At 40.6% G+C, this 72,089-nt stretch overlaps 1 long non-coding RNA gene and 3 other non-coding genes across 4 annotated transcripts; all 4 read left to right on the top strand.

Moving 5' to 3' along the window:
* The first annotated feature begins 24,230 nt into the window (after nucleotides 1-24,230).
* On the top strand, nucleotides 24,231-50,472 carry LOC122810899. The gene is made up of 5 exons (XR_006366144.1): nucleotides 24,231-24,476; nucleotides 32,921-33,021; nucleotides 33,197-33,260; nucleotides 50,172-50,234; nucleotides 50,431-50,472. It is a non-coding gene; the product is annotated as an uncharacterized LOC122810899 (long non-coding RNA).
* Nucleotides 37,296-37,465, top strand: LOC122812569. Its single transcript, XR_006366535.1, has one exon. It is a non-coding gene; the product is annotated as a small nucleolar RNA SNORA81 (small nucleolar RNA).
* Nucleotides 40,791-40,960, top strand: LOC122812570. Its single transcript, XR_006366536.1, has one exon. It is a non-coding gene; the product is annotated as a small nucleolar RNA SNORA81 (small nucleolar RNA).
* Nucleotides 50,473-55,179: 4,707 nt separating the features above from the next.
* Nucleotides 55,180-55,358, top strand: LOC122812567. The gene has a single exon (XR_006366533.1). It is a non-coding gene; the product is annotated as a small nucleolar RNA SNORA81 (small nucleolar RNA).
* Nucleotides 55,359-72,089: the final 16,731 nt, after the last annotated feature.

Raw genomic sequence — 72,089 nt, 5'->3', positions numbered from 1 at the left:
CTTCAAATCTCCTGAAGTTTCAAGAGAATGTGTTTTCACCGTTCTGCAAAGATGCCAAAAAAACAAATGTAGACAGTCAGGGAGGTTTTCCCATATTGTCAGCTGATGCACTACTGGCATATGTAGGTAGATGTATCCTGTTAAGTGTCCTTACTGTGGCAGACTTTTTTATCTGCTCTGATAGGTAGCAGCATTAGCTGCATCATGCCAAAGTCCCATTTGATGGGTCATCTGTAGATAGCTTCTAATCAATGTCAAAATGTCCTTTAATATTCACATTTGTAATGCTGAATATAGGTTCATAGATTCATACATGGTTACTGGGCTACTGACACAAAGGTCTTTCTAAGCCTAGCAGTGTGTACCCAATATAATACTAGAGAAACCAAATATAAAGGATCTTGCCTGAATTCAATATCTTGGTTAGCAACAGTTGCTCATATCTAGGAAGATCATGGGTGAATTCCCCAGCAGGAATTACGGTTTTACATCCAGTCTACATTTAAACAGGTTCATAAAGGGACTTTGATGTGAATTGGTAGTCTAGTCCAGAGGAGTAGCAACCTTTGGAGAGAGATCAGTCTCTAGCAGGTCCTATTTATGTTGCAGGCCAGGTTAAGGCCCTTGGAGCAGGTAACCTTCCCATTTGACTTGCGGATGTGCAGCATTTTCATTGGGTTTGGATCTGCGTTTACTTTGTATGCCAGAAAAAGGATTGATGCATTTTCTAACACTTGCATTTGAGTCCCTGGCTTTGGTACCAATCATTGGTTTGTGGAAGTCCCTCTTGAATATATTGACATTGTTTGGGGAATCAATGATTACACCTAATTTTCCATAGTCAGCATACTTAGTCCACCATAGCCCCTTTGTTTTGGCCTGAATGTCTGATAAGTATATTCCAAACAATAGGGGGGCCAGCACTGACCCTTGTGGCACCCCACTGGTGAAAGGTATGCTGTTTGATGTACAGTCCCCAATTTTTATTAAGTGCAATCTGTTGGTGAGACAGCAACCTACCTGATGACAATATTCAACTGGGAGAGTTTATCGATGATGCCCAAATGTGGGATGTTGTCAAAGGCCTTGGCTAAGTCAAGGTAGCCTGCATGCACAGATTTGCCTACATCTATTGCTCTGGTGACATTTTTGAAGAAATCCACCAGGTTTAACAGACATGACCTGCCTTTGACAAAGCCAAATTGCATCAGATGAAGGGTTTGGAGATAATCTATACACTATCCACGAGGATTCATTTCATGACCTTACAGATAAGGCTGGTTAAGCTTATGGGTTTGTAGTTCTGAGGGTCTGTTGCTGTACACTCTCTATGATGGTGGATGACTGTTGCTGTTTTCCATTCAGCCAGGACAAAACTACCCTCTTTCTTCTGTAAACATCCCATAACTTCTACCTTCCCCTCTCCATCTGCAATATTAACTAACTCAGTGTTGTCTCCTCTACAGTAATCCATCCCGGGTGCTAAGGCCCTGCTTTAAATGCAAAAGGAATACCTCCAGCCATCACCTGAAGACACCCTGAATTGGCCAGCTTGCCTGGTACTTAGAAAAATACTACTGAGAAGACCCCCCCCAAACAAGATTGTGTAAATGTATGTTGCTTAACACTAAATGTAGACTTGATGTACTATTTAATCTGCCTTCATTTTCTGGCTGGAAATATTTAGCTCATACCTTCCAACTACATCCTTTAAACTGCTCTTTGCTGATACTTTATCTGCCATACTCACTTCTAGTGTTCTTTTCTGCCATACACTCCTCTAGTGTTCTTTTCTGCCAGACTCACCTCTAGTGTTCTTTCCCGCTCCGTTCACCCTACGGGCTCACTCCACTCCCCTACCCTGCCCCATTTCCCACCCACACCCAGTACTCCTAGCTTTATTCCTATCTTACCCCTCCCTCTCAGCCTAATTACCCAATACCAGCTCCCCCCTCATTATTCCTCCCACCTATAGCTACCCTTCTTAAACTCTGTAATCTGTACTCCACCCAATAATTATAGTCCCCTCCTCTTTCCTTAAATCTTTAGAATACCTCCATCACTTTTTAAACCCTTTCTTCTTCGTAGCCTTCTCTATTTTCCTAACCACTCATACCACTCTCTCTCTGCTCCAACACGCTCTCCTTAAGTTATCACACCCTCCAGTCCCCCAGCCTCCTCTTTCTGTTCCTACTTTCCTTATACTATGCTACCTCATATCCCACCTATGCTTGTCCAATACCACCTATGCTTGTCCAATACCACCTACAAAGACAACTACCATACAAACCCACCTTCCCCCTCACTCTTACTCCCATTTCCAATCTATCTCCTCTTCTCTCATTCAGCCCAACCCTCTGCATCTATTCCACCCTAAACTCTTCTCCTCTAAAGTCAAGATACTGTCACCTGCTACAATCTACCAAAATCCATGCCTGGCAGAACAATATGGCTAAAGGATATCTCCAACAACCTAGACCAAGCTGTTGATATCCATCCTAACCCTGGTCCTGCATCCTTTATTAACAACACTCATCCCTTACCCTCTTCCTCCTATCTCAACACCTTAAAGATTTTTACAATTAATGCACAAAGTCTAAACAACAAAGTACACCAACTTCAAGCTTGGTTAAGCCATAACCAACCAGATATCTTAGCCATCTCTGAAACCTGGCTCAAGCCCTTTATCTCCGACTCTGAGATTCTGCCCCCTGGATTTCATTGTCTCAGAAATGACCAACTAAATAAAAAAGGTGGATGCACTACCCTAGTCTACTCCAACCTTCTTACCTTAATTCCCCTCCAAATTCCAGTTCCTCAATTCCAGAACACTGAACTAACTGCTGGAATTCCAAAACTAAATAAACTTTAAAATATCTGCATCATTGCCCTATATATCTCACCTGGTAACAATATCTCTAAACTCAAAAATATTCTCCTATGGGCCTCTACTGAAATTAACTATGAAACTTATATCCTTGGTGATGTGAATTGTTTTGTCTTTTTGGCTTTTCCCAGTTAGGGGTCACCACAGTGGAACTCCGGTCCGCTAATGATTGGCAGTTGATTTTTTTACGGTGCTGAGTTGCCAGCCTGATGCCCAACCTTCAGCGAAGGCACGCCCATTCACGCATGTCTTTCAGAGACCACTTGACCTCGGGGAGGACATGCAGACTCCACACAGAAGGCACTCCAGCCGAGAATCAAACAGGAGAACCTTTTGCTGTGAGGCAACAACGCTACCACTTTACCACCACGGAATATTGACTGGAATAAAATCAATTGCTCCTCTCCCTCCCTATCCATTAACCTCTATAACTTCACTCAAATAATCCTCTCCATCACTCAACCTAACAAAATAAACCCTCCCAGATCCACTAGATTGGATCCTAGTCTCAGATCCAAATAAAATAACCAATTCTGGCACAATTCCTGATACCTTTAGCGGCCACCTCCCAGCCTTCATGCATCGCTCAACTAGTTCCTCCCCACACCAGCACCAGTACATTCAAACTTGTAACCTCAGTAGCTTCAACCCAACTACTTTCTCAAATACTTTCAAAACAAATGAACTGGCAAATTCTAAACATCCTTCCTCTTGACAAGGCTATAGAATACTTCAACTCTGTTTTCATTGATACTTTAAACTCACTAGCCCAGGCATGGGCAAACTACGGCCCGGGGGCCACATGCGGCCCGTTAAACGTTTTGATTCGGCCCGCCAAACTTGGCACCCCTTCATTTCTGATTTTTCTTTTCTTTTTTTTAAATTTTCACGCTGTCGGGGCTGACGTCATCACGTGCGCGATGACGTCAGCACCGTCAGGCTACCAGCCAGTCGGAATTGAGCTCAAGGAGCTCGCATCATCATTCCGGCTGGCTGGCGGTTAAGTTAACAGTCAGCGGGAATGCAACATGTGGAACAGAAGAGGCTGACTCAGCGAGCCCTGAAACGGATTCATGGCAGCAGCAAAGGGGCCAGGGATATAGCGAGCTCACGGAGCTGGGATTAATGGCGTTAGCAGGCTGGGGGATACAGCGATCCCTGAAACGGAACCGGGCCCAGGATTAATGGCAGCAGCAGCAACATGAGGATGGATTGAACAGAAGACGCCGAGCACTACTCAGGGTAAGAGAGAGAGTGTGTGTGTGTGTGTGTGTGTGTGTGTGTGTGTGTGTGTGTGTGTTTGTATGCGATAGGAAAGAGAAAGTGAGTGAATCACTGAATGCAGGTTTGAAAGGTGAAGTGTGTGTGTGTGTGTGTGAATGATCGGAGAGAGAAAGTGAGTGAATGCAGGTTTGAAAGGTGAAGTGTGTGTGTGAGCGATCGGAGAGAGAAAGTGAGTGAATGCAGGTTTGAATTGTGAAGAGTGTGTCTGTGTGAACGATCGGAGAGAGAAAGTGAGTGAATACAGGTTTGAATTGTGAAGAGTGTGTGTGTGTGAGCGATTGGAGAGAGAAAGTGAGTGAATGCAGGTTTGAAAGGTGAAGTGTGTGTGTGTGTGTGTGTGTGTGTGTGAGCGATCAGAGAGAGAAAGTGATTGAATGCAGGTTTGAAAGGTGAAGAGTGTGTGTGTGTGAGCGATTGGAGAGAGAAAGTGAATTATGAAAGCTGACAAGATTCTGTGTGTGTGTGTGTGTGTGTGTGTGTGTGTGTGTGTGTGTGTGTGTGTGTGTGTGTGTGTGTGTGTGTGTGTGTGTGTGTGTGTGTGTGTGTGTGTGTGTGTGTGTGTGTGTGTGTGTATATAGATTGCAGCATCACTGTTCAAAACCTGCTGAGGTTAAATAGATGTCCAGTTTCACTGACAGAAAATGTATCTGCGTGTAAAATGATTTACTAGCTTATTAATTTAAGTTCTCCTAAAAGTACACTATTAAGTAGGTAAGAAGAAGCAGTTATTACTGTGTTCTGTTTGGTTCACAAGGGATTAATACGTAAGCAGGCACTTGAATATATAAGTCCCCTCCTTGTCTGTGCAGCATTTTCCATAAGTCCTAATATTACTTTTGATTTAAAATGCCCCAAAGAATGTGATCTAGTTTGATATGGTCCAGAGGACCTGGACATAGTGTCACTGGAGTGCACCTCAGAAGCCATTGTTAAAATTCCTATACTGTATTCATATAAAAATAGAATGAAAACATTTTTTAGGGAGCCATTGTGTATGCTCATGCAATGTTACCTGAGGTAAAATGGTCTTGGAATCCTTCTCTTCCAGATGAATCTTCTCACAATATTTACTAGGTAACTGGTGTTAATGTTTTTGTTTTACAGAGGTATTAAGCTATTTTTATATGCTGTACCTAATACAGTTTTGTGCATTTATGTCTGATTTGTATTTTTATGCTTTTAATTATTTTTGTTATGTTTTATTCACTGGGTTTCAGTAGTTGTATTGCAATTAAGGCTTGACCGAAAGTGAGTCCTAGTGGTCCAGCTCACCTGCCTGAAAGTTAAATCTGTTAAATAGTTTCATGGTTATTGGGAGTCCAGTTTTGTTCATTGGGAATTCATTGTAGTGATTTGTTGTATTGATTTGTCAGTGATGTAAAAATGACTGTGCAATATTTATGTATGCAAATTTTATGTTAAACAGCATACAGATTTATACCTATTTTTCATGGGCCTTGTCCAGATTTTTGATGTTTCCAGGTTGAGAGGTATGATGAGCGGACCCAAGAAAAGGAAAGTGGACAGAGAATGTCGAGTGTTCAGTAAGGAGTGGACAACTAAATATTTTTTCACTGAACACCGATCATCTGCGGTTTGCCTGATATCCCAAGAAACTGTGGCGGTTTTTAAAGAGTATAATATTAGCCATCACTTTGCCACAAAGCACGCTAATTATGCTAGCAAGCTCTCAACAAAAGAACTGGAAGCTGCTGCTGAGAAGTTGGCAGCTAATTTGAAGGCTCAGCAAAGTTTTTTTCACCGTCAAACTGCCATTCAAGAGTCAAGTACCAAGGCCAGTTTTATGCTTTCATTCAAAATAGCAAAGGCCAGCAAACCACTGTCTGAGGGCGAGTTTTTAAAAGAATGTATGGTAGAGACAGCAGGTATTTTGTGCCCGGAGACCAAAGACAAATTTGAGAAAATCAGTTTATCACGGCGGACAGTGACTCGCCGTGTGGAACTAATAGATGAAGATATCACCAGCAGATTAAACAAAAAGGCGAAGTCATTCACTTTTTATTCTTTAGCACTGGATGAAAGCAACGATGTCAAAGACACTGCTCAGCTCCTCATTTTTATCCGAGGAATCAACAAAACTTTTGAAATAACGGAGGAGTTTTTGACAATGGAGTCTCTGCAAGGACAAACACGGGGAGAGGACTTGTTTGAACGGGTGTCTGCTGCCATCGAAAAAATGAAGCTTCCCTGGAGTAAACTTGTTAACGTCACCACAGATGGATCTCCGAATTTAACGGGAAAAAACGTTGGCCTGCTGAGGAGAATCCAGAATAAAGTGAAAGATGAAAACCCTGACCAGGATGACATTTTCCTCCACTGCATCATCCACCAGGAATCTCTATGTAAATCGGTGTTACAGCTGAATCATGTTGTGAATCCTGTGGTGAAACTCGTCAACTTCATATGCGCACGGGGACTTCAGCACCATCAGTTCATTGCATTCCTGGAGGAAACTGATGCGGATCACCAGGACCTGCTTTATCACTCCCGTGTCCGCTGGGTTGAGTTTGGGCAAAGTGTTTCAACGAGTGTGGGAGCTCAAAGAGGAGATTGGTGTGTTTTTGGAGCAGCAGGGGAAGACTGATGAATTTCCTGAGCTGAGCAACAAGAGCTGGATGTGTGACTTTGCGTTTGCTACGGACATATTTTCACACTTGAATGAGCTCAACGTGAAACTGCAGGGGAAGGAGCAGTTTGTGCATGACATGTACACAAACATGAAAGCCTTCAAATCCAAGCTGGCTTTATTCTCCAGGTAGATTTTGAACAAGTCATTCACTCATTTTCCTAGACTAGCCACGCTGAAAGAGGCCGGAGCAAAAGTAAAGAAATACAGTGAGTCACTGGATGCACTGCACAGAGAATTCTGCCGTCGGTTTTTGGATTTCGACAAAATTGACAAGTCACTTCAATTGGTGGCCTTTCCTCTGTCACAAGACCCCGAAATAGCTCCAGAGGAGCTTCAGCTCGAACTGATCGACCTTCAGTCCGACCCTGCCTTAAAAGAGAAGTTCAGCTCTCTGAAACTAAATGACTTCTATGCTTCACTCAATGATGCCGCGTTTCCAAATCTAAGGCAAAAAGCGCAGATGATGTTGGCTTTGTTCGGCTCTACCTTCGTGTGTGAACAGACCTTCAGCGTCATGAACATCAACAAAACCAGCCACAGATCCAAGTTAACAGACCTACACCTCAGATCCATCCTGAGAATCGCCACAACAAAACTAACTCCAGACTTTGATGCGCTGGCCAAAAAAGGAGACCAACAACACTGCTCCCATTAAAATGTGTGTGTCTCCGTGATAATACGCGTTGTTAAAATAAACAGTGCACGCAGGTCAAATATAACGCTTCACAGACTGACTTGCTGCAACTGTTTCATCCTTGCACTGGTTGTTGTTGACTTTTGGCACCGGGGAAACAAATTGAATAAAAGGAACAGGACAAGTACATCTGCATCTCCTACCGTTTTTGAAAAAAAAGACAGTCAGGAGGAGAGTGATGGTGATATCCTGAAGGATAACAGAACTTTCAGTGCTTTAAAATAAAATGGTCATTTATTTGATTTTCAGTGTTTAAAGACTCATTTCGAAGTCAGAGATTTTATTGTAATGCTTTTCTTCATTTTCATTGGAAATTAAAGCACATGTTTTCTCCATATCCCAAGATGTGTATTTTTCCCCCAATGAGGTGATGTTTTCAAAGCGTGCCATCTATCTGCTCCTGTTCCGGCCCCTTTGTCAAATGTTAGAACTCAATGTGGCCCACGAATCAAAAAGTTTGCCCACCCCTGCACTAGCCCCACTAAGAAACAAAAGGATAAAAACTAAAACTGCTCCTTGGCTATCCAAAGAGACAAAACAGATTATGCACCATAGAGACAAACTATGGAAGCTTTACCAAAACAATAAACTGGACAATACCTTGCTCCAATATAAACAGCTCCGCAACCGCGCAAAACGACTAATCACCAAAGACAAAAAATCTTATCAAACTTCAGTCCAATAACAATAAAAACCCCCAAAAATTCTGGAACTCAGTAAACTCACTCCTCAATCTAGCCTCTAAGAATAATCCCTGTCCTGACCCAAGTAAATCTGATCTCGAACTAGGCTCTGAATTTAACTCATTTTTCATAGACACTATTACTACCCTCACCAAGACATTTCTCAATAATAACCCAACTGCTCTACATTCTCCCCCTTCTAACTCACCATCTATTTGAACTCAAACCAATCTCCACTAACTTTATAAAAAAACTTTTATCCAAACTTAAACCTTGCTCTAAAGCTCCTGACAATATTCCCTCTTCCTTCCTAAAATATGCTGCTGATGGCATTGCACTCCCAATCAGCATCATTATCAACCGATCCATAAAAGAATCATATGTCCCCAAACTCTGGTGCTTAGCTTATATTCTTTCTCTTCATAAAGGAGGCAAAAATACCAGCATCTCAAACTTTCTCCCCATTGCTTTGCTCTCACCAATCTCTAAAATCCTAGAAAAATGCATCCACCTCCAACTTATGCCTTTCCTGACCCAAAACAATCTTCTCACTCCTACCCAGCATGGCTTCCATCCAGGCCATAGTACAATAACCGCTCTACTCTTTCCTAGAAACTGTCAATCAAGCCCAAGATTCAGGCCACTTAGTTTCTACTGTTTTACTCAATCTGTCTAAAGCCTTTGATACCATTTCCCACAAGCACCTTCTCTGTCATCTCTCAAACCTTAATCTCTCACATAATGCTTTATCCTGGTTCTCTAGCTGTCTGTCAGACAGATTACAGGCAGTCAAATGGAAGAACTCCATCTCTTCCTTCCTGCCTACCCCAACTGGCATACCACAGGGATCCATCCTTGGGCCAATGCTTTTTAACATCTTTATCAATAACTTTCACACTGCTATTCCTGATGCTAAAATCATTCAATATGCAGACTATTCAACCTTAGTCTGCTCTGCCTCAAACCTCTCTGAATTGCTGACTAAAACCCAAACTGCCTTCTCAACAACTGAAAACTGGATGCGCCAAAACCACCTCTCTCTCAATGCAAATAAATCAAAGATTCTACTATTCCCTCCCACAAAGACCCTCTCCTACTATAAAAACAAATTCAAAGTCTATAGTCAAACCATCTCTTCTATAGAAGTGGTCCCCTCTGCCAAACTACTTGGCATTACTGTAGATGAACACCTCAAGTTTGATATTCATATTCAACAAAATATTAAGGAAAACCCACCAAAAGCTAGGTATGCTGTATAGGAATAAACGCTTTCTCTCCATCTCTAACAGGCAAACTCTGGCCTTGACTTATCTTCCTTCCTTATTATACGGAACCCCTCTCCTAACCAACCTGTCCTCTATCACCTCTAAACTAGAAAACTGCTACAGCAAAATCTCTAAATTTGCCTCTAAATCTAAAAATACCACCCATCACTGCCTAACCCTACAATCCCAGAACTGGCTTGAACTCCCAAACTACCTAGACTATCTCCAACTCACTACTTCACATAGACTCATATTTCACCCAACAAAATGTCCCACTCTAACTTCTTTCCCCCTTATACACCCAACAGAGCTCTCAGATCTGAAAATCCGAACTTAATTACTATCCATAAACCTAAACGTCCTGCTGGCCAACTTCTCCTATCTTTCTCACTAAGCAAAAAATGGAATTCCCTTCCCTCCACACTAAGAACCATACCAAACTCAGAAAACTTCAAAACCCAACTATTCAAACACCTGTCCACTAAATGGAAATGTACCTGCCTTCACCCAACCTAATCCAAGGGGGTTCTCGCTCTGGTTCCCAAGCTCTACAACTCTTAGTTATCTTCCTATGAGCCTATCTAAGCTCTCAACAATTTATATAGCTTCTCTCTAAGCTCTCACCTCCTACAGCTACCCTCACACAGCCCAACCTTGTAAATAGCATTCTACTGTTGATGCGTGTGTATGTAAAGCCTATTTACATTTTCTTAAAATGTTTGTATGTAAACTGTTTCCACACCTAACCCATATCTGTTTTCCTCAAATGAAACTGTGTGATCCCTACCTTCAAGCTTAATGAATTTAACTATGCATGATATTGAATGCATTTATGAGTAACTATTCTACATAAGATCTTTAACTATCATTTGTATCTAAATTGTATAATGCATCTTGGAGCTTTTCTTCCTGGGCCTCCACTGAAAATGGGTCAGTTCGGCCCAGTGGACTTCCCCGGTAATCAAATTGCAAATAAATAAATAAATGTCCACATCATCAATTTTGGAGGGATGTCCACTTCTTTGCAACGTCACTGTTTCATATTTTCTCCACTTTTTGATGCCTATATTCCATGGTATATCCAGTGCTGTGGAAATTTTTTGTACGATCCTGACTGATGCCTTTCAACAATGAGATCCCTTTGATGCTTTGTAAGCTCTCTGCGAACCATGGCTTTTGCTGTAGCAGGCAACTGAGTTGTGTCATGAAAATCCTACTAGGACAGCTGAACTTTGATTAGTGGTTAATCAGTCTCTGTAATTGATAGCAGGTGTGTACCCAAGAAGACGGAATGCTGTAATTAAATCAAAAGGTACTTTAGTAAAGTATTGGTTTAAGGGAGTGCACACTTAAGCAACCAGCTTATTGTACGTTTTATATTTTTTCCCCTAACATATTTGTTTGTTTTTCAATTGACTTGTGCAGGTTATAGGTCACATTAAAGGTGGGAAAAAAAATTAAATTATTTATTGTGGTCTCATTTTTTATCACAAAAACCTGTCATTGTAACAGGGGTGTATACACTTTTTATATCCACTGTAGCTGGGTGAGTTTGTCAATGATGCCTGAGTGGGGAATAGTGTCAAATGCTGTGGCCAAGTCTAGGTAGGCTGTATGCACAGATTTCTCCTCATCCAGGGTCTTGGTGACTATCTCGAAGAAATCCACCAGGTTTAACAGGCATGATCTCCCTTTGAGTTATCCAAACTGAGTAGGGTTAAGTGTTTCAAGATTACCTATGCCTTTGCTGACAAGGTCTGTGATAATTTGCTCCATGGCCTTGCAGATGTCTAGTCGGGGTCTATATTGGAACATCGAATGTTTAACAGTTCGAATCACTAAAGGTCGACCCTTAGTGATCGAACTGTTAAAACATTGAATGTTCCAAAAAAAAAAAAAACTAAATGGTGTTGGCTTTCGAGAATTCAATATAGACCCATCTAGTCAGGCTAATAAGTCTATACTTCCTGGAGTCAGTGGAAGCACTACCCTCATGCAATGGAATAACTGGTCGCTTTCCATTCAGCTGGGACAAAGCTGGTGCTTAGCCTATGATTGAAGAGTACCCAGTGATGTTGCCAATTCTTGTTGGAGCCCATGTAGGATGTAGCCAGGGATGTTATCTGGTTGCATAGATGCTGTGTTCTGGCCTTGGAGAGAGCATTAATGACCTGCTCTTTAGGGGACAGATGGCAGGGATGTCATAGAGTATTTGTGGCAGGGACAGGGCAATGAAGTTTTCACAGAACCTGTCTGCCAACAGGTTAGCTATGTCCACAAGCTCAGTATGAGGTATCATTGACTACCAGTTCTGCACAAATCTGGGCCTTTCCTTTTAGGTTACAGATGTAACTAAAAACGCCTTATGGCTCTCTTTAGTTGAGGAAGCTGATTTGGATTCCTAGTTTGCTTTGGGAGATGTCACAAGGAAGTCTTCATTTGTTTAAACTGAGAAGTTTCACGTTTAGGGCTCAGTCCTGCTTACTCTTAGATGACAAATTCTTCCTTTTATTGTAAAGTCTGTTGATGGCAGTTATCTACCAGGTAGGTTTCATCTTCTTCATGAGCTTGTTATGGTCCTATTAGGTACAGCCAAGTCAGTGAAGTTGTACAGAACTTTGTATAAAGCATTGGTGTAGAACTTTGCATACTTGCCAGTTCCATCTGAGGAGGGAGGTGCAGAGAAGCTATTTATACTATCCTGTAAAAGGTTATAATATGCTTTGGAGAAGTTTTTTTGTTTAGTTGCTGCTACCACTCTTCATGGATTACTGCTACAAAAAGGCAAAATCCTGGCATTTGACTTTAACTATTGTTTCTACTAATACAGCTGATCAGCTTGTAACTCCCTCACCAGACTGTCTACTCATTAAAGGAAAAGTACTGACCAACCATAATTCCAAGAGCTTTACAAATATCCACAGATTCGCCTCATTCCCTTTAACTGAAATTACTAACTTTACTTTGTCCAAAATAAATGTAGTTAAATTACCATCATGTTTGTCATAACTAAATTGTGTAACTAAATTCAGTGTAGTTTAGACCTTGGTAAACGTCATAACTAAATTGTGTAACTATTGTCAGTGCAGTTTAGACCTTGGTAAACGTCATGGTCTTCGGATCTAGCTACTATCTTTCCTGTTATCAATTCATCAGTATAAAGACAAAATAATTTCCTGCAGAATATCTATATCTAACATGCACAATGTATGCAAACATTTTAACACTGGACTGATTCCATCATGATTCCTATTGTGCCTTATATTTTAAACTACATTCTGCCAGATGACCCTTGTTAGGTTTACAGGTTGTGAAAGTAGACCTAGTTTTCTTGCTAAAAGTCAAAGGGACTGCTAAAGTATTTTAATAGAACATCTGCTTGTAATATTTACTCTGTCAGATGAAGTCTGGCAATCTCTATGCTGAGTTTTGAGGTCACAGATGTTCTGAAAAGTACAGCCAGGTGTGAGAGACCAGATAAAGCAGAAGTTATTGCAAGGCATAAATTATGGTTTGGGAGGTTACAAAGTGCGCCAGCTAATTGCAGAAAAACAGTCAATGACTTCTCAGCTGCAGAATGATGATGTTGGGCAGGTGATGGCCAATATATGTCAGCATATATTTCCTGTAGCCATGGAAAGGAGCACTAATAGGTTCATAGGTTCATAGGTTCATACTAGGCTATCTGCCCAAGGGCATTTATAAGCCTAGCCCATAGTTATGTGGCTTTCGCCACCCCTTTAGTTTGAATAAAAACTATGCCTATCATTTTGCTGTGCCTCTGTCAAGCAGTGACACTGAAGTAATCCCTGGGGTATATCTGCGATCTCCCATCCATTGGTCAAGATTCCTCTTGAACAAGGCCAGCGAGGTGCTCTGCCTCACATGTACCGGGATTTTGTTCCACAGCATAGGGAGTCTCTGGGTGATGAATCTGTCCCTCCAGCACGTTCTATTTATAACCGTGTCAAGGTTTAAGTCTCCTGCCCTTGTGGTTCTGAGGGATCTAGATTTTTTGAGGTGAAGCATATTCATCAAATCTGGGTTTGACATGGCCTTGTATGCCAGTTGTTCCAGCAACACTGTCTTGCATCATTGTGATGTAGAAAAGTGCAGTGTGTTTGTATACGCACTCTCATGCATACATGTCTGGTGTACAAGGGGCAACAGAGCTGACCAGCTTTGAGTGACCCCTGTTTGACTGCTAGCAGGGGACTTGTTTCCATGTAGTTGGTAGGATACTAATTTGAGATTGTTGGTGGTTCTTGTCCACTACTGACATAGCAGTGGTCTTTGGAAAAGTGGACAAAGTAACAGGACTCACTGGTACATGGTTTGTGCATGAATGTATATCTCCATCACAGTGTAATGGACCAGCCACTAGGCAACTGCAGCCTGGCCTATTGCTGTGTAAGTGATGTCCAGCTGATACACTGGAATCAGTTTAGCGGATTTGCAGTCTTGGATATGGACATATTGACCAAACATCAAACCTGTTCTTCCAATCTCTGACATTGTCTTACTGTTGCCTCTCCCTTCCTACTGAAAACTCTCTGGGTCATTGTTCAACTGATCTCACACATGATTTCTGAAGTCATTCAGAGACATATGAATGTGTTTCCTGTTTGAATTAAGTAGGGGTCACCCCTGCACTTCAGAAGAAATGGTGCTGTGCTCTCTTGTAATGCTGTTGGTATCAAATACCTTCACAGACTTAATTTCAAATTGAATCCTGAGAACTCATGTTTGTTCATTAATATTTGTCACTTCCACAGGGTACTTCTCCATACTTGTATGCTTACTCCAAGGCATCTTTCTCAAATGCCTTTATAATAGTGCTTGTTTGAAAAATGAGTGATGGCCAGTACACTGAATGTAATGGTCTGTTTTTTGTCCACCCAATTTATTTTTTTAAATAGTGCTTGTTTTCAACTTTATCCAAGGTGGTGGTGACAAATTGAATATACCTTCTAGAACTCAAAATAAAAATAGAATATTTGTTGAAAAGGTGTACATGTATGTGTTAGTACCACTCTAGCATACACAGTGAGTACAGTACTATAAACTGACATTTGCATATATACACAAGATGCATGTCATTGTGGAAAAAATAAATCAGATGTTTAGAAGAGGGCAAGGAAGGTTATTTGAGAGAGGAAGGGTGAATGACTCGGGGAGAGATTGTTGAGATTGTTTTAAACAATGTAAAAGACAACAGTTTTAGATTTAATCCAAGTCCCTTTGAATTCAATAAGAGTATTCACTAAGTAGCTGATGGGGAGTGTGTATACGTATGTACGCGCACATATATTATGAGCTCTATTTCAGTATTTCCATATAGGTCTTTGTTCACACTTGTTTGGGAAGCTCTGTGTATTTAAAAAAAATAGATGTATAGACTAGTTCCCCAAAAATAAGACAGTCGTACACTCTTTCCCCCACCGAAATACGCATTCCCCCACCGAAATACACATTAGGGCTTATCGGGGGATGCCTTACCCCCCCCCGGTACAACAATCGACATTTATTCATATACACAAATCGACATTTGATACTTTTGTTATTGGGCAACAGTAATGCATTCTCAGTTGTGTGAGAATCCCACATAAACAGTGCAACAAACCAACTTCAGAATATCTATATCTTGGCTTTCACAGTGCAATATTTCATGCTTAAAGTGCAGAAAAATCTCAATACGTGTGTATTGGAGGAGGGGAATAAAACTGAAAGCAGAAGTAATCCATTCTGTTGCCTCGATAATGGAAAAGTTATTCAAATACAGTCATGTCATCTTCTGGAACTTTATCATAGGTCTCCAACCCCTGAATTCCAGCCTGAATTGCTTGCGACTCAATTTCCTGTAGAACCATTGGCCGCAATCTGTCATGCCTAGCAGTAGAGCTCTCCTTAAATGAGCACTGTGTGTCCAAGTAGCCTGCTCATAGTGCATTGGCAACACAGCCGTCAGTGATTTTATCCCATGAATTTTTCTCCCAAGTCATGACATCTTACAGGCTAGGCTTCACAAAGTTTCCATGCTGATTTCTCTCCATTCTATTTTCAACGTCATTAAGTTCCATGTGAAAATGGTCCTTTGAATGGCTTCTTTATTGCAATATCAAGAGTCTGGAGATAGGCAGTCCTGCGGGAATCATTTGATCTATTCTCTGTGCAAGGAATTTCATGTCTTTAATGCAGTGAGTGCTGGCTAAATCCCAGACTAGCTGACCTCTCTTGCCACCTTGCAAAATAAGTGGCAGCATTACATCGACCCATTTCCTTATAACTACTTGTGTGCACCAGGATTTTTTGGTTTCAAGAATGTAAATGCCTGAAACGCATTCAATCTTGTCTATCTTGCCCTTTATTAGAGGTGGGGTTTTCTTTCCATCTAGACAAATTGCCAAAATAAATATAGGTAACTAGTGCACTCTCGTAACGTGTAGATTGACGAGGTACCCCTCTGATCAATTGTTTCAGATCCTTGGCCCATAAACATTGCAGTTTCATCCGTAGCAATCCTATTGGAGAGTTGGTATTCAGAAAAGTTGATGACATCAACAAAAGACTTGAATGCAAGTTTAATAACTTCAGTATCTTCCAGTTTGAACGGTGTTGTTCTTGGAAGACTGTTCATATCGCTGAAGGAAGCCATCCAGCCAATGTTGTGATGCTTTGAATTTTTCTGGGGATATTTCCAACTGTGGTGCCATTGCAAGGGCAAATGCTTGAATATCAGCCCTACGCACAACCAAAGCCTTTGCTCCTGTTAGCAATCCATTCACAGATGTCTTCCATCTCAGGAAATAATGGTTGCTGACCTGATCCACACTTCCACTTCTTAGCAATTTCTCTCGTCGGCCTGTTAACTGAGGTTATCGTATGCTGCACGCCATTTTTGGACCATTTGGAGATTTAACTTCTTTGCAGAAAGCCGTTGTCATATCTCCCTGGGAATCCTCCATGATTCCTTTCGTGTACTAGACTGAATAGCTTTTTGCACTAGTCTTGTCTGGGGAGGGGGTAATTGAAGACTTGCGAGACCGGAGTGGCAACACAAAATGGTGACTTAAGAGACACAACCACAGCCGTTCGTTATCAAGTGCGCGCACTTTACACTCGTCTGTACTTTGACTGATCAAAGTGCACCTGCCAGTGTTTATGGGCCAAGGATCTCAACAGTCATGTGTGAGTGATTAGGGTTACAGTAAGAATCATGCAAAGAGAAGTTGGGTGTCTGAGTGGTCTGAAGATCATGAGTAGAGTACAATAACCTCAGTCAACGGGTGTCAGTATTTTATAATTCAACATGTCCGTCATGTTGACTATCTTAACTATGGCTTATTTTTGGATAGGGTTTGTATCATGACCACACTGGAAAACCATGCTAGGCCTTATTCTCTGGTTAGGTCTTATTTATGAAAAAATACGGTATATAGCAATAGAGAGCTTGGCATTACATACGATGGTTTGAGCAGACTTAAGCCAGAAAGCAATCCAGAGTAAATATATTACTGTGCATGCTTAAAAATTATATATTGGCCTAACTGTGGATTGATAATAGTGTGTTCTTTTCTTTTTCTTTTTTTTTTCTTCTAATTCATGAGAAAGTGCTAGTCAAATTCAGGAGTAAAGAAACTTGTGAAGGAAGAGTTTTGGTGACACATCAGGCTGTGATTTCTTTGTCATGCAAAGTTGACTAAGTAGCTGAACCTAGCCAAGCTGAAAATAAGTCTGGCTCATCAAAGGAAGGGAGATGGGAGGAGTAACTTGGTCAGGAACTGCAACTAACAAAAACACTATTTGTAAAAGCCTGTTTTATCTCAGTAATTTGACACTTTTTTGCAAGCTTTTTTCAGAGAATGTGTAGTACATCAGTAGGAACAACATTTGTAAAACTCAGTGCAGACCAGTCAATGATACCTGATCTGTAGACTCTTAAATTTGGCAGTTTTTTCATGTTTCCCATTATAAGTGAATGGTTGTCAATCTGACAAATGGTAAGGCTACTTTTTCTCATAATCAGGGCTGTCATACAGCATTTTGGAACAGATTTAGCTTAGGGGAAAAAAATCTCATCAGGATGTCTGCCCCCCCCCCCCCATGAGGGCAGACAGATAAAAAAATAAATAAATAAAATTAGGAATGAGTACTTATTTTGTGGCAAGTGGCTTTGAGAGGTGTAGAAATTCATGACTAGATAAAAAAAAAAATCATCATTTGTCCGTAGTGGTCCTTTAATGATACCACATATACTGAGGTTGTGAACATAGCTAACCTGCTGGCCAACCGGTTCTGTGAAAACCCTGTCCACACCACATGTACCCCATGACATTCCTAACACCTGTCCCCTACCTTGTATCTCTAAAGAGCAGGTTGTAAATGCCATCTCTTGAGGCCAAAAACATTGCATCTATGAGACGCAATAACATCCCAGGCTGTGTCCTGCATGGACTCCCAACAAGAATTAGCAACACCATTGGGTACTTTTTTTTTTTTCCAGTTAGACAGTGCTGGCTTGACAGTCACCAAGGCCCTGGACGAGGGGAAATCTGTGTACAGGCTACCTAGACTTGGCTTTTAACACTATCTCCTGCTCAGGCAGCATTGCCAAACTCACCCAGCTAGGTATCAGCCCTTATATCTTTAGGTCGCTAGCTGGCTCACTGATGGAACCCATATCGTCAATAGGGGTATCCACCTCCAACAGCAGACCTCTAACCAGTGGTGTGTGACCAGTGGTGTTCACAGGGATCAGTACTGGCACCGCTACTGTTTGGAATCTACTCCTCCAAAGTACAGGGAAAAACTAAAGGCCCGTGGTTGACAGTTTGCTGATGACCACAAACTGGGAATGGTCATAAAAATCTTGAAATAAAGACCACATCCTACAAGAGTGTCTTGTGCAAACAAATGATTGGTGCCAAAGTCATGGTCTTAAACTCAATGTAACTAAAATAGCTTTTAGTCAGAGCAATGTTCTGCCAACTGCCACATCAATAGCTACATCCTAAGTATGCACACAGGTTGATAGCAGCCTTACCTTTGAATGTCCTTCTTACCACTGTGGAGACATGATATTCTGTATTGCTTTTCATAAATAAGGGCATTTCCTCCAGGAAAAAAGGTTATAACCTCCCTGTACTCCATCAGGCTAGGCCTGTAAGGGCCATTAGCCTAGTAACTTCCTATGATCCTATACTAATGGGAAGGTGTTTGGGGGAGGGGAGATGAGTTTGACTACAACTTGGACGTAACAATTGGCCACTTAGAAAGAGAGAATTAACAGGCACTGAATACTGACCCCAATGTGTAACTGATTTGTGCACAGGTGTTCAAGTGATTACTTGCTGATTGCCCTCTCATTGAAGATTTCAGAACCATTTTGTGGAGTCATTAGAGTAAGTAGCAAATCCATTTTGGAGGATTTAATGAGTAGCTTGCAGGTATAGTTCATATTACTGCATGTTGATGGTTGGTATGATTAAGCTTATCTTGCAGACAAGGTGCAGGGTTTGATTTTGGTATGGAATAATGGGCCAGGCTTTAAATGGGCCACAAGGGCAGTTAGTCTCATAGTAACCTATGAGCTGCCATGTTTCAGGTTGTTAGCTGGAGCACCATGTCTTATTTAGACTTTGGGGGAACATGGGTGAAGTTCTTGGTTAGGCTTATAAGGGCCTCCGGGCCAGTAGTCTAGTATCCCATGAACACTTCTGTACAAAATCCTGTGAAAATGGACAACACTACTTGTAAGCTGTGGTACTGGATCTTGATGTAAATATAAAAGCCAATCTTCAATTTGCATAATGCTTGAACAGGGCAACCAGTTGTACATCCTTATGCATTGATTATGATTCTGTGATTTACCAAAACGGTAAACAATTTGCTTGGCACAGGGCAAAAGTATGAAGGACACAATCAAGGCTGTTAAGTTAAATGGAACATCAGTTTTTGTAACTGTCCAAAAAGTTAAAAATGTTAGAGGGTGGCAGTAGGCAGCTGTTGAGCTACACTACTGCTTTAACATTTTGAGCATTATGCAAAAACATACTGCTGTGATCGAGTGTTCTGTTGCCAAAAAATTTAACCTTTTTGAAAGTTAAGAAATGGAATAAAATGGTTTTAATTTTCTATACTCTGGTTGTAGTCATGATTGCAGTAGAATTGTGAATGACTTGTGCTTTTTTGTTCTTTACTACTATTAAAGTAGGGACTCTTTCCCAGCAAACGTGCTTAGAGAGCACAGAGACATGTCGTCTCAGAGGAGCAGTGAGTACCCTACCACTAGGAGCAAGCCTAGCTTTATAAGGGTTTTAATTTTGTCCTTTGCATCTGTAATGTTGCATTTTGTTTCTACCCAAAGTTGATGTCTATTGGTGAGGATGGTTGTGTAGGTTGACCTCAAAAGTGAATGCAAAGACTTTGTTAAATGGCCACTCCATTGTAGTGCTTACAAATGGTGTTGTTGTCCTCTGCTGTGCTGGTCTACCTTCATTTCTACCTTCACTAGTATTTAAGAAAAGGATCAGGAAAGTTCTGTATTAGATACAGGCCCTATAGTAAAATTTAAGATCAATTCTTGGAACTTCAAACCAGCTTTTCCTCTAGAAGTTTACAAGTGTTTTTTGCAAGGGAGGGTGCAAGCCCCCTGTACCCCCACACCTCTCTGCGTGTTGTATATCCAAGATCACTCCACATTGTGTTAAGGGTAAAGACTGACTAGAAAATGTTTCTAGAGCAGATGCTGGTTCAACCTTACAAGAACTCCTGTATGGTCTGGAGATGAGATACTATGAGGGAAACCAGTGTGAGTCTATGTAACTGTATATGTATGTACATATAGATATGGGTGCACAAAGTGTTACATAAGGGCGTATGGGATGAGGGACAAAGCTGAGTGTAGTAAGGTCAAACCAGATAAGGTTGGCAAGAAAAGTTAACAAACAATTAAAATTACCAAGAAAAGTAACAAAATTAAAAATGACCTTAATGCCCTGGCTAGAAGTACAAAAGAATGTAGAGAAATGAGTTATCTGGAGAGAAGCTGCAAAGAAACACATCATTGGGACATGGACCAAAGAAATGCAGCAGATACTATGACAGAGATGGGATGAAAGGTAATGCAGCAGATACTATGATAGAGATGGGATGAAAGGTAATGCAGCAGATACTGTGATAGAGATGGGATGAAGGGTAATGCAGCAGATACTATGATAGAGATGGGATGAAAGGTAATGCAGCAGATACTGTGATAGAGATGGGATGAAGGGTAATGCAGCAGATACTATGATAGAGATGGGATGAAAGGTAATGCAGCAGATACTGTGATAGAGATGGGATGAAGGGTAATGCAGCAGATACTATGATAGAGATGGGATGAAAGGTAATGCAGCAGATACTATGATAGAGATGGGATGAAGGGTAATGCAGCAGATACTATGATAGAGATGGGATGAAAGGTAATGCAGCAGATACTATGATAGAGATGGGATGAAAGGTAATGCAGCAGATACTATGATAGAGATGGGATGAAGGGTAATGCAGCAGATACTATGATAGAGATGTGATGAAAGGTAATGCAGCAGATACTATGATAGAGATGGGATGAAAGGTAATACAGCAGATACTATGATAGAAATGGGATGAAAGGTAATGCAGCAGATACTGTAATAGAGATGGGATGATGGGTAATGCAGCAGATACTATGATAGAGATGGGATGAAAGGTAATGCAGCAGATACTATGATAGAGATGGGATGAAAGGTAATGCAGCAGATACTATGACAGAGATGGGATGAAAGGTAATGCAGCAGATACTATGATAGAGATGGGATGAAAGGTAATGCAGCAGATACTATGATAGAGATGGGATGAAAGGTAATGCAGCAGATACTATGATAGAGATGGGATGAAAGGTAATGCAGCAGATACTATGATAGAGATGGGATGAAAGGTAATGCAGCAGATACTATGATAGAGATGGGATGAAAGGTAATGCAGCAGATACTATGATAGAGATGGGATGAAAGGTAATGCAGCAGATACTGTGATAGAGATGGGATGAAGGGTAATGCAGCAGATACTATGATAGAGATGGGATGAAAGGTAATGCAGCAGATACTGTGATAGAGATGGGATGAAAGGTAATGCAGCAGATACTGTGATAGAGATGGGATGAAGGGTAATGCAGCAGATACTATGATAGAGATGGGATGAAAGGTAATGCAGCAGATACTGTGATAGAGATGGGATGAAAGGTAATGCAGCAGATACTGTGATAGAGATGGGATGAAGGGTAATGCAGCAGATACTATGATAGAGATGGGATGAAAGGTAATGCAGCAGATACTGTGATAGAGATGGGATGAAAGGTAATGCAGCAGATACTATGATAGAGATGGGATGAAAGGTAATGCAGCAGATACTGTAATAGAGATGGGATGATGGGTAATGCAGCAGATACTATGATAGAGATGGGATGAAAGGTAATGCAGCAGATACTATGATAGAGATGGGATGAAAGGTAATGCAGCAGATACTATGACAGAGATGGGATGAAAGGTAATGCAGCAGATACTATGATAGAGATGGGATGAAAGGTAATGCAGCAGATACTATGATAGAGATGGGATGAAGGGTAATGCAGCAGATACTATGATAGAAATGGGATGAAAGATAATGCAGCAGATACTGTAATAGAGATGGGATGATGGGTAATGCAGCAGATACTATGATAGAGATGGGATGAAAGGTAATGCAGCAGATACTATGATAGAGATGGGATGAAAGGTAATGCAGCAGATACTATGACAGAGATGGGATGAAAGGTAATGCAGCAGATACTATGATAGAGATGGGATGAAAGGTAATGCAGCAGATACTATGATAGAGATGGGATGAAGGGTAATGCAGCAGATACTATGATATAGATGGGATGAAGGGTAATGCAGCAGATACTATGATAGAGATGGGATGAAAGGTAATGCAGCAGATACTGTGATAGAGATGGGATGAAGAGTAATGCAGCAGATACTATGATAGAGATGGGATGAAAGGTAATGCAGCAGATACTATGATAGAGATGGGATGAAAGGTAATGCAGCAGATACTATGATAGAGATGGGATGAAAGGTAACGCAACAGATACTATGATAGAGATGGGATGAAAGGTAACGCAGCAGATACTATGATAGAGATGGGATGAAAGGTAATGCAGCAGATACTGTAATAGAGATGGGATGAAGGGTAATGCAGCAGATACTATGATAGAGATGGGATGAAAGGTAATGCAGCAGATACTGTGATAGAGATGGGATGAAGGGTAATGCAGCAGATACTATGATAGAGATGGGATGAAAGGTAATGCAGCAGATACTATGATAGAGATGGGATGAAGGGTAATGCAGCAGATACAATGATAGAGATGGGATGAAAGGTAATGCAGCAGATACTATGATAGAGATGGGATGAAAGGTAATGCAGCAGATACTGTGATAGAGATGGGATGAAGGGTAATGCAGCAGATACTATGATAGAGATGGGATGAAAGGTTATGCAGCAGATACTATGATAGAGATGGGATGAAAGGTAATGCAGCAGATACTATGATAGAGATGGGATGAAGGGTAATGCAGCAGATACTATGATAGAGATGGGATGAAAGGTAATGCAGCAGATACTATGGTAGAGATGGGATGAAAGGTAATGCAGCAGATACTATGATAGAGATGGGATGAAAGGTAATGCAGCAGATACTATGATAGAGATGGGATGAAAGGTTATGCAGCAGATACTATGATAGAGATGGGATGAAAGGTAATGCAGCAGATACTATGATAGAGATGGGATGAAGGGTAATGCAGCAGATACTATGATAGAGATGGGATGAAAGGTAATGCAGCAGATACTATGATAGAGATGGGATGAAAGGTAATGCAGCAGATACTATGATAGAGATGGGATGAAAGGTAATGCAGCAGATACTATGATAGAGATGGGATGAAAGGTAATGCAGCAGATACTATGATAGAGATGGGATGAAAGGTAATGCAGCAGATACTATGACAGAGATGGGATGAAAGGTAATGCAGCAGATACTATGATAGAGATGGGATGAAAGGTAATGCAGCAGATACTATGATAGAGATGGGATGAAAGGTAATGCAGCAGATACTGTAATAGAGATGGGATGAAGGGTAATGCAGCAGATACTATGACAGAGATGGGATGAAAGGTAATGCAGCAGATACTATGATAGAGATGGGATGAAAGGTAATGCAGCAGATACTATGATAGAGATGGGATGAAAGGTAATGCAGCAGATACTATGATAGAGATGGGATGAAAGGTAATGCAGCAGATACTATGATAGAGATGGGATGAAAGGTAGAACGAAAGATTTAAAATAAGTTGCATGTAAATAAGGAAGATGGTGAAATGAGGTGGTCATAGTTGACCCAACAATAACCAAGCTGTCGGTGGGGGAGTCAAAGCAACTCTCTCTAGTGAAAATAAGCAGACAACCAAGTTTAGGGGGTGAAAGCCAGGCATGCATTTTAGAAAAAATGCGCACCTGGCTAGTAAGTGCTCCCCAACACAGAATGATTTTTGAAATGTTGGTATTTGCCAGCTTCATGTTGGCTACATACACCTGTATGCCTAATTTGACCCTTGCCGCTTACAGGCATGTGTTTGCAGTCTGAATCGCTTTCGCTCTCAAAATCTGATTTTGAACTTATTAAATCTCTCATTTCTGCAGAAACAACTCCTTTTCATCACAGTTGATCAGCAATGGCCGAGAATGACCATGAGCTCTTGGATTATGAAGTAGAGAACCAGACTACTGGGGAATGGGCTGATCAGCCTGCTAAAGATGTGAAAGGCTCTTTTGTATCTAGTCACAGCTCAGGCTTCGGGGACTTTCTGCTTAAACTAGAACTTCTCCAGGCTGACACTCTGCTTAAACCAGAACTACTCCAGGCTTTGACTGGCTTTGAACATCCGTCTGAAGGTGAGTTGGTAAGGCTGTCTTTGTCTCCATTTAAAGTATTTTATAGTTGACTTTTAGCCTAGGAGGTTAAGGTTGGGGAAATATTACATTCGCTGTCTTTTGTTTTTGTACTGGATTTGGGGTTCACTGTAATAGTTTGCCTGTCTGCATGCACTTTTACAGCATTATTGTGGCATAGTTGGGCTAAATATATTTAGATTGAAGAGGTGACTTGCAAAAGCACTGACTAGATCATAGTGGGTGTTATTCTGACTTCATGGCATTAACTATAGGAAAGGTGCTGGTGATGTGTAACTCACTCCCCACCCAGTCACTACACTTGTATGCAAAGTGTGCTGTTAAAGTCCACTAGGCACAAGTTACCATATGTAAGGGTGACATAACTGTTTGTTTTTCAGTTGTGTAGCAATTGAACATGCAGGGAATCATGCCCATGATTGCAGGATGATGCATGTAGCTTTAATGTCTCTATTTGTCAGCGGTTGTTGTGTCTTTCGGCTTTTCCTGGTTAGGGGTCGCCACAGCGGAACTCCGGTCTGATAATGATTGGCAGTAGATTTTTACGTGCCGAGTTGCCGGCCCTGACGCACAACCTTCAATGAAGATATGCCCATTCATGCATGTCTCCACACAGAAGACGCTCTAGCTGAGAATCGAACAGGACAACGTCTTACTGTGAGGCGACAACGCTACCGCAGCACCACCACTGCATATTTGTCAGCGGTGCTTGTGCTAAATAGTGTCTTTACAAGCTATGTGTCAAGACTAGAGACTGAACTAGCACCACTTGTCTGGTGTGTGGTGGGTAGTATATCCAATTTTAAGTACATAATTGATTGCGAGAAAATGCATTTGGTGTTCTCCTTTATGGTCCTTTCAGTCTGCTGCTAGCTAGCATAGAAAATTGCATGTGCAGTTTGTCACTTTATGAAATGATGGCAATGTATGGAAACAATGTTTTCTGATCAGTGGCTTTTTAATACAAAGACCAGTGTCTGTTCTGTGTACACCCTTTTGTTTTTGAGCTGATTTGACTGAATAAAGATGTGTACATGGTCAAATTAGTGCATCCAAATATCTTTGTCCTTGGTGCCCTGTCATCTAAGTGGCTACTGTTTATGGTCTTAATGGTGGACAGTTTTGTTTTATCTAGGCAAAACTTGAGACACCTGTGAGTAGTGTTGTTGGGGGTAGAGGTAAGCAACAGTAGTAAGGCAGTTGTACCCCACCTCCCCAAAAAGCTTCGTAGGAACTTTGCAAATATATGCTTGCTGCTAAGAAGCTTTGCAATTAAAGTTATTGCAGTGTCATTTGGGATAGGATACTTGTGAAAAGAAATGCCAATATCTTGGAAGAAAACCTTCATGGGCAAAGAATGCCATCACAGCATAATGGCTTTACACCTTTTTACATTTCAAAGGTTCTTGACATTTTTGATGTCTTGTGTTGTCCTGTTTGAGTTTCAGGCAATTTGGAAAGATGACTTGTGAATGAGACTGAGATGTAGTCACTGTGAGGGAAGAACTTTTAAGATGAACCTTTTCTGAAAAAGGGATGGTATAAAATTGTGATAGAAAATAAGAATTAAGCTAATGCATGAAGGGGCAGATGTGTATCAAGTGCCATGCCTAGCTGAGGACACGTCTCGAAAGAGAACAGCTGATGAGTCTGTATTTACTCTGAACCTGCTGTTATGACACTGAAAAGCAAACCAAGGTTTTAGTTTACTACAGCGGATATTTGTCCAGCAGTCTTAACCAAAAGTATACTAAGGTAAAGTAGTCTTCTACAACTGAAGGTTTGATGAGAAGGCTTGTGGCAGGTCCACAGTGATTGCTGCCTTGGTCCTGGCAGCGTGAATAAACTGATGGTGTCTTGATATGTACTTTTGTGTATTCGTAGTGATGGATGTATGTATATTTACAGTTTGCATGTATGTTTTATAAAGTCCATAAGACACTAGGCAGTGTGGTCAGAAACTATTACTCTAGTCTATAAACTAAAATGTTAGCCCACTTGTTTTTTTTATGAATAAAGCAATTGCTACCTTTGTGTTGGTCAACACATCCTTTTACTTTTGGTTAAAGGACTGCCAAGTCAATGGCAGCAGACCTTTCCCAGTTTCACCTCTTTAAAGTGCATTAATAAGGTATGGTAATTTATCCTCAGGTTACCACTGCCTGAATCTTCATCCCACACTGCTAGGTTTTTTCATTACATGAACAGGTCTAACTTGAGTCTTGGTTCTCCACTCTACTCTGTTTTGTTATAGTAATTGGTGGCTGTGACTGTATATACACAGTAAATACTGCAGTATAAATTCTGATCTCACATTTAAAGGTGCATTTTATGTGCACACATTGCATCTACCCTTCCTGTCCCACCCGTACGCCAGTGGTTTGGGGATAATTATAGTTTGTAGGCACTGAAAAAGCAACCTTTTTAGCATTTCACTTGGCCAAGCCTGGTTTGTAGGTCTGAGTAAAAGTTTGCAGGGATAGTAATCCCTGGCAGGGTACAAAATTAAATCTGTTATGGGGGCGGGTATTTGTTACCAATTGAAATGATAATGTAGCAAATGGTATTTCAAGGCATAGATGGCCACTGTAGCTAGACACTTTCAATAGTGGAGATCTCCTTTCTGCATTACTTGGCTAAATGATATCTCATAGTTCTCCCCTTGTGTTAAAGGGCAAACAATGGTCTCAAAACCATGCACAGACCTCTATTCTAGCATTCCAACAGGATTCATTTGTTAGAGTACAGGCCAATTTTATCAGTGTGATGTAGTAGTGATCTTGCCACTAAAAAGGTATCCTGATTTTTGTCTTGCCACTAAAAAGGTATCCTGATTTTTGTCTTGCCACTAAAAAGGTATCCTGATTTTCAAGTCAGCCTTGTCTTGCAGGTTCTAATAGCCTGGGTGGACTAGATCTCATTTTATCTAGTTTGATCATTCTCTTGCACCTCGTCACTTTTCTGTATGTCTCTAAATGTCTTGGTTTTAACTTTCATGCCAGATGTTCTCCATTTTGTATTTGTTTATTTCATAGGAAATTACTAGGCTAGTGGCCCTGAGGCCCTTATAAGCCTAGCAAAGAGTTTAGCAAAGTCAGCATCTGATGCCCTAGTCTAGCAGGGACACTGGTGGAATCCTAGGGGTGCATTTTCTGTCTCCCATCCCATGGTGGTCAAAAGTCAAGTTGCCATCAACATGGGTGCCCAAATCCCTCACTACTGATTGTGTATGGAGGGACTTCACCCTCCCCAAAGGGGATGATGCATTTTTTGGGATTCAGCTTGAGGCTGTTTCTGGCACCAGTCACTTGTTTGGGTGAGACCCTCTTGGAGGATGTCCATATCACTTAGGGAATTAATGACTGCACCCATTTTGTAGTAATCTGCTAACATGGTTTGCCATAACCCACCAGTTTTGGCCTGCACCTCTGAGAAGTATATCCTGAGTAACAGGCTGCAGGACTGATCCCTGGGGTACACTGCTCATTGTGGGTCTGTTGCTTGAGGTGGCTTCCCCTATTTTGATTAGGTGGGCTCTATCAGTGAGCCAGTTTGTTACCCATCTGGTAACATATGGATTGATTGCCTAGTTGAGTTTTATCTACTATGCCCAAGTAGGGAATGGTGTTTAAGGCTTTACCCAGGTCAAGGTAAGTGGTGTGCAGTCTTCCCCTCATCCATGGCTTTGACTGTCTTAGTCATCAACTAGATTTAAGAAATGACCCTACCCTTGACAAAGCCAGACTGTGTGGGGTCAAGTATTTGGAGGTTGCCAATGTCCCTGTTAATGAGGTCTATGATCCGTTCCGTGGCCTTACAGATCAGGCTGGTTAGGCTGGTGGGTCTATAATTTCCTGGATCGGTGAATACTCCACCTTTGTGTAAAGGGGTGACTGTGGCTGTCCTCCACTTGGCTGGGACAAAGCCGGTACTGAGGCTTTGGTTGAGTAGGGTGCCTAATGATGGAAGTTCATGCCTGAGTTAATGTAGGGTGCAGCCTGGGATGTTATCGGTCCCTATGGATGCTGTATTTTTTTGCCTTGGAGAGGGTAGTGATGAACTGTTCCCTAGAGATAAGGGATGGGGGGGCAGAAGGGAGAAGTTTTGCCAAGTTCATCTGCCAGTAGATGTGCTATATCTAGCACATTTGTGTATGTGGTGTCCTTGGCCAGTAGATTTGAACAGATCTGGGTGCTTCCTTTTGAGATTGCGGAAATATGTGAAGGTCTTATCTCTAGTAGATGTGGCCAATTTGGACTTTAAGTTGGCTTTAGAGGATTTCACTAGTGCTCTTATTTGCTTGTTCAGGCTAAGGAGAGATTGCTTCCAATTGGGCACCTGCTCCTTCTGGTCCAGGACAGCAATTTCCTTTTGTTATATAGTTTGTTACAGATATCCACCAGACAGGTTTAATCTTCTTGTGGAGGATGGTTTTGTCCTGTTGGCTATTCCTGATTCCATGCATCTATATAAATGCTCAGAAGCATTTTTCTTCAGATCATTCAAAAAGGTCTTACTGGCAAGGTCTCAACCTTCTGCTTGCAGATTCACTTTTTTTGGATATGTTTTTTTTCCACCTTGTCAAAGTATTTCTCCAGGGGAAAAACCCTTTGAAGACAGCTGGATACAATTTGAATCTCTCACCTGCCTTTCTACACTCCTGATCACTGGGATAAATTTGCTTCTGCCTGGTGTACAGTGAATAACTTTCAGCAGACACTCTCTGCTACATCCAATAGTCTGTACCTTCCTTTTGCCACAATTTTATCAGGATCAACTCTTGCCAGTATGATTGCATCTTTACTGACACCAGATCATGGGAGGTTACTAGGCTAATGACCCTGGGGCCCTTACAAGCCTAGCCAAGTTTTACCCTTATTTCCACTATCAGCATTTGCCACCTATCACCCCTGTCTAAAAGGGACATGGTGGAATCCATGAGATGAATTTAAGGTTACCTATCCAATTGTCCAGGTTGCATTTGAAGAGGGTCAGAGGTATTCTGACATGAAATAGGAGTCTGTTCCAAAGGTGTGGTAACCTCTGGGAGACAAATCTGTCCCAATAGCAGGATCTATTAATGTCACATACCAGGTTAAGGCCATTAGACCAAGTAGCCAGTGTACTATTTAACTTGCGGATATGCAGCATTTCAAATAAAGCTGGGTCAAATATTGCTTTATATGCAAAGCAGAGATGGCCTCTTGAGTAGTCTGTATGAAACAGAATAGTGATTTCTGATCTGTGTAGGACAGATGCTTAAGACCTTTAATTTTCCTTGAGGAACATTTGTGGTCTCTCCAATTGCTGCAGGTGCTTGGAAAGGTGCATACCAAAAGGGGCATTTTACTCCATTATTGGCCTGATGAGGGAAGATTTTTTTTCCTGAGGCAATACTTTTACTTTTGAGATGAGCAATATAGGATGCCCTTCTTACCACTGTGAAGACCTGATCAAAGGTGTGCCAAAGTCTCTCACCAGTGTGTACTTAAAGTGGTGTTGATATGGTAGTTGGCAGGAACATTGCTCTTGCCGAAAGGGATACATTTTTTGCATTGAGTTTAAGGCTGTGACTTTGGCACCAGTCACTTATTTGCAAGACTCTCTTGTAGGGTGCTGACATTTAGTCTGTGACTGCTCGGTTTGCACCATCAAACTTTGTTAGCCACAGACCTTTAGTTTGTTTGCACTTGTATGTTCATAGGAGGTTACTAGGCTAGCAGCCCTAGATCCCTAGCCATGTTAATCCCAAGTTGCCCCCATCTGTCCTTATTAAGTGAACATATTTTTCAGAGCTAGTCTATGGTCAACACAGATTTCCCCCTGTTCACAAGGAACATGGATACCACCCCTGGGGTTTTGTGGTCATCCATCTGCCAAGGTTGCGCTTGAATAGGATCAGTTAGGAGCTCTGCTTCATGTGAACTGGAAGTCTGTTCCAGAGGAGTGGCAGTTTCTGGATGACATATTTGCCTCATCAGCATATTCTGTTAATGTCACAGGCTAGGTTAGGATCCCTAGAGTTGAGTGATTCTTGTGCTATCAGATTTGAGTATGTGAAACATATCCATCAGGGCAGGGTTGGAGACTGTTCTGTAGGCCAGGCATAAGACTCCTCTCAGCAGCCTATACGATAGAATACAGTGACAGGGCTTTTAGTCTATCCACGTACGTCATGGTTTGGAGGTCCTGTATTTTCTTGGTGACCACCCTCTTTGTAGTCTCTTCAGCTGCTGCAGGAGTATGTTGAGATACATGCAAAAGGGAGCATTGCACTCTTATTAGTGGTCTGAGGGTCAAGTACAGTAGGGCTACAACATCCTTAGACCTGGATTCGATGAGGGTCACGTACAGTAGGGCTACAACATACTTAGACCTGGATTCGATGGCCTTACTCATGAGGTGTGCAATGTAGAATGCTTTCCTTACCACTGAGGAAACTTGGTGGGTTAAGTTCAGATTGCTATCTACCTGGGTTCCTACATCTCACACCACTGGGTTTGAGCTTAGGGGAGTGTTGTCAATACTGTAGTTGGTGGGGAATTCTACTTTGCCAACGAGAATAAATGAAAAGTGCTATTAGCTAGTTATCTGCAAACTTGGGGCAGATAACATGCTCTACTTCTGCTGAATACTCTGCTGGTGGTCTGACGGAGATGGTTTTGCTGATCCTGACTTGGTTCCTGTCTGAGCCAGCAGTCTGGCAAGTTGTGTAGAGATTTATGTCTTGTTTGAGTGTTTGTCAAGAACACTTTGGGTTTTGTGTTGAATGTCTTGGCTATGTCGAGGTAGGTGGTATACACCATTTTTCCTGTATCCATAGCCTTGGTTTTCCTATAAGTCTTACTAGGCTGAATGGGAAAGACCTTTCTCTAAAGCTGAACTGGGGTGGGTTCATGGTCTATTGCTAGTGTCTCTTATGATTTGTTCTGTGGCTTTGCATGTTACCCTTGTCAAGCTAGTTCCAATGTCAGTTTGTAGTCCACCTGTATGAAGGTGACTGTTGTGGTCTTCCACCTGGCATGTAACCTGTTCTGTGGCTGTGTCTCAAGTGGTTCAAAAGGGTCATGTTTTAGACTGTTTAGGAGATGACCAGGGATATTGCCTATGCCCATTAGTTTTTGGCCTTGAGCACCACTGGGGACCTGCTCACTGAGTTGGTGTGTTGAGGGTTTTACTGGTTGTGGGCAGGTAACTGCTAGTCTCCTTTTTGATGTAAACTGAAGGAAGGGCATGCAAGTACTTTGCAGAAGGCAGCCAGCCTGCAGCCAAATTTGGTTGCTGTAGAGAGCAGTATTAACGTTGGTTGGCTAAACTGATAAAGGTACTGGACAATGTTGGCTAGAAAGTAGACTTGAATGTTTTGGTTGTGTATAAGGTAGGATAAACTAACCTTCTAGTGCTAATGTAACTAGGGTATACTTGAAGAAAAGTTCAGTTCACTTTCCTGTTGAATGAGTAATGCTCTGGGAGGTCTGTGATTAGCCAAATCCTGCCATCCAAAATATTTAGGTTTCTATTGGCAAATACATTAGTTTAGTTTTATAGTGAGGAACATGGTGGGGGGGGGGGACTGTCCACCCAAGTTTGTGCATGCGTGGGCATTCCTACTGTGACATGCACAAATCCTTTATGCTGTTCAACCTCTTTAGGCAGGTAGACTGCTTGAAGTGGATTGGCACATGGGTGAGATAAGCGTTTATTAGTAGCCATAAGACTGATTGCTGTTCCTATGACTGATGTACATTTTGAGCATCTTAAACTGCTTATTTGAAGTTTGCAGCAAGTGTTCCACATTTTGCTTGATTTCATTAAAACCTGTACTTGATCTGCGATTTAATATTTACTTAGACAATCTCATTTGTATAGTAAAGTATAAATGACACAACATAGGGGTGTGCATAAATTGAGTGATACTTGGGGGTTGCTGCTCATATGGGGGTGCTGTATATTATAGTTTTAGTGCCTGCAGACTGGCCTTGCAAGTAGTGTGCTCAGTCAAGTACTCCACTGGTTGACATAGCCACCATGGGTTACCCTTTCTCAAAGGGATGGAGGCGCCCTTCAAAATTAGGATTAAAGATCATTTAGGAAGCTGGAGGAGCTTGTGTATGACATGATTAGAAGCCAGTTTTTACTGTAATGCTGGCTGGAAGAAAAACGTGAAAGGCTTTTATGGAGCATGCCAGCTCCAGTGCATCTTCATGCTAACTAATGAAACTGTGCCAACAGCTGTAGTTCTTGGTGGTATAGATTCTTACTGATTGCTGTACAGTCAGAGCATTGATGGTATCAAATGTGTAACCAATTGGTCTGTCAAGGTTTTCATGTAGGCAAAATTGCTTTCTTTTTGGAGGGCAAGATTGTATTGCTATAAAATATTTTTAATAGTGCTGTCAAGTGTAACCTCTTTCTTTTCCATCTAGTTTACAGGAATGTTTCTGCAGAAGCTTTCCATCTTAAACATGAAACTCAAAGAAACCTGTCCCATTGGAAGTGAGAAGGGGTCTAAGTGAAATGGGCCCAGGTAAAGTTTACCCTTTATATTAAAAAAAAAAATGATGCTATGATGAATTCTGCAGACTAGAGTCTCTGATACGAAATATGACTTAAAGAGCTGTTAAACTGATGCATCCTTCTAGTCATCATTGTTTGCAAGTTTTATGGTTGTATTCTATATTTAACGTTTTTTCACTTCTTAGGTTAATCTGAAATGTGGTGTAAAAGAGCAGCGTGACTTCTAAGTCAGAAGGCATGTTTTAATTGGTAAGTCAAGTTTAGACTTGTTTCTGTAACATAAATGTAAATTAGGTGTGCAGTGATGAAGTAAGTGTCTCTGAAAACACTTGATGTGATCTTGCAGTGTACTGATGCAGGTTGAAGATTTACCTGCAAGACAAAAAATAGAACGGGATTGCTTTGGTGTAGAGTAGACCCTAGGGGAGTAATTTGTACAATGTTTTAAACATTTAGTGATCTACATTGACAAATATTGTATTTATAGATGTGCTATTTGAGTTGCAAGTTCTTCATTCAGGAGACTGAAGTTACATGTGATGAGCAAGATGGGGAGACTGTCTTGTGTAAGCAGAGGTAAAAATGTATTTGCAGATTTTAGTAAGTTGGTGGGTGGAGTGAGCTGAATGAGTGCACATGATTGGTGCTGTATTAGTCTGTACAGCATTTGGGCCCTGTCTGTCCCCCACCTTCAGTGCTGACAGTGAAAGCCATTGGTGTGGATATAGCAGTAGCCTTTTCCGCACTTCTGATGCGGTCACCTGTAAGTGGCATCAGCACTTGTTGGGGAGCGACTGATAAGTTAAAATCGACTGAGTTAAAATAGTTTTAAGGACTTTCTCAAGTCTGCCCCTTTTACTGTGGTGGTGTGCTTGCTTGCTTTTAACCAAGTTGGGACACAAACCTGCTCCTTTGTCAGGCAGGTCTTGTTTTGTGTAGCAATAGTTGGTACATTTGCAGTTTATTGAAGCATCTTGTAATTTTTAATTTAATAATCTCATTCTACCAGGAGGCAGGCGGTGTGGCACCTTTTCACCTCAAATGCTGTACTGTGGTGAACTGTCTTGGTCCAGTGATTTTTTTCCGAGCTGAACGAGTAAGCAGCAGGGTATGTTTTATACAGATAAATGTGTATATTTAAGGATGACTGCAGTGGTAATTGCCACCCAGTTGGTAAAGAGAGGACTGCTGTATGAAAGTGGTTACAGCTTCGAGCTCTGCTGTGGGGTACACTATCAAAGTAACTGAACCCCATTTTCTACATTGGGGGTTAGGATGTCTGCTGTTACTTAATTCCGTGCTACTCTCCTACCAATACTCATGCCTGACATTTGGAGGTATTCTTGCATAATCCATCTTTGCTGGAATTCTTCCCTTGCTGTTTCCTTATGTCTCCCAAATCTTCACTGCCTGGGTTTATGTACTAGTTAAGTTGTAGAACTGCTGTGATGACTTGACAAATCATGAGACTAGTAAGAGCCACACAAATATTTAAGTATTTGCCCACATCCTTGATTTGGTGGGTTGTGGTCAGGGTTTGCTGGGGAGTGGAATTTTTTATTTAACATTTAACTGGGAAAGTCTAACTTGGAACAAACCCAATTTTCAGCAGAGGCCCAGGGAGAAAGGCTCCAGATGTATGTCTTTGTAACAACTGTGGAAGGCTTCACAATTGTAAAGACTTGCAGTCCTTGGTAGCCGTTTGCTCTCTAGTGGCTTCAGAAGTACACTTTTTCTAAGTGAGATGATTGTATTGACCCCTGAACGGGTGCTTTTTTCTCTGCCTCCTGTAAGGGCTAAGCTTGCTAAAGAAGAGGCAGTGGCCTGTTTACAAGAGTAGCTAGAGTTCTGCTGTAACAGTGGGGTCAAGATGAACTGTGATGAATGACAAAAGCAGCAGTCTTAACTGTTTATGTAAAACAAAGGAAAATAGTGTATGAGCAGTTGAGGTATTTTATACTCAAGTAGCTCTTCTGCTGTTTTGCAAGTGTAATATGCATTTGCGTGTATGAAAGTAAGATGTAAAATTAATCTGAAGTTTGCTGTCTTGAGTGCGTGCATGAAAACAGAAGGTGTGTGAGAAAGTGAAGACTGGTGATCCTTAGCAGCATCCCATAAGAGCTTTGTGTACCTCTTGGCACAAGAAATCTGGACAGAGCCACAAATTAAGTGATTTTAAATATTGCTCTTATAAACTTAAGTTGCTAAAATAACAGGGTTTTCATTAGCATGCATTTTTCTTGAGCCGGGGGGGGGGGTGTCTGCTGGCAGCAGCAGGAAAGAGGTTTGCATACATCTTCACCTTTCAACTGAAGAAATCTGGATAAAGCCTAAAAGGGGAACAAAGGCTGTAAAACAGATTTTTTTATTGCTCTTGTAAGTTGCTTAAGTAAAGGATTTGTATTGGCATGAATTTCATGAGTTTTCTGAAGGAAATCGTCAAGATCAAATGTATGTTTAATAACTTCAATCTCCAATGACTGCCAACCAAAAGAATTTAAGAGCAAGGGGCCAAAACATTTAAATACCTGGTTATTTTTTTAAATGTATTGGATGCAAAATGCTTCCTCCAACACTACAGAGTTTGAAACATTAGGCGGAGGAACTATTTTATATCAAATATACTATAGTAATAAAAATCTCATTCTCTCTAGGCACAATGTCCAACAGGGTGTGTAATGCACTTCCATTGGTGTAAACCCTCTGCTTGCTGTGTCAGTCTCAAAAACCCCTGGGTGGGTATTATTTACACACTAACACGCACCCTACACACCTTGTCTGGCATCATTGCTTGCATGTTATACAGGATTGGGGGGGACACCTGGTTGCCGGTAGAGTTCAGTTGGGTATCCTGCAAATAGGCCTAGTGGCTTATCTTTGGACTGGCTTAGTCTACAGAGTAGTGAACTTTAATAGGCAAGTTAACACTTTAATTCCAGAATCCTTTACCTGTACTTCTGTTTACCAAAAGCAGTCTGCTGGCTGTTGATACAAAGCTCTTAAAGCTTTTCATCGTGATCGTAAAGGCTCTTAATCCATGTTCCAATAAAATAAGGATTTTTATGGAGGCAGGCCTGTTTTTTCACATTGAAAATATTGCTAGTGGGGTAATTCAGCTATTGGTTTTGGTGTTGCTATAAGTTGTATATTTGAAAGATGTGTTGTTATGCAGGTTATGGGAAGAAACATTAAAAAGTAGGCAGCCTTTACCATAAGGGAATATCACACACTCCAGAGCACGTGCATGGCTTTAGGTACTGTACTGAAGATTTGTGACTATGGTAGCATTGTTACCTCACAGCAAGAGATTCTCCCGTTCAATTCTCGGCTGGAGTGCGGGGAGTGTCTTCTGTGTGGAGTCTGCATGTACCTCCCACGGTTGGGTGGGCGTTCGAAAGACATGCGTAAATGGGCGTGCCTTCGTTGAAGGTTGAACGTCATGCAGGCACCTCGGCGTTCGTGAAAATCAACTGCCAATCATTAGCGGACTGGAGGTCCGCTCTGGCGACCCCTAAAGCCGAAAGACAACAACAACTGAAGATTTGTGACTGGTTTTGCTGTTGCTTTGGTCATATATGTATCCTTCATCCATTTTGTGGCGGATGCAGATATTTAGTCAAGTCGTGCTAGCGTTGTCTTGAAACTGTGTAAAGTTAACTGTTTTGTCATATGTAAACTTAATTTCTGACCTATTCAGACCACCACGCATATTTCATTGTGGATATCCTTAAAGTAATGTTTATATGACTGTATTCTGTTTAGCTTTCTGAAGTATTCAGCAACTTTTGGCTTGGATTCAGTCTTGTAAATGTGTGAATTTATATCCAAATTGTCCATAATTTTGGCCTACTTTATTTCCTTCCTTGATGGACTTTGAAAAATCATAGTGATTACAAGTTTTTCAAATCTGGTGGCATAAACCTGTCCCACTCTTTTTAATGTACTTGGTAGTTCATGTATCAAGCAAGTTTTTGAAACATTGCTTACCCTACACTCACCGAGGTCTGTTACTAAAGTTAGTACCAGAACTGACTACAAGGTGTGTAGCCCCCCCCCCCCCATTTCATAAATATAAGATGTAACAGTTTGCATCAGAATGTTCTGTTTAACCCTATACTGCAGTAATCTGAATAGCTTGCTCCTTGGTTGGGTATTGCAGCATTATTTGGGAAGTGACTGGGAATGCCACCTGTTCTTCTCCACCTGTGACCTGCAGACTGGCATATTGTATGGTGTGCTGCATATGGGCTTCTAAGTAGCTTTTCTGTTTTTAGTAGTTTGTTTTCCTTCCTGTTAAAGCAGGCTAAAATTGTAGAACTAAGCTTAGTCTAGTTCTGCAATAATGCTCACTCTGGTACACACAGAAAGGAGTAAAATGCAGTATCTTCAAAATGAGATGAGGACGGATCTCTTAATGTCCATTGTCTTTCATCTCGTGAGACAGTGCAACACATGATTTTGCTGCAAGTCTTGTAGGTGATGGTCTTCAGTATTTTGGAATTTACTTTACAGCAGTGAACAAGTTCTGGGATATAGTTGGGTTCTCCATGTTTACTGAGTGAAGTACAACCAGTCTTGTGCTTACTGCAGATGTAAATGTGTGGAAACTTGTGACCTTAAAACCTGCACGTGAACAGTCTTGGAAGTCAGGACTCTGTGGGCAATTTTAGTGGCATAAACTGTCACAGCAGTGAGCACTTGAGGGTTAGGAATAGCAGTGAATGGTGGCAGAAAGTTTCACATTAGTCACTCAGTGGAAGTGATAGCCAAAAGGCTTTTTTCTTAAGGGGAGCAGTCATCAGGTGAGTTGGTATAGCTTGCATTGGCTATGGTTGTGTACAATAAGTTGAAAAATGGCTAAAGAAATGTATTTCAAACTAAGTGAATTCAGCAAGGCGGCTAGATTTTTGGGGGTAGTAGGTGATGTGGCCATTGGGCATATTTATGTGGGATGAGGGGCATTGCACAAGTTAGAACTTAATACTTTTTACGTTTTTTTAGGTGGCATAAAGAGGCAAACCCCAGTTTTTTGGAAGGAATTCAGCCTATGAAAGCATAGGGCAGCTGCATGATTTTAAATGGTATTTCTATCAGTACATCCAGATTGTCTGGCAGCAACAGCAGTCCTTTCAAAAGGGGCATCTAGCTTTGGCTGCTGTCATGTCTCCAAAGTATTTTAGAAATAGAATTGTTCCTTCTGCTAAAGGATTGGAATACCACTGGAAAAATTAACACAGGTGGGGATATTTTAGGCTTTTGCCCTTGAATGTTGGGCACTTAAAGCTGAGAGTAAGGTATAGTGGTCAAAAGTATTGCATATTTCAGATTTGGTAGTTTGCATGTGGTCTATAAATTGTACATAGATTTGTCTCCCTAATGCAGCTATTAATTTCAGTTTCAGGCTAACAAATCTGGACAAATTAAATGTGTAGTGTGTGTATATAAAATGTGAGTTTTTTTCCTGAATGTTTAGCAGCACCACTACCATTAAAACTGCTTTACTGCCTTTAGAACTTACAAACAAATTGTGGTAATTGACTGACTTCATTGACACTGTCCAGTGCTTGTTTGTGATTTGTGCTAAGACTGCAAAGTGTGGATATTTTTGCTTAAGTATACTTGTTTTCATGTGGTCCTGGTAGATGTTTTGATACCTAATGATTCAAATTTGAGTGAAAGTTTCTCACTTATAGCTAGCACACAGTGGCTGCCTTTGCTGATTGGAAGGCATGTTTTCAATAGATACCAGACTAATTGCTCCCGAGTAATTCATAATAAAACATGTAATGAAAGCTGCAACTTCAAGACTGGGGTGTTTGTCCTTGGCACCAAAAAAAATCCTTTGCACCAGAAACTGGGCAGTATGGATACGCTAAGGGGATATGCCTCAGTTCTGTGGTTGTACAGTGTGGTGTAGAAGAGGGCTGTCATCCCCTGTGTACAAGGGGACAAGCAGACTGCTTGCATAGGGGTGTGGTGTGCCTACCTTCATTGCATGTGGTTATTTAGGCAGTAGTGTATTGCCATCCTTCCTGCAAGGAAAATGGCAGGAACATTTATTCATGGAGCTTTTGTACTATCAGAAGCTTTGCGACAGCTTAGAGTGCTGTAAGTTAAGGTATTTACCTTTGGTAGCATTTGAGTTTTAGGTTTGTAGTCAGGGGAGCCATTGAAGAACCAAGCCCAAAGTCATGATGCCCTCAACCAAGGAATAGCTAAGTGACTTGCTGAATGAGTAGTTTGCTGAGGGGAGTAAAAGCCTGTACCACCTGAACTGCTTGTAGTCTGTATCTTTGCACCAACTACCAGACACCATGCTCTACTAAGTTGTATAATACGGTTTGGCCTTTTGCAGAGCTCTGGGCATGTATTTCTTGTTCCTTTGCCAGAGTCTGTCCATTGTAAGTTTGTAAAACAGGTGCTGAAAAATTTAGTTTTGACAGCCGTAGTTTGATCTCTACAGTTAAGGGGAGGTACCTTTACTCCGTAAACAAAGTTCTTATAGTTTGGTGCATTTACCAAATACTACTCAAACATTCAGTGATTAGTTTTTCTTCTGTTAAAATTCTGGCCAAGTTTGTGGGGTTGTCTCTGACATGCTTAAGCAGATATGACAAGGGAATTGAAGCACAGCTGTTTTACTGTGTTGAGTGTTTATTCTGTGGTCTGGGGAGTTGCTTTCCTCTGAACTGCTGATTTGTACTTCATAATTGTCTACCTCTTTTAATGGAAGTGACAGTGGCAGGAGCTGTCTTGGGGGGGGGGGGTCTGTTTCTGGTTGTAAAGTTTGGTTTTGCAGAAGGTGTGCCTACAGGCATTCCTATCACCTCCCTTCCCCCAGCTGCAGGTGTAAGAAAAATCCCTTTTGGGTCAAGCAGAAAGAAGGTTCTCCCCATCCATGCAGAGCTGGTCTTGGAGTATTAATAGTGGCTGATAATTGAACAGTGCAGCTGAACATACAAGCTGCTGTATGTGTAGCAGCAGTTTACAAAAGTTATTGGTGTATGCTTCACTAAAAACTGTCTTTCAGCTTTTCCTGGTTAGGGGTCGCCACAGTGGAACTCCGGTCTGCTAATGATTGGCAGTGGATTTTTGCAGTGCCAAGGTGCCAGCCCAATGCCCAACCTTCAAACAAGGCATGTCCATTCACGCTCGCACCTACCTGCATGTCTTTAATGTCAGTCAACTATGGGGAGGACATACAGACTCCACACAGAAGGCATTCCAGCCGAGAATCGAACTAGAGAACCTCTTGCTGTGAGGCGACATGTTAACTGCTGCACCACCACGGCCTAACTATGCTTCACTACTATTGCTTAATGTAAGCATTAATGAAAAATTTCTCTACTTGTTCAGCATTGGAAATTGGTATAAAATGCACATTGGTGTGCATAGTTGTCCCTCTAAGTTATTGTTAATGAGGTCCCAAATTATTGGAGTTGATTACTTGTAATACATGACCACCTTAAATGATTTAGACCTGCTTTGTTGTAACAATTCAGGTCTAAAATATCTTAAGTGTTGTAAAGGGGGTTGGCAAAATCTATACACACACACCCATTTAACTGTGCAAGTCTACTGTCCACAAGTTATCAGGAGAACTTCTGAGCAATGTAATATTTGGTCAGAGATTGAAGGAATCAAAACAAATGTGAAGCAGCTAAGAACTTTTATCCTCTACAAACTGCAACCCTTCAATCCGCATTTTGGCACGTGGTTCTGCATACACAGGAATTTGAATGCAGGAAGCTTTTCTTGAAATCCATGTCTTGTTTTTTTTCCTTCCTGTTAAAAGCACATGGCTAAAATTGCAGAACTTTGTTTTCAATATCCAGCACTAATGGCTGGCTCTGGTATTCTCAGGAAAGAAAATAAAATGCACACTCTTCATGAGATCAGGCTGGACCTCTTTCTTGATGACCTCTGTTCTGTTTCATGGTGTAGTGAAAGTTTGCTACTATTTATTCTTGTACTTGGTAGTATTTGAGGGTATATCAGGATTAACTGACTACCACTGGAATCTTGGCTGTTTTAAATGTTCACTGCCCAAGAAAATTTGAATAAATTGGGTTTTTTGTCACACTATTCTGTATAATGGAGTAAAAAAGTGCTGATCTAGAGTAACTTTAAGGTACATTGCTCGTATGAACTCTTCCAACTTTTCATTTAAATATGATGGGTTATAGTGTTGGGTTGTAGTTTAAATTTGCAGTGGGGGCATCTTTTCTGGACTGCACTCGTGCATGCACCGCACTATTTTTTTGAGTGTCTCTGGTATTCAAGATACCAGCTGCAGGTATCCTTTGCCTGTGGCGTGTAGAGCGCAGTTTCAGAGGTGTGAGGATTACTGTGGCATAGTTTACACTAGGTTCTCAGCTGCATCTCTGATCTTTGGGTGTTTGAACATAGTATTTATTATTGTGAACTCTTGTTTTGAAACTGCTAACTTTAATGGCTAGGCAGTGTTATACTCTGCATGTTTTTTTTTGTTTGTTTTTTCTTCCCCAGCATGACATTCAAATCACAGTAACATGAAAAAGGGTTTCAATTTGCAGAAGATGGTTCCAGTGCAGTATGGTAAGGGAGAGACCAACCGTAGCGAATGGTTTTGCAGCAAGTAGCCATTGTAAGCAAACTGCTAAACTGTAATGTGGCCCTCATGTTGGAAACCACCAAATGTAGCATGACCATTTTCTCAAAATATAGTATCAAGTGCATATTTATGTATGTATGTAGCTATGTATGTATGTATGTATGTACATTTTCAGCGGAGGCCCGGGGAGAAAAGCACCACAATTAAAATATACAGACAGTAGTTACATTGGATTTACATAGCGATTAACATAGCAATTAATTACAAACATAGCAATTAATTACAAACATAGTTTCAAATGAAGAACATAGTACATCAGTAGACAACTAGAATCTTTATCTGCAAAGTACATAACAGACATTGACAATTGTTACAATAAGAAGTTCCTGCTGTATAATAAGTAGTAGGCTTATGAGCATCCGAGCTTGCTATAATCAAGGTAGTTAGTGGGGTGGAAAAGGTAGTGGTTGGATGGGGTGGGTGATATTAGAGTGGGAGTTGCAAGGGCATAGCCAGCATGTTTTTAGGTGCACTTTTAGTAATGTTTTGAAGTGGGTGCATGATGGTATGGAGGCAATTGTGGGAGGGAGGGAGTTCCATCATTTGGCTATGGCGCAAGAGTAGTTCTTCACCAGCAAAGTTATTGGCTTTAGTGATCTGCAATTGATTTTTGTTGCTGGATCTTAGTGGTTTGGTGGTGCGATAGGGTTGCAGTAGATTCTGGAGGGATGGGACATTTAGTGGATGGTTTACTAGTTTGTGGGTGAGTGAGAGCTGATACCATTGTAGGAGGTGAGGGAGTTCAAGCCAGCCCAGTTCAGCAAGTGACAGACAGTGGTGACTACGGTAGGATGCCCCTGTGGGGAATTTGGCGATTTTGTTGTAGTAGGTCTCTAGCTTGTTTAGATCGCATTGCCTTAGGTTGGTATATATTGGAGAGGCATAAAGTATGGTGGAGATAAGGTGGGAATTTGCTACTGAAATCTTTGCTGCTTTGGTGAGAAGTTGCTTATTTCTGTATAACGCTCCTAGTTTTTTGTGGACTTTTTTTATGGTCATGGATATGTGAATGTCAAATTTTAGTTTGTCTATTTCCACTCCTAGCAATTTGGTGTGTACTGTTGGGTGTATAGTGGTGTTGTCTTTTGCTGTGATGTTAAAGTGAGAGTTGGTTTGAGTATGTTTGGGTTGGAAGAAGAGTATTTTAGTTTGGGATGAGTAATAATTGGGCATCGGGTAACCAAGTTTCAACAGAGGAAAAGGCTTCCTGTGTGACTTTTTGCAGTTTGGGTAGGGACTGGGCTGAGCAGATGATGGTAGAGTCATCTACGTATTGTATGAGTGTGCCATGTTTGGTGGCAGAGGCTAGATTATTGATGAAAAAGAGGAGTAGGGGTCCAAGGATGGATCCTTGGAGAACCCCTATAGAGACATGTAGTTGGGGAGATATGTCATTCTGCCATACAATGGATTGTTGACGGTCAGACAGGTAACTCTGAAACCAGTTGGTGTCTGAGAGAAGGATAGGTTGAGGATAGAGATGAGTTGTTTGTGTGGGACCATGTCAAATACTTTAGATAGGTCTAGGAAAGTAGCAGAGGAGAAAGAGACATTGTTTTTATGCTGAAGGATAGTGTTGGTAAAGGAGAGTAAGGCAGTGGTGGTGCTGTGGTTTGGTCAGAAACCATGCTGAGTACTGGAAAGGAGGTTGTTAGTAAGGAGGTAGTCAGAGACCTGAGAGTGAATGCATCTCTAGTATTTTGGAGAGTGAAGAGAGAATAGCTATGGGGCAGTAATTGGTTAGTTCTGTGGAGGGGAATTATATGTGATACTTTCCATAGTGTGGGAACGTAACTTTCTGACAGAGATCGGTTAATCAAGATGGATACTGGGTAGGCCAGAGCATCAGCTGCGATTTGTAGGTATTCACTTGGGAGGTTGTCTACTGCTAATTTGGTGGGATTAAGTTTAAGCTAAGAGTTTTTTTATGTTGGAGGTAGGTACAGGAGAAAAAGAGAAGGCAGTGGGGAGATTACTAATTGAAGGTGTGGGTTGGAAGGGAGTGGGGTTGTGGTGTTTAGCTAGTGATAGTATGGTTTGTGTGAAGTGTGTGTTGAATGAGGTAGCAATATTTTTGGAGGAGTGAGGGATGTTAGGAGGGGTACTGACTTTACCTGGGTGGAGGATGGAGTTTATGGAGGACCAGAATTGTTTGGGGCTGTGTTGGGAGGAGTCTAGGGCAGACTGGTAGTATTGGAATTTGTACTTTTTTATTAGCTTTTTGACTCTATTGCGTAGTTCTAGGAATTTCTGTCTAGTTGAGGGGGTTTTGGTTTTGCACCAGTGCTCCCAAGCCTTATCCCTGTTTTTCATTTCTGATTTAGTGGTTTTCTGTAGCCATGGGGAGGGTTGTGCTTTGTCTCTGGAAAGTCTTATGGGGGCATGGTAATTAAGGATGCTCAGGAATGTAGTATTAAAAAAATTCAACTGCGTCATCAGGACTGAGGTACTTTAGAGGATGCCAGTTACATTCTTTGAGGGATGAGATGAATGTGAGTGGGTTAAAGTTTAGTTTTTTACGTATTTGATGGTAGATGACAGGTTTAGCTTGGTATAGGTATTTTTTGAGTAGGAGTGTTGGGGAGTGATCACTGAGGCTGTCTGATAAGCAGCCTGTTATATGTGACTGAGGGCTTTTACTGACTAGTATCCAATCCAGGGTAGTGTGCTTGCTGGAGTTTTTATTTATCCTGGTTGGCGACTGGACTAGTTGGGTGAAGCCATGAAGGTTTACATGATGGGTTGGATGGTTGCCAGAACAGGATTGCCTGTCAATATTGAAATCTCCTAAAATTATAGTTTCTTGGGGGAGATGGTGGATAGACCAGCCGAGGAGGTTTTCTAGTGGAGGGATGTTTTGGCCAGGTGGGAAGTAGCATCCAATTATGTTTTGGTTTATTTTGAGGTTGGTATGTATTTCTTCAGTGCATATTTGTGGAACTGATGATTTTAAGATCTGGATGTTTAGATGCTGTTTAAATATTATAGCTACACCGCCTCCTTTCTTGTTTAGCTAGTCTACTCTTAGTATGCCGTAACCGGTAGGGAGGATTTGCTCACTGGTAATGTGAGATTTTAGCCAGGTTTCTGTCAGGATGACTATCTGGGAGTACAAGTCTATGGTGGTATGGAGTTCATGGACTTTGGTGGATATACTTCTAATATTTAGGCTTAGTAGAAGTCACTTGGCTTTCTATTGGCTGTGATATGGGAGACGTTGTGGTTTCTAGTCTGATTATGAGGATTGGGGTTGGAGATGGTAGGGCCAGGGTTGGGGTGGATGTCTCCACTTAGGGCTAGTTTTGATATGCATGAGGCTATTAGTTTTCTCAGTTTTTGAATGTCAAACGTTTAGACAGCAAAGTGTTTTCCATGTAGTTGAATTCACGCTGCTGGAGAGAATCTAATATAGCCAGCAAGTTGATGTCTAATATTGATTTTAAAATCTGCTACTGCATGTAGCACCGTAAGAAATCTAAATGGTTTAATTTTGGTAATAGTTTAGATGTTGCCAGACTGGTGAGCTTTAAATGGTGTGGGATATTCCAGTGTGTGCGTGCACTGAACTCTTAAATGGGGTTAATTCAAGTTATACTGGCCTTTAGTCCATGGGTCTCAATACTGCTGATAGCAGGTCATGCGATTAAGTGGAGCAATCTCTCTATTGTATAGATAAAGTAGTTACTTGTAGGTTCACAAGTTTATACTAGGCCATTGACCTCCAGGGCGTTTACAAGCCTAGCTGTATAACCAACCCAGTTTTGTTTAGAGTACCTTGGATGCCTGCATGGTGAGGTATGGGAAAACAAGTTATGAATAGTACTGTCTGTTGGAATGGAAAATACTAACAATGTGAACATGCAAATTGAGGGAAGCTTGATACACAAGCAGTAATGCCAGACATGGTGTTAAGGTGTGCAATCCTCTTCCAGGAGTGAAGCCTCCACCTCTGAAGGCCATTAATTACACATAACACACCCAGGGGGTGTTATTGCTCTTACATAATGGGCTTTATATATTTTTGATGTGAAATGGTTCCTCTGCCTAATGTTTCAAACTTGCTGGAGGAAGCATTTTACATCAGAAATGTATATAAAACCATGTTGAGGTAAGAGGTCCAGTGGCATACCTCAACCTCTAGAATAAGTCTGGATGAAGACATACGTGGGGGAAGAAAGGCCCAAAAATTGGGACAGTTTTAAATATTGCTCTTGTATACAAAGTTGAGTAACTGGTTTTGCATTAGCATTCATTGTTTGAAGGGAATGAAGTCTGAAATTCAAAATGCCTGACATTCCGAATTAAATTCTCAGTGCTTTGCCAGCAATTTACCAGAAAACAAATTGAGGACTGCCTCAAAAAATGAGGCACAAATCTGTACAGTTGAGGTATGCAGACCTCTGCTGTTGCCAGGGATTGCTGTTGCTCTTCGTTCTCCTGTTTTCATCACTGTTAAGTTTACTTTTTTTATTTTACACTTTCTAAGCATCACTTTTGCTGTTTACAGAGTGTAAAATAACTGCATGATTGAGCTTGCATTCACTCGCATGTGCACTTCCACACTTTTTTATATTTTGCACACTAAACGGCAGAAGTGCTGCTTGGCGAATGTAAAAATGGCAGCCGTTAGGTTTTTTTGTCAACTCCCCAATGGCTGCTGTGAAGCGGGTGACTCATTTTCAGCAGGCAATACTTCAGACTTTTTCCAGCAGGGTATTTAATATAGTTCTCCAATCCAGGTGCTTGTGTAAAGTTTGCCCATTATCTAAGTTAGTGTAACTGACCCCCATGTGCAAGTAGCAAAGTCTGCCTGCATGGTGATTGAAAACACGCCCCATTGTACTAAACCTAACTTAAGCTATGATGTGCAATTGCTGAGTAATGGAGGCCCACTATAAACCATTTTAAATTACACTCCGATTAAAATAACTGAACCAAACCCACTACTCATCCGCTTAAAATACCTGAACAAATTTTAAGTAAGAGTCCCAGTCTTTGCAAATGTCTTAAACTGTGATGTCAGTTTATCAGAATCAAACATTTTAGAGACTGCAAAATATCAGGGAAGTTGTGATATGGCCTGTGTAATGTTAATGATAACACAGGTGGTGGCACCCAACAGACAGTGGTTTTATAATTTAGTAGTAAAAGTTTTTTGTTGGTGTTTGTATGGCAAATGGGCAAGATATAGCATTTCATTGTACTAACTTTGAAGCTCTTTCCCACATTTGTGAGAAACTGCTAATGCCCCATGACTTTTTCACTAAGAAATCTGGAGATTCAGTTTAAAGTTGTCCATCACCAAAGGAATGGCAAAACCTGCACAAACCTTACTGAGGATACAAGGTTTACACAATAGCTGACTAATATTGCACTTTACACACTTAAGTACTTGAAATTCCTAATTCACATTCTGCTTTCTCTTCGCTGTTGCTATACACTGGCAGAGCATCCAATTGGCTGTAAAGGCATTCAGTTATGCATATTAAATGTCAGCTCTTTATTGTGGGTTTAAACACTAGACTGACATGAGGTGGTACAGCCTAACATGATCCGCCTTCCAAGATGGTATAGTCTAAACTGAAATATCACTGGGGTATGTTAGTAAGGGGGTAGCTAAGGGTAGTGGGAGTTGGGGTTCGGAGGTTAATTTCCTTGGCCCCTCTCTGGCCATCAAGAGGCATGGGGGCCAGATGGGGTGACTTTTTTGCAATTTTCCATCCAGTGAGCAAAGTTTCATTAGTCAGGGATGAGCTCTGCTTTGTATAGATAAGAGCTTGTTCCATAGGGCAGGAACCCTTTGAGATGACATCGTTCTCTCCAGCATATTCTGTTCTGTTGCAAAGTTTAGGCGCTTGTATCTAGTGTTTCTAGGACTGCTTGTTTTGTAGTTGTGCAACAGATCTGTTGGGCTGGATCTGAGGATGCCTTGTGCGACAGGCATAGGTTGTCTCTCATTAACCTGTAAGACTCTAGAGAGGGTGAGGTATTCATACCGCAATTATCCTGATGAGGAATGCAGCCTGTGGCAAGTGATCAGGTACACTCCAAAGGGGCATTGCCACTACTTTGCCCCTATCAGAAATATCCTTTAAAGGGTATTGGAACTTCCTGGACCAGGATGCCATACCCTGCTTAGAATGATTTTTCTTAACTGTCTTTGGCTGTGTGTGCTGGTCAAAGAGCAGATTAGTGTATTCCAGATCCGGGTGTTGCATTGTTAAAGTAATTAGCCTGGGTAGATTTCACAAGTGAACTGTGCTTTTGAGCTTTAATCTGTTTTTTTTGGCACCATTCCATTTGTTAGAACTTTTGTAGGATGTTTTTGTCATGGGGTGATCTGTAACTCCCAGTTTAGTCATCTGTGAACTTGGTGAGCCATTTCTAAGTAGTAGATACCAGACGAGTGTGCCTGACTGCCCTGGAGTACTCTGCTGGTGACTGGTCTCCTGGTGGAAGTAGTTTCACTGATCCTGACTTGGTTCCTGTTCATGACTCGAGTCCAGCGAGTTATGTAGGGATTTATGCCTAGTTCCGAGTTTGTCAAAAACACTTGAATGGGATATTGTATCAAATGTCTTGGCTATGTCAAGGTAGGTGGTATACAGTTTTCCCTTCGTCAAGAGCCTTTGTGCTCCTCTCCAAGATGTCTTACTAGGTTGAATAGGCAAGACCTTTCCCTAAAGATGAACTGGGGTGGTTTCAGTGTAAATTGCCATTGTCCTTATGATGATTCTATGGCTTTGCATGTTAGACTTGCCAGACTTGGCCTGTGGTTCCAGGGTTAGTTGATGGTTCACAGTTATGAAGTGGTGACCGTTGGGTGCCTCACCTGGCATGTAACCTGGTGCCTAAAGTGGTACTAGAGTGTTTTTTCCTATTTAGATGACCAGGGATATTGTCTGTTCCCACCAAGTGATTTTTGACCATGGTGAGCTCCACTGGGACCTGCTCACCAAGAGTTAGGCTATGCTGAGAGGGTCCTTCTGGGTCTGGGAAGGTAACTGCTAGTAGTTTTATGTAAACTGAAAGGAAGTGCTTTGCAGAAGGCACCTAGCCTACAGTCTGATTACCTCTTGTAAGTTACTGGATGGTGTCCTCTAGAAAGTGGACTTGAATGTTTAGTTTTATATATGGTTAGGTAAACATTCCATTTGTAGTAGTAATGTAACTAGGCTGTGCTTGAAAATTGGTCAGTGTAGTCCAGCTCACTTTCCCATTGAGTAAATAATGCTGTGGGAGGTCTGTAATTAGCCAAACCTTGCCATTTAAAAAAATATATATTTTTATTGCAATTACATTATCTTTTATAGTGGTGAGGAAACTTGTATTTAAGGGGTGGAGGGGTGTATGGGGCAGAGCTGTCCACCCGAGTTTGTATGTTTAGCTGATGTACACATCATTACACCACTCCTTAACCTTGATAGGCAGGTTGCCTGCTCGAAGTGGATTGGCATACGAGTGAGCTAACACTGGTAGCCATAAGACTGCAAATTGATATACTTATCCATAGAAGGAATTTTAACATTTTTGAGAATACTGAACTGCTTAGTTGAAGTTTACAGCAAGTGTTCCACATTTTGCCTTTCCTCTTCAGAGGAGAGGTAGTGTTCCTCAAATGTGCATTTGATTTGGGAATTCATTTCCATTAAAACCTGTACTTGTGATCTGAGATTTAATACTTAGTACAGGTTGAGGTTGTCTATGTAATGAAGCTTAAATGACACCACAAGGGTATGCATGTTTTTTTTTTTTTTTGAGTAATGCTTGGGGTTTGCTACTGCCCATATGATGTATGCTGTACACTAGTTTGTGCTTACAGGGACTGGAATCACAAGTAGTGGGATTGTGGAGTGCTTGAGGCACTGATTTACACTGTGTGGTCTTTGGGGTGTAGCTAACTGCTGAATGGTTCTGCACTGGTGGTTACAGCCACATGGGGATGAGGATACCCTTAAAGATAATTTAGGAGGGTGGAGAAGCTTGCGTGACATGGTTAGAATCTATTTTTACTGTAATACTTGCTGGAAGAAAAACTAAACATGCTAGTTCCAGCTCAAGGGAATATCTTCCTGCTAACTAATGAAACTGCACCAGCAGCTGTAGTTGGTGCTGATTGGAATATTCTTTCTTCCTGACTGCTGTACAGTTTAAGCATTAAGAGAGTATCGAGTGTGTAACCAACTGGTCTAGTTGCTTTTCATGTAGGCACATGTTCCCTTTTGGAGGACAAGGCTATTTAACAGCAGTTTTCAGTACAGCATGTATCAAGTGACCTTTTTCCATCTAATTGTACAAATGTTTTGGCAGAAGCTTTCCGAAGTTCGAAGAAACCTGTCCTGTTGGAAGTGAGAGGTCTAGGTGAAACAGGCCCTGGTAAATAATTCTAGTGCTACTACATTTGCAGACTAGTCTCTGATACGAAGTATGGCTAGGTAACTGCATCCCTCTAGTCATTGTTGGCAAGTTTATGGTTGTATTCTATAACTTTTTTTCTCACTATTTAGGTGAATCTGAAATGTGTTGTAAAAGACCAACATTGCCAAAAGCCAGAAGGCATGTTTTAAGTGGTAAGTAAAGTTTTTTTAAGCTTGTTTCTATACCCTAAATGTAAGTTAGGAGTGCAGTGATGAAATCGTTAGACTAGAGTCTCTGACAACACTTGATGTAATCTCGCAGCGCACTGATGCATTCCAGGTAGCACTATGTTTGAGTGGTCTCTGGTCTCTGTTGGGAGTAAGGCTGATCTGTTTTTCTTTCTTGCAGGTAAAGAATGGGATTGTCCTGGTGTAGAGTAGATCTTAGGTGAGTAATTTGTACAAAGATTGTTCAGTCAAATTCTGTTTTGTTAATGTGCTGGTTGCTTCAGTCTCCTGAGTAAAGGAACTTTGTATGTAATGACCAAGATGGAGAGCCAGTTTCTTGTGTGAGCAGAGAAAAAAATCTATTAGATTTTAATAGGTTAGTGGGTGGATCGAGCTGAATGAGTGCACATGACTGGTGCTGTAATTGTCTGTACAGCATTTGGTAGGGGCTTTGACTTGCATAGGTAAAGTTCCTTTCCCTCACTTTCAGTGGCAGACTTGAGTCAAGCCAGCAAGGCTGAGAGTAAAGCTGTTGTGGAAATAGCAGTAGCATTGGTGACACTTCTGATCCGGTCACATGTAAGTGGCTTTAGCACTTACTGGGGGAGTGACTAATACTTTTTTTTTTCTCAAGTCTGCCACTGTTAGTGTTCTTGCTTTTAACCAAGGTGGGACCCAAACCTGTCCTTTGTCATAGGTTCATAGGTTCATAGGTTTATACTAGGCTATCTGCCCTAAGGCATTTATAAGCCTAGCCCAAATTGTTGTGGCTTACGCCACCCCTTATATGAAAAAATACTGTGCCCATTAGTTTGTTGTGCCTCTGTCCAGCAGTGACACAGAGATGATTCCCGGGGTAAACCTACGATCTCCCATCCACAGGTCAAGATTTCTCTTGAACAGAGCCAGCGAGGTGCTCTGCCTCACATGGACTGGGATTTTATTCCACAGCATAGGGAGTTTCTGAGTGATAAATCTATCCCTCCAGCACGTCCTATTTATGTCCGTGCTAAGGTTTAAGTCACTTGCTCTAGTGGTTTTGGTGGATTTGGATTTTTTGAGGTGGAGCATGTCCATTAATTCCGGGTTGGACATGGCCTTGTAGGTCAGGCACATGTCACCTCTGAGCAGACGGTATGCGACTGAATAGAGCTGGAGTTTCTTCAATCTGGCAGCATATGACAGATTTTGGAGTCCCTTTATCCTTTTGGTGAGGAACTTTTGGGGTCTCTCCAATTGCTGCAGATGTCGGGTGAAATACATCCCGAATGGGGCATTGTACTCGATCATTGGTCTGATAAGTGAAGAGTACAGGGGAACAATGACCTCACTAGATCTGGATGTGAATCCCTTCATGATCAGGTGGGCAATGTAGAAGGTCTTTCTAACCACTTTAGCAACGTGAGTGTCAAAAGAAAGGCCACTGTCAACCTGGGTCCCCAGGTCCCTGATAACCTCTTCTGTGCTTAGTGGATTGCCACCTATATGGTAGCTTGGGGTTACCTTGTTTTTCCCGAAGGGTATGACTATACATTTTTTGGCGTTTAACTTCAGGCCATGGCTCTGGCACCAGCTGTCTGTTTCCGTGAGTCTCTTCTGAAGGATATCCATGTCCGATGCACTTTCCACTATGGCGCCCAGTTTGCAGTCATCTGCAAACTTTGTCAGCCAAAGTCCTCCCATGTTGGCCTGTACTTCTGAGAAGTAGATGCCGAACAATAGGGGGCCAAGGACCGAGCCCTGTGGGACACCACTTGTGACCGGCTTGGAGTCTGACATAGCGCCAGCAACTGTAACCCTGTGGGTTCTGTCCTTAAGCCAGTTTGCAACCCATCTTGTGACATATGGGTTTACATTTAAGCTGGTAAGTTTTTCTACAATACCCGAGTGGGGTATTGTGTCGAAAGCCTTTGCAAGGTCAAGGTAGGCTGTATGGACTGCCTTTCCCTCATCAATGGCCTTGGTGACTGTTTCGAAGAAGTCGACCAAGTTCAAAAGGCATGATCTTCCCTTGAAGCCAAACTGGGTCGGGTCCAATGTCTGCAAGTCCCCTATATCTTTGTTTATGAGCTCCATTATGATCCTCTCCATAGCTTTGCAGACTAGACTTGTTAAGCTTATGGGGCGGTAATTACCAGGGTCTGTAGAGGCACTGCCTTTGTGGAGTGGGACCACAGTTGCCGTACGCCACTCCTTGGGCACGTATCCTGTGGTAAGGCTGAGATTAAACAGCTGCCTTATGTGCGGGTTTAATTCCTCATTTAGCTCGTGTAGCACACAGTCGGGGACACCATCCGGTCCCATTGATGCTGTGTTTTTAGCTTTAGAGAGCAGCTTTCACCTGCGCATTTCAGATGTCTGGGAGGCTACACTCCGCTGGGATAGTTATCTCTCCTTTAGGGGGGGAGAGAGGGGTGACGTTTGCACTGAACCTGTCTGCCAGTATGTTGGCAATGTCTGTGGGTTCAGTGATTTTTGTATCATTTTGGACTAATTCTGAGCATATCTGGGAGTTTCCACCCAGGTTCCTAACATAGCTGAAAAAGGCCTTATGATTGTCCTTTGAATCCATGGCAATTTTTCTCTCAGAATTGGCCTTAGTTGATTTTATGAGTGCTCGTATTTTTTTACTAATAATGATCAGGGGTGACTTCCCTTTTATGGATTTTGTTCTATCATGTAATAGCTTTCTCCTCTTATTGTAAAGTTTGTTAATGGCTGGGGTCCACCAGACTGGACTTTTGCCCTTTGTGGAAAGAGTCTTGGTTTTATTTGGGATTGCCTGATCCATGCAGTCCTGGAGGTGTTCATATAAGGCATTTGTAAGGGCTTCCACAGCTTGGGTTGTGGTTTCCACTGGCTCAGGGGCCTTGAAGGATACCACACCAGTCTTGAGTAGTGTGAAGTTTGCTTTAGAGAAGTTCTTCACTGTGGTCTTTTTTGTTTGGGGTGGGGGCGGGATGTGGATTTCCAGTGAGATTAGTTTATGATCATATCTCACCAATGAGGGATATACTTCCGGTGTGGAGCATTTTGTCCCCATGTTTGTGATAATGAGATCTAGTATATTTTCTCCTCTCGTGGGAACAGTGACTAGCTGTTCCATGGCATTTGAATTTATGAACTCCAGGAACCGTTGGGCTAGAAAGTTAGGGCTTGAGTAATGTTCCCAGTCTATATTCGGGTAGTTGAAGTCACCCAATATGATGGTGTTTGGAGATACATTTATACCCTCCAGTGTCTTCAGGAAGGCTGTGTGGGGTTCCTGAGTTTGAGAGGGTGGCCTGTAGCATGCTACAATTTGTAGAGAAGTTTTGCCTATGGTTAGTTGCACCTGGATGGTTTCCGAGCTTAGATGCGTTGCCACCAACCTGGAGGTGTGGGTATCCTTTATGAATATGGATACACCCCTCCTTTTGTGGTGTGGTCCGGGTTTTGGGGCGGAACGCATGATATGAGGTAAAACCTAATAGTGCCGGGGTGCTCTCAGGAGCCTTGAACCAGGTTTCAGTTACAGCACAGACATTGATGTTCTCCATACTGAGAAGGGCCTCGAGTGTGTGCATTTTGAGATTTAGACTTCTGGCATTGAGCAGCATTACCCTCAGTTTCTTCCCATTTTTGTTTTCTAGGGTGGTAGGTTTAGAATTTGAGCCTAGCCTAAAAAAGGCAGTATGGGGGTGGCAAGAGCCTTAGCCAATATCCGGAATCCCAGGGGTGACAGGTGCAAGCCGTCCCTCATGGCAGCGTGGCTTGTCAAGCATGTCATCCCAGGCAGACAGACACTGGATCCCCTTTGAATGACACCAGACATTAAGCCAGTTGTTAAAGCTGATCATCTTGTCTCTATATTGTGGCATCATTCTTGGTGAAGGAAGGATACTGCTCAGGGTCAGGGTCATACCTGCCTGGGCTACATAATCAGAGAGCTCCTCTATGTCTCTTTTCATGTAGTCCAGCGAGGTACGTCTCAGGTCGTTCACACCAGCATGGACAATGACTGTGTCATATTTGTACTTGCCGTGGAGGGACCCGAGTGCTTGTGTTATGTGGTGGATTCTAGCGCCCGATAGGCAGCTTACTGTGACCCTCTCCTTGTTCAGCCTGGTGAGTGGGACGTCAGTGTGTCTGACTATGGAGTCACCTATGACAAGTATGTTTGGTGTTGTATTTGGCCTTAAGGGCTGTGACTGCTTTGCACACTGCTTTTGTGGTTTATGTGTTGCTTGTGGAGTGTCTTGAGGTAGCAGTTGTTTGGGTGTCTGCTTTGGAGGCCTCTGCTGTTTAGGTAAATTTTTACTCAGAGCCTCCGAGTATGTCTTTGTGTGTTTATGTGTTTGATTTAGTGGTGTGGTAGCATTATGTGAGGCTGGTTTTGTGGTGTGTGTAGTTGCCTTCTCCTCCTGTCTGGTCTTGCCAGTCCTGAGTTGAGAGAGCTCAGCCTCCAGTTTGGCTAAATAGCTGCATCTCTCGCAAGTATTTGTGTTATGTGGGAGGAGGAGAGGGTTGTCTGTGTACATGAGGCAGTTATAACATTGCATCAAGATTCCCAGATTCACCAGCTGGACCGGAGAGGAGATTGACAACTGACCTTTGGACATGCTAGAATAATATTGGGAATTCCTTAATAATTCTGTCAGGCAGGTATTGTGTGGCTGTAGTGTAGCACATGGTATGTTTTGAGTTTAGTGAACCATCTTGTAATTTTTTTGATTTACTAAAGCTAACAAGCCTGTCATTCTACCAGGAGGCAGGCAGTATGGCACCTTATCACCTTAAGACAGTGCTGTACTGCTGTGGTTTTAGTCTTTGTCCAGTGATTTGCAGAGCTGAATGAGTAAGCAGCAGGGTGTCTGTTTTATTGGGGGTCAGGATGTCTGCTGTTCTGGCCTGTAAGTAGCTTTCTGTTGTAATTTCTAGTAGTTTGTTTTCCTTCCTGTTAAAGCACCAGGCTCAAATTGTAGAACTAGATTTAGTCTAGTTCTGCAATAATGCTAGCTCTGGTGCACGCAGGAAGGAGAGTAAAACGCATAGTCATCAAAATGAGATGAGGACGGACCTCTTTCTTAATGTTCATTGTCTTTCATTTCTTGATGCAGTGCAACACTTGGTTTTGCTGCCAGTGTTATAGGTGATGGTCTTTGAGTATTTTGGAATTAACTTTTCAATAGTGAAAATGTCTCTAGAATATAGTTGGGCTGTCCTTGTCTACTGGGTGAAATACAGTCTTGTGCTAACCGTAGATGTAAACAAGGTGTAAACTTGTGGCCTTGAGGACTGTTCACTTGCAGGTCTTATTGAAGTCGAGACACTAGCTTCTGGGTGCAGTTTTAGTGGCATAAAACTGGTACTGCAGTGAGCCATTTTCCTTGGAGGTTAGGAATGGCTGTGCATGGTGGCAGCAAGTTGAAATTGAAATTTCACATTAGTCACTCACTGGAAATGATAACCACTCCCCACTGAGAAAAAAATCCACCTTCTCGTTTTGGCTATCAAGTGAGTTAGTAAAGCTTGCATTGGAAATGCACGTGTACAGACAATAGAAAAATGGCTAAAGAAATGTATTTCAAGATGAATGTTTAGCACTATTAACATGTTAGTAAAGTGTCTTGAATGCCAAGTTTGGCATCTAATGACAATCTTACATTTGCAAGTTACACTGCTTGCAGTTTTGTGACCAAACTTTTGCTTGCCTGACAAAGTATGCTTGTTGTGTGGTCATGTTGGACGTTTTCATACCTAGTGATTCCAAATGGAGTGAAAGTCTCTAGAACAAAATGGTAGGTGCCTTGGCTGTGATAGTTTGGTACCCATTCAAAACGTGCAATGCATGCTGCAATTTCAAGACTGGGGTGTTTGGGCACTATGGATATGCTAAGGGGGCATGTCCCAGTTCTGTGGTTGTACTTGGTGTGATGTAGGAGGGAACCCTTATCCCCTGTGTATAAGGGGGACAAGTAGACTGCTTGCATAGGAGTGTGGTGTGCCTACCATTGCATGCGGTTATCTAGGCAGTTTTGCATTGCCTTTTTCCTTGCATGAAGGATGGCAGTACAAAAAGCTCCATGAAGAAATGCTCCTATCAGAAGTTTCTAAGGTTTTTCAAGAGCTTAGTGCTGCAAATTAAGACCTTTGGTAGCACTAGGCTTGTAGTCAGGGGAACCACTGAAGAACAAAGCCCAAATTCTTGATGCCCTCAACCAGTGAATGAGCTGTGACATGCTCAAGGTCAGAGTAGGTCACTGAGGGGAATAAAAGCCTCTACCACCAGAACTACTTGCAGCTCGTAGTCTCTGCACCAACTACCAAACACCTTGCTCTGTTAAGCTGTATAATAAAGTTTGGCCTTTTGCAGGGGCCTGGGTATGCATTTCTTCCCTTTGCCAGAGTATGCCCATTAGAAGTTTGTAAAGCAGGCGCTGAAAATTCTTGACAACTGTAGTCTAGTTTTAGTTATGGCAGTACTCTACTCCATAAACAAAGTTCCTATAGTTTGGGGATATTTACCATACAGAACTTTTAACATTCAATGTTTCAGTGCTTTGTTTTTTCAGTTAAAATTCTGGCCAATTATGGGGTTCTCTGACATGCTTAAGCAGATATGACCGGGGAATTAAAGCAGAGCTGGCTTACTGTATTGAGTGGTTAAACATGCATGAGCTACATCTTGGGTTAGGGGGTGCTGTTTCCAGTTGCAGTTTGGTTTTGCAGAAAATGTGCCTACAGGCATTCCAATCACCACCACCCCACCGCAGGTGTACGAAAAATCCCTTTCGGTCAATCTTACCTTGCAAAGCTGGTCTTGAAATGTTCTCAGTGGCTGAGACTGAACAATGCAGCTGAACATACAAACTGCTGTATTTGTAGCAGTTTACAAAAGTTGGCGTATGTATGGCTATAATATGCACATTGCTTCTGTAAGTATTACTGTTCAGCACTGGCAGTTGGTATGAAAAGTGCACATTGGTGTGCATGATTGTTCCTTTTCAGTGGAGTCCAACATTGAATGTTTTTGGACTTTACTTGTAGTGCATGACAAACTTCAAAGATTTTGTAGCTCTAGCACTGATCATTTTGTTATGAAGGGAGTTGCCAGACTTGACACTCTCCATTTAACTGTGTAAGCCCACTGGCTGCAAATACTCATCAGGGGATTACTTCTGAGCACTGCAGAATATTTTGATCAATCACACAGACTGAAGAACTCAAAATGGATATAAAGCAGCTAAAAACTTTGACCCTCTGCACAAAGTTACCACCTTTTGACCCACATTTGGCATGTGTGGTTCTGCATACACACAGGAATTTGAATGCAGAAAGCTTTTTTTTCTTGTAATCTGTATCTTAGTTGACAGTTGGTTTTCCTTCCTGTTAAAACACAAGGCTAAAATTGCAGAACTTGGTCAGTCTTCAGTAATGCTAGCTGTTTTACAGTCTGGGAAGGACACCAAAATGCACTGTTTAATGAGATCAGGACATACCTGTTAATGTCATTTGTTGCATTACATCATGAGACAGTTTTATTTGGAGGCATTATTTGATGGCATATCAGAATTAACTGACTAGCAGTGGAATCATGGCTGTTTGCATTCAAATTTTCTTGGGCCATGAACATTGCTTAAATTGGGTTTTGTCACACTTTTCTGTATAATGGAATAGAAAAGTGCTGATCTAGTGCAATTTTAAAGTAGTTACTGGTATTCCATTAAAGATGGTAACTTCCCCAGTTTGCATTTAAATATGGTAGATTATAATGTTGGGTTGTAGTTTGAATTTATGGCGGGGGGGTATCCTTTCTGGACTCCACCCGTGCATGTACTGCACTGAGTAATCTAGTCTGTAATAATTTTAGATAAATGGCTTCAAGTATCCTTTGCTTTATAGTTCTGTTGGCCTGCATTAAGTAGTGAGCAGTTTTCAGAGGTGCATTTTAAGATAACCAAGGCATAGTTTGCATTAGATTCACAGTTGCATATATATGTATTGATATTTGGGTGTTTTAAACTAAGCATTTCTTAATAGTGAACAACTTTTATATGAAACTGCTAAATTTTGATAATGGCTAGGCAGGGTGTTCTCTGCATATCCTTTTTGTCCATCTTCCCCAGTATGAGAGGATTGGTTGCCATGAACAGTCAAATCACAGTAATATGCAGAAGTATTTCTATCTGTAGAAGATAGATCCAGTACAGTACAAGAGAAACTCAAACAGTGTTTTGGGGGTATCAGACATTCCTCACACTGCACTACAACAGAGAAGTCAGTTTTGGCAGGAAACTTTGGCAGTGTTGGTTTATTACTGCTGAAATGTCTAGTTCGGGTGTATTACCTGACCCTGCAGTTAGGTTTGAACTTTGCAAAACTTGGTCTGCATGAAAGTGCATTGTAGTACTGCATACTTGGTGACTGACCCAAGGACAGATGTGCCTAAATGCTTTTCCATAGTGTATTTTCATCTGTAGATGGTCCCCATACTTCCGAATGTTAGTGACTTGACAGTTCTATGTAGGGTTTCTAACCTAATCTGCTTTATCTGTGTAAACCATGCTGGGGTTAAATGATTCTTCATTTTCATCAGAATGCCTCCATTGCTCTTGCATCATGCCCATGCCAGCAAGTATTTTGCTAAGGAAGTCTTTTTATGCCCACCAAGGTCCTAAAGCCATCCAAGGTATATAGACATTTCTCTGCTGTCAAAGCTGCTTTCATAAACTTTTTCTGGGGCTGTAAGATTTTTAAACTCAAAAACATGAAAGTAAATATGGGTAACTGAAAAAAATTACATGGAGCTTCTTACTGCTTGGTGTGATGGATTTGAAGAGTTCTTAAGACACTCAGTCTTGCTGGCTGGATTCTGCTAAAATTCAAAGTCTGGTTATATTTGCATTCACAGTCTGTTGCATACAGAAACTTGCAGAATATACACTGATGAGAGAATATACTTTGCAGCACTTGTCTTTAAGAGCAGTAACCAATAACTTTTATAATAAATCAAACTGGGCAAACGTTGCAGCTTAAAAGTACTGTTCCAACTTTACTTCTCATATAGTACAGATGATGTGAGAGATATAACATTTACCTTAGGACAAATGAGTCCCTATCATACCTCTAACATAACTGGCTTTATACAGCTCTTTATATACAGTTTTAGTCCTCTTGGTATTATATTTTGGAGACTTGCTTATCCTGTAGAAACAATACTAAGCTTCCTTGTTTAACAATGTCTTGTAAGAGACCAGCTTTTCTGACAGTGTGAATATCCTGTAACAGTGTCCTGTTGTCCATGCAAAAAAACATATTTTTGAGGAAACACATTGTTCTGTATTCTATTTGGATCTGTGTATAGGAACATATGTTCTTGTGCCAATGCTGATAAGCATATCCTGTTGTCCATGCAGAAAAACATATTTTTGAGGAAACACATTGCCCCAGTGTCATTGTCCATTCTTTAAAAGCAGATTTTGTATTTTTGCTCTTGCATACATCCTGTTTTTAAGTCTGTAAGGGAAAAATGTCCATTCAGCAGGTTCCTTATTTTCCAAGCCATGGTCATTTAGTATGACTGCTGATCACATATTACTAAACTCTGTTTCTGCATTTAAGCAAGCTTTTACTTTCAGCATATTTACAACATAATTAATTTCAGCATTATATTAATAAAATCTAACAATTCCCTCTGTTTTTAAACATACTCAAAACATTTTATATAGAAACACATTAAGAAACAAACCTTTAGTTTGATACAACAAATCAAAATGCAATTTTACATAGTTAATACAATGATATTAAAGTATTACTACCAAAACTGAATGTATTTAACAACTTTTTCTTTTGCAGACCATTCTGTGAAAATATTTTATCAGTTATGAGCTGTGTCTGCTTTAATGTTATTTTTTTAACTTGATCAATTTATTCTTTTGCAATCACAGAATTTAATTTATGACTTAGAACTGTTTCATTAACTCTTTGCAACTGTTGAATTAACTATAAGAGACAATAACTATGTGCTACTGCAAGCATTTATACACTGCTGAAAATATACAGTTTTAATGTCATTTTAACCATAACATTGTGATCATGTCTTTGAACTGCACATTAACATCTTGGTAAAATACTGAACTGGGCTTAGATAATAAATATTTGAAAGCAATTATTTTACTGGGGTAAAACCAGTGATATTACAACTTGACAAATTACTTTTGAACTTATTACGATGTATCCTGTACAGTATGTATTTACACAGACTGTTTGCTATTTATGCATTTCAATTTACTAGGTATACTGGACCCATTTTTTTAAAATATGTTTTTTCACACATATTTATTACTAGACATTCATTTAATTTGTACTGAATTCTTCTGCATTTGTACATGCAATGACTATAAAGTACATTTAGTCTAATCTTACAAATTTAATAACATTAATATTAAGCAAAATCTTGGAAAATGTTTGTCTCTTTAGAAATATCTAGTGGAATTGATACTAAATCCATATGTCCTGTTATTTTAAACTACATACTCAGCAATTAAAAATATTCATGCTTTTTTATACCAACATTTTGTCAAAAACATATTGAAATAGTGACCATTCTTGCTATTAGAAACATTTATGCATTTTGCATATCTTTATTCTCTTTTGTATAGCTGTAATCAATTTTAAGCCATCTCTTGTTTTTTTAAACCATCTCTTGTATACCAACAGGTTGTAAATACAATTTAATACTAAACAATACAATAATAACCATTATGATAGCTATTAACAACTTGTAAAATATCTTATCCTGTCAGGTTTAATCCAGTTTACCAGTATTTCTAATACACTAATACCTGTTTTCCCCCCATAAAAGAGTATTGTCAAGAAGGAATGAGATATTTTTTCCTGTAGCTTTATTTTAGACCCTTATTATTTATTTTTATGTAGCTTTATTTCAGACCCTTGTTGTTTATTTTTTCTGTAGCTTTATTTCAGACCCTTGTTGTTTATTTTTTCTATAGCTTTATTTCAGACCCTTGTTGTTTATTTTTCTGTAGCTTTATTTCAGACCCTTGTGCAGTACTGCTTATACAGTCAGTGTAAAACTGAGAAAGTGCCCCTCCCCCTTATACAGTCAGTGTAAAACTGAGAAAGTACCCCTCCCCCTGTTGTACTTCACCACTGTTTACCTGCCCTATGCTGTGAGAATAGAATGTATGTCAGCCCAACACTTTGGTTATACATTTATTTTATTAGGTTACTAAATAAAGCTTTCACTGTATATTACCTCTAGTAGGTATTTACACCCTCCTGCACAATTGATTTGAACTGTATGTATACTATAGCCCATTTGCTGGTTGTACTTGATGCAACTGAGTTTTTTTTCTTTTAACATTTACTTGCAAACAGATTATCAGTGACATATATGCACAATTGTGACATTTTATTACAATTACCAAATAGTGTTGCCTGTAAACATTTTAATAACAATGATGCTTTAGAAAAACTCAAGCTACTTGTCTGGCAATCAGTCTTGTTGTTTATCTTATCTTTCCAGCATTTCCTGTAACTATTCATCTAGTCTAGGAAGGTCAGAGCTCACATTTCATACTCTGTAAACTATAGTTAATTCTTTTAGCATTTTTCCTTTAATGTAATTGTGATTTGCATAACTGTGCATTTATACAACATAAATAGACATCATTTTACAATTACCTTACATGGATTTCGGTATTTTTTACTTTTTTATTTATTTAACTATTTAACTGTCCTGCCATTAATTTTACAAAAACTGTTTGAATAATACCATCTGTGATTTTCTTTTTAAAATTCAGAACCTTAACTGTTTGGTGTTACTATATAATTATAAACAAATTGTAAAAAACAAAATAGATATTAGTTTAACCAACACATTTATATTTATATTTGCTAATGTCTGCCTTTTGCTTTTGTGTATTGTAAACAAATGTACTCGAGATGAAAAGAACACACATGCATGTCTGTCTTGTATATGTGTATCTTTATACAAGCATGTCATGTCTTGTGACTTTAAATTTTTACTCATCTATTTTTATTTAATTTTATACACTAGAACAGGTTTGTTTACCTTTTGACTATGCTAATGAATGGCATTCATATGCTTTACTTTACTGTAGTACTGATAGATGTCTTGCTTTAACTGAATGAAAGTAAAACATTTAAGAATGATTTGTCCAGACATCAGATCCTACCATCCTACCATGTATGTTTAACCATTTTCAAAACATAAACATATTATAAAATATATTTCTTTTGCACAGATTAACTGTGTATGCAGGAAGTTCCCAGTCTCTGACAGTTCAGCTAATTTATTTCCTTTATCCTGCAACTGCTGTTGAATTTTCTGTAATGTTGCATGGTCTTTCAGACATTCTTTAGTAAGCTGTTCTGCTGAATTTGAAACTCCTATGCACTTTTGAAAATATGTATGTATAACTTGTCTAAGCTTCCTGAACTCATTGTGTTTGTCTTTTAGAAGTTTACTACATTCCTTTGTAACAAAATGTACTAGGGGTTCTATCAGTAACTGATTTGACTCACATGTGGTGACAGGACATAACTGTTCAATATCAGAATGTAATGGAAACACTTTACCCTTAGTTAATTCTTTATCATGAACAGATCTGTCTTTACAGTCTATTTTTTTAGCAATATGATGCAATACGTTTTTATGGCATAATACACAAAAGGCAGTTTTTGTTGAAGCACACAATAAACATTTGTCATATTTCACATGGTTTTCTTTGAGATACCAGTCAAATATTGTAATACATTTGCATAATGCCTGACTATCAACCTGCCCTAATAAGGTTTTACATTTACTAATGTGCTATGTATACCAACATAGCAATTTACTAAAGTTTGGTTTACTCCTGCATGAATTATAAATAATATCCATACTATGATAAAGGATAGTCAAGACCACAGTCAGTGAGATAGAATAAATAAAGCCAGATGAAACCTATTTACGCGTTTCGTCCACGTTTAATAATCATGAACTTCCTGATGAAGTTCATGATTATTAAACGTGGACGAAACGCGTAAATAGGTTTCATCTGGCTTTATTTATTCTATCTCACTGACTGTGGTCTTGACTATCCTTTATCAAGTTATTGTGTTTTGAGTTCGTTTCTAAATATCCATACTATCTAATAAAAAAACTGTCTAAGAATATACAAACTATGTAAGAATATACAAACTGTCTTAACATCATCCACACTAAATATGTGACACAGAAAAAAGTCTTACCAGTTAGCAAGAAAACAAGTGATCAGGCTGCTGTTGCTGATGGCTAGAAATTTTTCAGAGTCACTTGAGAAGCTGGTGAAGCACAACAGGCAGCGGACTACTGTGCTAGTGGACATTCACCTTTTCTTGAAGAATTTATGGCACTGCGAATTTCTTGAACTAGTCTCACTCCGGATTGTAGACGTCTAAAAAACTTTACTACTGCAAGCTGCATAAACTGGAATACTTCTGTTTAGGATTTACACATACGTACAAATGTTAGTTACTGCAATTTGACTGAAGTGACCCTCTGCAGGGCTTACCATCACTCCTCCTGTGTTTGAATGCCGATTGTAGGTTCAAATGCAGGCTAGCTTGCCATTGAAAAAATTACATGGCTCTTACTTGCTTGCTGCTTGGTGCTGCTTGCTGGAGCTTACTTGCTGTGGGATGGATTTGAAGCGTTCTTAAGACACTCAGTCTTGCTGGCTGGATTCTGCTAAAATTCAAAGTCTGGTTATATTTGCATTCACAGTCTGTTGCATACAGAAACTTGCAGAATATACACTGATGAGAGAATATACTTTGCAGCACTTGTCTTTAAGAGCAGTAACCAATAACTTTTATAATAAATCAAACTGGGCAAACGTTGCAGCTTAAAAGTACTGTTCCAACTTTACTTCTCATATAGTACAGATGATGTGAGAGATATAACATTTACCTTAGGACAAATGAGTCCCTACCATACCTCTAACATAACTGGCTTTATACAGCTCTTTATATACAGTTTTAGTCCTCTTGGTATTATATTTTGGAGAATTGCTTATCCTGTAGAAACAATACTAAGCTTCCTTGTTTAACAATGTCTTGTAAGAGACCAGCTTTTCTGACAGTGTGAATATCCTGTAACAGTGTCCTGTTGTCCATGCAAAAAAACATATTTTTGAGGAAACACATTGTTCTGTATTCTATTTGGATCTGTGTATAGGAACATATGTTCTTGTGCCAATGCTGATAAGCATATCCTGTTGTCCATGCAGAAAAACATATTTTTGAGGAAACACATTGCCACAGTGTCATTGTCCATTCTTTAAAAGCAGATTTTGTATTTTTGCTCTTGCATACATCCTGTTTTTAAGTCTGTAAGGGAAAAATGTCCATTCAGCAGGTTCCTTATTTTCCAAGCCATGGTCATTTAGTATGACTGCTGATCACATATTACTAAACTCTGTTTCTGCATTTAAGCAAGCTTTTTCTTTCAGCATATTTACAACATAATTAATTTCAGCATTATATTAATAAAATCTAACAGTAACCATAGAGACCAGCTCCACCAATTTAATGCAAAGTCAAAATGTAGCACTAAGTTGGGATCTACTAGCTACTGCTATGCAAGAAACTGTACACTGCAGTGGTGGCTGGTGCCTTCAAATTAAAGGAGGGCTGCAGGAGACAGCTGAATGGGTGTGGCCAATGGGAAGGGGTGTGTCCAACTAGAAAGGGGTGGAGCTATGCTCAAAACCACAACGACTGGAACTTTAATTAAATACGCTGCCCTGGGTGCCAAACAGTCATTACAAGAGTCCAATCAAGACAAAATAAAGTGTAGAAGAAAAAAATATTTCAATGCATTGGCTACATGACAACATAATATCCAGATGGAAACAGGTTGTGAGGCATGTAAAAATAAATTACTTTTTAAATACATTACTGGAATGCCAGTCAAAAATCAAGTATGAAAAAACAAGCAGCACTCAACTCAAACCACTACTCCTTGCACTGCAGTTCTAATTATAATTTATATTCAGCCTTATAAAATTACCAAGTAACATGCTGAAAGTAGCAATCTCTGTGATGCCCTCACTTGTAAAAATATTTCTTATCCAAAAAAGACCTGCTGCCTGACACAAATATCTATTGTTTCATGGGGAAGACATGATCAAAGTAAAAAATGAACAGCAAACAAGAAACAAGCTCAAGATAAATTGCTTAAAGGATTCCTGCACAAGTTATGGACCACACATGATAGATTGGCATTCTGTTTAGTTTATGGGTAAGCCTGCAAAGATGACTGCAAGTCTCCAACAAAAGATGACTGCAAGTCTCCAATAAATGTAATGAGCTTCTGAAAATACTGTAATCCTGTCCTTTTATTACAAATACTGTCGTATGCATTTCAATACCCAAGGCTTATACATTATCTAGTCATGTAAATATTCTCTGCATGGCAACAACGAAAAGGCTTTCAATGCTGGTAACTCTTTAACAGTATGCCTATTAAAGCTTACTTGCATCTTACAATCTCCGACAAGCTTACCTGATGCTCATTAAATCATTGCTACTTAAACAGAGCAACAGGACACTGTGACAGCATGCATTTCCTGAATAATAAGAAGCATAAATCAACAGTATAAAAATCTGACATAAAACCAGAACATTCTGCAAAATCAAGGACAGATGAAAATCCACGGTCGTACTTGTGGTCTACCTTGGATGGGGGAATACTCTGCACACATACACTGCATAACTGCTCCTTGCCTTCCTTGGACACATCCAGAGCCACTAAAATGGGGAGTGGGGTGCAACAAGTATGTCATAATTTGAAATGTCTCTGGCTGACAGTGATGGCTCTGACACTCATACCTCTCAACTTCAGAGCAAGAAATCTGGACAAAGCCATACATAGAACTAGAAGTGGGACACAGGCCCAAAAATAAGGACAATTTTTAAATATTGCTCTTATTAACTTAGATAATAGAACAGTAGTAGATCTTGCATTAGTACGGATTTTCTGAAGGGTATGAAATCTGAAACTCAAATGTCTGCCATTATTTTCTAACTTCAGTCTTTAATGACGTGCCATTAATTTGCCAGAAAACCACAATTTTATGAAAAACAGACCAAAAATGTGATGCAAAAATATAAAGTTGCCACACAATACAGCTGGGAGCCTGTCAAAAAAGGGTCACCTTTTTAATATTAACACTGTTAACTTGAGCAGCTAACAAAATAAGAGCATCTACATGCACTTCTGAAATAAAAGTAATCTATAACTCTGATCATTACAGTTATATAGAATTGTAAACCCTCCACATTTTCTTCCAAAATTGCCATTTTGAGGAGGGATTATTAGGGGAGAGCGACATTTTGAACCAAAATTGGGGACAATTGAGAGGTTTGGATATTCCTAATTCTACAAAGTGATTTGCACGTACCTCTCAACCTCTTAATGCAGGAAATCTGGACAAGGCCAAATATATTGGGGGAACATAAAAACACTACTAAAAATTGCTCTTGTATAAACTTAAGACAGTTGATACAATAACAGGTCTTGCATTAGCATGCATTTTTCTGAAGGTTATGACATCTGAAACTCAATGTCTGTCATTTAGTGACTTCATTCCTAAATGATTTGATATAAAACCACAAATTTTATGAGGAACAAACCAAAAATAAGAAGCAAATATCTATTCATTCTGCAAAAATATGGACAACTGAGAGGTATAGTTCAACCGGGGCAGTCTGAGTTTGCTACACTTCCCCCCTCACAAAATCATGGTCGAATGGAGCCTCCCCCCTGTAGCCATTCCAACGTCCCATTCCTTGGTTATTTCACCCCATTTACCATAAACACTGTAATGTGCATACTGCTTTACTTCTGCGATGATATGGATTTCATTTGAAAATGGATAGCAAACTGATAACAGGTTCATAGTTACTAGGTACCTTTGCCAAAAAGGACTGCAGCATCCACCCCCTTTACAACACAGTACAGTATCAGCAATGCATCTACCTAATGTGGGAGTAGAACCCACAACCTTCTGCATCAAAAGCAAGTAGACTACCTGTTGTGCTATTAACAATGGAAGCAGACTTAGCATAAGCAGCACTAAACTTTTGTTCCCCTGCAGCTGTCAGCTCCTTGTAAAATATACTCGACACTCAGCTGTATCTCTGAACTTTGCTGCACAAGATATCTGGAAAAAGCCAAAATTTATTGGGGGGGGGCGACAAAAGGCCAAAAAACAGGGACACATTTTAGACATTGCTTGTATAATGTTGGAAAGTTGCTAGAATAAAATGCTGTGTTACCACCATACATTTCTCTGCCACGTATTGAACCCAGGGGACCCTGTGCAAAACAGTCAGAAAAACATACCACTATGCCAAATCAGCTGAAACAGAGGAAGGCAAACTTAAATGGCTACTATTTGGTGAATTCAGTTCTCACCATAGCTGTCAACCTCTTAGCATAAAACACCTAAAAAAGCCAATAATGTGGGAATACAGCTGACAAACGTATTCAGTGAATTCAGTTCTCACCATAGCTCTCAACCTTAGCACAAAATACCTGGACGAGGCCAATAATGGGGGAATACAGTCCCAAAAATATGGACAAATTTCAAATATCCATGTTATAAACTTAGGCAATTGCTAGAATAAAAGGATTTGTTTTACCATGTACTTTCTGAAGAATATGAAGTCTGAAATTCAAATACCTGTTATTTTTAAACATTTGTTAACCAGAAAACTAGTCTGACTTGGAACAAAACAAAGCCAAATTTCAGCAGAGCAGGGAGAAACACATCTTTGTAAGGGATGGGAGGACATGCAGACTCCACACAGAAGGCACCCCAGCCAAGAATCAAACCAGAGAACCTTTAGCTGTCAGGCAACAATGCTACCAGTGGACCACTGCACTACAAACCTTTGCAAAGAAATATGAAGATACAGAAACCACAGATTTTATGAGGAACAGAACAAATATGAGGCAAATATCTGCATTTGTTTACAAATAGTGGTGGGTAGGGAATTCAGGTCCTTGCCACCTGCATCCAAGGTACAGGATTCAAGCCAGGGTATTTCTACACACCACTATGTGTAACTAACACACACACGCACACACACATGCACACGCGTGCGCACGCACACACACACACACACACACACACACACACACGCACGCACACGCACACACATGCACACACACACACACACACACACCTGTAAATGGGTCCGGAAGCAGTAAACCAGGTCCAACTCTATTGTCTCGAAGCAGCACAAACACACACCTGTAAATGGGTCCAGAAGCAGTAAACCAGGTCCAACTCCATTGTCTCGAAGCAGCAAACCCACGCTCGACTTAATGCTTCCCTTTAAGGGCTTTGCACTCAACTTACTTCACTCCTGATTGGTCCTGCCTGCGGCTCAAGCAGTCCGGAGCTCCTCTCTTCTGTGCAGCCATCTACCACATGGCATCTTGGGCATCTCTGGGGCAGAAAATACCTTCTCTGCATCTGGACTGCTGACTCCAGCAGTCAGAGTTCACAAGGATTGCTGGGCATCTGCCGGGCAGTCTGAGTGTGTCCGTGCATGCGCAGCAGTTCCGGTACTCATTAAAAAAGAAAACATTTTTTTTTAAAGTTTATGTTTCACGGTATGTATTTCATTTATTTCTAGGTGGGAGGGCTGCAGTCCTGCAGACCGATAGCACGAGCCACCCCTGGTACACTGCACTTGCCATTCTCCGTCTTTACATCCTTTACTGACTTCATGCATCTTTAACAGTTTAGAGGAATTAACTGAAATTTCATTGTTCTTTGTTTGCACAAGGATTTTGAACATGAAAGATTTCATTGTGATGGTAAGACAGAACAGTAGCTAGAGTTGCTGGGGAAAATTGTCTAGGGTAGTGGAGTTTTTTGTGCACAGTATTGGGGAAGACTTAGCCAAAAGACGTGTCAGCATGACTGACACATCATGGGAAGTAACAAAATGAAAGCATCAATACTGCACAGAAAAGAGTGGTTTCTACAGCTGCAAAACTTATGCAAATGGAAAAGTCTGGTTTTAAGATTAACCCCTTGTGCAAAAAGTGCTGGAATCACCAGAGCAGGTAGAAGAGTTTTGCATGTTGGTGTGCTTTTGGAACTTATGTGCTGTAGTTAAGGGATTACTAGGCAAACCCAGGATGCCTTTTTAAGCTTGATTATTTCTTCCCAGATGTCATAAATTTGATACCCTAGGGTTATAAGGCATGTAGCATGTGGAAAGAGCCTTTTAGCATATGCAGACTTGAGATACTTATGAAATCTGCTAAGTGCATTTTGAGTTGGTGTGCCAATGTTTCTGAGTATTGATGAATCTTTTTGAAGCTCTGTCTTGTTCGTACAGAAGTGTTAATTGATTTAAACAATACTTGTCACATTAAGCATTTGGGTGTGGGTTTGAGTGTGATGAAGTAAAGCAGTCTGTAGTCTGAAAGTGAAAGCAAAATGCTGTATTGTGTGCTCTTCCTCAGATGCAGAGTTTTCACAGAAGTTGTCACCCTAAAGAAACTTGGAAATCTCACTCAGAATTGTGAAGGACCAAGGTAAAAATGTTTGATCCTCCCCAAAAGTGCTCATGCATGTTGAATTAAGTTTTTTGTATCCAAGCCCTGGTCTTGTGCTGGAGTGTAGTGATGAAACTGTCAGACTAGAATCTCTGATAACAGTTGATTGATGTGATCTTGCAGTACACTGATGCATTCCTTATTCTGGTGTGATTGGGTGTTGAAAAATGGCTGTGTGAACTGCAGAATTTTCTTTGTGTATTGATTTACATTATGAGAATTCCAGATGTTTTGGTTTGCACTAACACTGAAGGTGGTTGTAAACTTGTTACTAAATACTACACTGCAGCTCTGTGCAAAGGGTTTTAGTATCTGAAAGCTTCCCATGGCCTTGGCTGTACTGCTTTTTGAGTGATTAGCTACTGTTAGTGCAACCGTCATGGTCTGCCATCCTTTTCCCTAACCTTTTTTTGCCATGAGTAATGTGAATTGTATAATTGGTATTTGCTTATGGCATAAAATAAGCCTTTACCTTATGGGAGTCTTGTATGTAGACTTCATGGACATAGCCACACCCATTGGTTGTATGCTACCACCATAGCAGAGTGCAAATTGCCATTATGCAGGCACAGATGGCTGCACCAGAACTGTTGAATGTGTTTAGCAAAAATGCTTTCTCAGCACCTCATACCATTTGATCTTGAGCAAGATTAAGTGCGCAGGTTTGTCAGGTGGATCTCAGCCGCAGCAGTGGGTTTTGGCAGAAGGTAACAATGTCATGCTGTATTAGAAGTGTTGAGTGCCTCATTTGAGTCTGTGGTAGGCAGTCACTGATCCTTTCAAATATATATATATATATATATATATATATATATATACACACACACACACACACACACATATATATATATATATATATATATATATATATATATATATATAAGGAAGCTGATCTCTGTACTTAACAGATGCTCTTAAAAGCTTGCTCAAAAACTTGCTCATATCAGTATTAGTGTATTGTATTTTATGGTTTCCGTTTTCATTCACATCCTGTAAGGAAGGAAATGGTTTGTACTTTGCATGATACTTGCAGGCAAAAATCATGAATTTTTCATCCTGTCAGGAGGGTACTGGCATTATACACCTGAACATTCCCCTGCAGTCGAGTTCCTGACTTGGCACATAGTACAGCAGCATCCATTCACGGATGACACTATTTAAACTCTAATCAACTTATTGCTTATATCCTTGAACCTGTTGTGATCTATTGTACATAACTCTTACAGTATTATAACTGTTTTAGCTTTCTTAAGCAATATTATGTTCACTGTTACTTTTCTTAATGTGTTCTGATCTCTGAAATGCAAAAACTTCCTGTTCCATTTGGTTATTATAACTGTTTTAGCTTTCTTAAGCAATATTATGTTCACTGTTACTTTTCTTAATGTGTTCTGATCTCTAAAATGTAAAAACTTCCTGTTTTATTTGGTTTATTAATCCTGTATTTACCATGTAACAATATTTTTTATACTTTTTATATTTCTGTATATCTGTGTGGAGCTTTTCTCCCCGGGCCTCTACTGAAAATGGATATATATCCAGCTAGACTAGCCCGGTCAACAAATGTAAAATAAAAAAATAAATAAATAAAATAAAATTCCCTGTTGGCCTTTTTTACAATTCACTTTGCATTAGTTCCCTTAAAACTTCATGCACACCATTTCACTTAACCAAATTTGGGTTCCATTTCTTTCCAGGTAAGCAGTAATGTAAAATGTCCATGGAAGCATCTTAATTTAGTTGTATTATGTAACATGGAATCTTGTGTATGTTCTGCTTTGTTGTAGATACAGGTGTAGATAAAATATAGTATATGCAGTAGTATGGATCTCCCCTTATTTGAGTAATCAATTTCTTCATAGCATATTCTTTACAGCACCTGAGATGGGAATCTTGGATTGCATTTTACATAATTTACTATGGTGTAATGAGCTCGCCATGGGTTTTCCTCATGTGAAAAGTGTACCTGCACTTTGGCATTGTCCACCTTTAATATTGGTCATTCCGTTAATTTTCTTCATTCAGAGGATCTTGGTGTAACACGCATCCTACTTGGTGTATTTATTGGCATGTTATTGGTGGGTCAAAGTGCACTCAAGTCCAGCATGTGCCACAATCCAAACTTCACTACAAGGGCCTGGTGATCTCCTAGTGATATGAGAATTAAAACTGAGGCTGCTGCCACCTTAGTCATGCCCTTGTCTTTG

This window comes from Protopterus annectens, chromosome 9.part0 (genome assembly GCF_019279795.1).
Source record: "Protopterus annectens isolate FY-2018-M chromosome 9.part0, PAN1.0, whole genome shotgun sequence".
NCBI lineage: Eukaryota > Metazoa > Chordata > Ceratodontiformes > Protopteridae > Protopterus > Protopterus annectens.
Note: the sequence above shows the minus strand (reverse complement) of the source record. Positions and strands in the feature narration are given on the sequence as shown.